Source organism: Arachis hypogaea, chromosome 12, assembly GCF_003086295.3.
Source record: "Arachis hypogaea cultivar Tifrunner chromosome 12, arahy.Tifrunner.gnm2.J5K5, whole genome shotgun sequence".
NCBI classification, from domain to species: Eukaryota; Viridiplantae; Streptophyta; class Magnoliopsida; order Fabales; family Fabaceae; genus Arachis; species Arachis hypogaea.
Genome location: NC_092047.1, coordinates 106542388 through 106614476, shown reverse-complemented (window position 1 = coordinate 106614476; position 72089 = coordinate 106542388). Strand labels below are relative to the sequence as shown.

Sequence of the window (72089 nt, the reverse complement as noted above, 5' to 3'; positions counted from 1 at the left end):
TAATGAATTTTTTATATATAAAAAATTTAAATATTTTAAGATGAAAAAATTAAAATAATAAAAAAATTAATTATCCAATCATTATCCTCCAACCCAAAGCTACGGACCACTTCTACCCAGTAATCTTCAAAGTCCTTAACATCAAAATGGTCGTACACAGCTTTCTTGAACGCAGCACAGAAATCACTATCTTTTATTTTTTGAAGTGCATTCCGAGCAAGGTGCCAGCTATAGAGTTGATGGGTCGTATTAGGGAACTCACTACGAATCGCCTCCTTCATAGACTCGTCACCATCCGTGACAACAACTTTTGGTTCCTTACTCTGCATAACCTCCAAAAAACACCCCAACAACCATTTATATGATGGAATCTTTTCATCATCTAGCAAACCAAATCCAAACATAATAATCTGCCTATGGTGGTTAGTACCCGAAAAAATAACCAGAGGCCTGTTGTATAGATTCTTCTTGTAAGTGGAATCAAATGCCAACACATCTCCGAAGCACTCATAATCATATTGCATGTAGCCGTCTGACCAAAAAATATTACCTAGATGCTTCTCAGCGCAGTACGAATATTTTACAACTGCTAACGGATCCATTTCAGTCTTACCCTTTAGATAACTAATTGCTGCCGCAGCATCCCCTTCAACAATGCGGGATTGCCTAACATCATCCATATAGTTATACAAATCCTTCCTGATAAAGTTGACATTCCGATATCCACCACACAAGTGAGCAAAGAACCCTATGATTTGAGTTGTCTGGAATCCAGCCTCATGCACGCTGTGTATGTGAGCTTTGTCTCCATCAGTCAGCTTCCGATGCGGCGCCATTACGTTGGTGAAATCCGGTGGGGCCAAATCGTGATTATGATCCACAATTAACGTTTTTATCCTCCACTTTCTAGAACTCATGTCCAAGTATACAACATACTTGGCATAACAATTGGTTCTGGTCTCTGCTTTATGAGCCCTCTTCCTATCGACCCTCTCATAGTGCTTCTTCTCATGCAAACTTTGTCGATTGCAATAAAAGAACTTCTGCACGATATTCTCTTCCTCATTTTTCACAGAATCACCCTTTCGTACAGCAAATCCAGTCGCATTCGCAAAAGCCACATATGCTTTGTACGCCTCTTCCACACTATTATACTCAGCTGATTCCAATGCGGCGGCAGTTAAAACCGCTGATCCCAATTCTTCGTCACTATATGGATTGTCAGCCACAACGTGTATTCCTGTTGGTACCAGCATGGAACCCTCATCACCAGCCACTGAACCATCTTCTCTATCCCTCGCTGCCGATTGACCTTCCTCTATCTCTGGTGACCGTGCAGCACTTCCTTCGTCATCATCCGTTGAGTCCATGCTCCATCCATCAGTCCATTGGACGGAGAAATCCGAACTTCCTTCTCCATAGCTTTCCATCTCAAATCGGCAGCACTGTCTAAAGAAATTCTCATTCTCAAAAAGGCTAACTATTAATACCAAAGACCGAGGACAAGATATCTGATTAGCAAAACGGCTAACAGGACAGATCGATAGCGGAATTAAATTAATTACTACAATTAAATTAATCACTATCAACAAGACAAAAACAACATACATGATATTGGCTACGAAAGAACATGATAACATGGTGCGATGAATTAAATTAATAACTGGCAACAACACAAAAGCACTATGCACCATCATGGCTAACAAGGAAGATGATAAATTCGTCCATTGAATTAAACTAATTGATTTAAATTAACCATAACGGCTAAGAATAAAGATGAACTCATTTGCTACAATAAACTAATTACAATCCACAACACAAAGAAAAATATGCAGATCACGAAGTTAGTGTAAATGTTCTCCACATAGAGCAATTCTTCTTGGGATTTAACTGGGAATTTAAGTTGGCAACATGCAGATTCATCGTCAATCATGCAAGATAGGAATGTGATGCAAAGAATAAAACAAATCAAAGGTTACACTTACCTCAGATCGAAGGCGGCTTCAACGTCGATAGCCACCCGCACGGCGGTGAATGTCGCGGACCTAGAATGAGGCTGAGTGCCTGCATATACTACTTTACGGATTGCAACCTACTAACAAAAAAGATACACAGCCGCACATCGGAAAACACTTCGATGTCGTCAGCCACCCTAACCTCTGCGATTGTTACGGACCTGGAATGACGCAGTAGTGACTGAATCTGCTACTGTACCGAATGCGCCCAAACCATAACATGATCGACAACTAGAATCCTCTGCCGAAACAACACGGGGGGCTGACTCATGAAACCACCAGTTAATAACTCACTGCCAACAATGGTCCAAGTTGACCGCAACATGAACCATGGGTGATGGTCGCCGTCCACAGCAAACCTTTGAAACTCAAGCGTGGAGAGGTTTTTGGTGATTTAGGTTTTTTTGGGTAGCTTTTTGAAATTCCTAATTGGCCCTTCTCCTAAATCTAATTAACTCTCAAGATAATGTTCCTAATTTACCATCTAAATTTTTTACCTTGCCTAATTACCTAAGTTATTATGGTCAGCAAAGTCAAAAAAACTTTTGGGTCTTTGCTTACTAAGCCACATGCCGGCATTCATTTGGTTTGGCCCACTTAGTCACCTCAGCCACTAAAAAATATAAACCACCAGAGTCTGCACCTACATATAATTTTCACATAAAATATTTTATATATAGTTTAAGTATTGCATACTCGTTCTCGTACCGGAATGTATTGCGTTCATAAAAATTTGATCTACCACTTATGCAGCTTCTCCCTCTGAACTTTCTTCAGAAGCTTTAACCTCTTCCACTTCGGTTAATCTTTGAGTCATAGTTTTAACTATATATGCTTTAAAAGTGTTCTTTTTATTTAGTTTTTTATTATATTAATTTAAAAGAAAATTAAAATAAACACATCCAAAAAGATTTAATATCTTTTTAAAATTAAATATATATCCAAAAAATAAATTAGATAAAACTGAAATTTAAAATTTAAATTTTAAAATCCCCATTTCAATTTTAAAATTTGTTATTACTAACACATCCAAATTTAAATACACATTCAAAAATCAAATTAAATAAGATTAAAATTCAAATTTTCAATTTTAAAATCCTTAAACCTTTTGATTATTAACACATTCTACACAAAACCTTAAAGAAATCAGATTTCAGGAGTCAAAACTTACCGCTGTCGTATAATCAGTTCGTGGCCTTCATCCTCAACGTCACCGCATCACGCTCAGCGCCAAGCGTTCTTCCTTACCGCCTTCCTCCTTGGCGCTCATCCTCGCCGCCGCCTTCCTCCTCATCGTCGCTGTTCCTCCGTGTCATTGTGTCCTACTTGGCGTCATTCGTCCGCGTCGTAATTCCTCCGTGCCGCCTTCCTCCTCGGCTAGGGGTGGCAATGGGTAGGGTAGGGTAGGGTTTGGAGTCAACCCTAACCCTACCCGCGGGTTGAGAATATCTCAACCCTAACCCTACTCGCTCTTAATCCGCGGGTACCCGACTCTACCGCGGGTTACAAAAAAATGCAACGTTATTATATAACTTGATGATAATTTAAAATAGAACTGACTTTTATGTAAAAAAAGTTTATTAAATTATCAATTAATGATCTTCTTTTAATGACTAAGGATCTTTTGTATTTAGTGAGAAGTCTTTAGTTCAACATCCACTTAAAATATATTTTTATATAAGTATATAACATATACATATATAGGGTGCGGGTTGGTCGGGTAGGGTTGAGGCTCAACCCGCACCCTACCCAACCCGCACGAAAACCCTACCCGCACCCTACCCTACCCGCGGGTAGGGTACATATTGCCACCCCTATCCTCGGCGCTCATTCTCGTCACCGCTGCGTCCTCTTCATTGTCCTTCATCAGCTTCGCTTCATCCTACTTGGCGACGTTCGCCGTTCGTTCGCATTGCCACGTCCTCCTCATGGCCGTTCATCAGCATCGCCAATTCTTCTGTGCCGGAAACGTACCTCTGGTATTTGGATGTGTCTGTGTTCATAGATTTTTTCTTTGTGCATTCCCTGACCCTATTGCTTTTCCTTTTATTCTGTACAATATTCTTATTTTCTTTGTGAACAATAATGAAATAAAATGACCTGAAGAGATCCCCATATATATATATTGTAATGTTAATTTATTTTTGCATGTGCAGGTTCTATATTTTGGATGTGTTTATATTGTTCACTGAATTTTGGATGTGTTTATGAAAGAATAATGGCATTCTAGTTTGTGTCCCCAATCTCTGTAGTTTGTAATGGTAATGTAATTTGGACGTGCTAAATCCTAATTCTGTATGTGTTTATGTTGTCTAATTAATTCTAGGTGTGTTTGTGTATCTGTATAATTTTGAAGGCATTATACTTGTTGTTTGTTATTTTAGATGTGTCTTTAGCTAATTTATGACTTTGCAATAAATATCTACTTTCCACTACTCTATTGATTTCGAGTTTGATCTAATTTCATGATAAAATACGATATATTGTGATTATGCTATGCTATTTCTAATTTATTAGAAATTAGACACATGAGAGTATTATTGTTCTTGAAAGTATTCATTAGCTTAAAAATTTTGTTAGTGAGGTTTGCGATTGAAAGAAAAAAGCTTGAGTGAGTCGAAGAATTTATTATATGAAAAAAAACCAATTATGCAAGTTTTAATTGTCTGCAGAAGAATATTATGCAATTGAAAGATGCTTGAATGTTAGGTTGAGAGTTCAACAAGAAAAAACCGTTCGAGAGGCTGTGATTTTTTAGTTAAGTTTTGTTTTTTTGTAATGATTCTCTTTGAACGCCTCTTCATTTGTTTGCTTGCATGAAAGATTAATTTGCTAACATTGTTTGTTAATAAAAAAGGAGTTTCAATGTTTTAGTGCTGGCTGGTTGTTCTATTCTTAGACTTGTGTTGAGGATTTGTTCGTTTTTATTGGTGATTTTTGCTGCCTATCAATTTTTTGGTATGCAAGCTTGTGGTTTTGGTTGTGTACATGTATAATTTTGGATGTGTAACCTTATTAATTTGGATTTGTAATCTTATCATAGATATATGAGTTTCTAATATGTTGATGAAATAATTAGCGTATATTATTATCATTCGGGATGTGTTTATGTTGTTCCTTCAATTTTGGATGTATTTTCAGTCAAAACTTTATGTTTAACCTTATGATGCGAACACTGAACTTTGTCATTTTGACATGAGTTTTGATGAAATATCTAGGATGCCTTTTTAATAATTTTGGATGTGTATTTGAGTATAGTTTTTGTCTTGTATCCAATATGCAGTCTCGAAACACAATGCCATTTAAAAAACGTACTTGGACTGGTCCAAAAAAAGAAAAATCAGCAGCTAGTACGGCTTCCATTGACAAACTTGATGAATTTAATGATAACACTATCAAAAAGAAAGTTGGAAGGCCGAAGAAACTAGAGGGTCCTAAAAAGGTAGTTTATTTTACACCTTACGAATTCTCTGGGTTATTAAGTGACATACACAATATAACATAAACTAACTAGTGTGTCAATTTTTCATAAAACACTTGATACCCAATGCTCTCCAACTGCCATCGCGGGTATGATAGAGTATCTGAATGATAAAGATCCGATCAAATACCAAGAGGTTGAGGACATGGGATTTGGATGCCTGAGGCACATCCCACGGTGGTCGATGAACCGAGATTTGATAGTTGCCTTGGCGCGGTCATATAACAAGGATTGAATGCATATAGAGGTTGAGACCGGAGACATACTAGTTAATGCACGTTTGATAAGTCAAGCATTAAGACTCCATGCAAAAGGTAATACCTAAAATATATAATTAATATAAAATACATATATGTTTTCTTCTTTGGTGTCTAGTAAGCCTATTGCTAGTTGTGTTTTTTGGATGTGGTAATACTTCTCTCACCCCTGTTCTTCCATTTTGTAGGTGATAACTTCCCGAAGTTAGATCTGAAAAAACATTGTCAACTCATAGACACCTTTAAAGGCAGAACTAAAAAAAAAGTTAAGAACCATGTAATTAGATTCTCAGTTACAACTGAACTAGAAAAGGAGGAGTTCCGGCATTAATTTATAATGTTTGTCATGAAAGTCTTTCTATTTGCTACCAGTAATAAGTACATCACTATATCATTCATCTTGGGAGTGATAGACGTGCATAATTCAATACATTTTTTTTGGTAGACACATCTATGACTGTATTAAGGAGGGATAAGAAAATATATGGAAGATGACATAAAGACTATCGATGGATGCATGTTTTCTTTCTTGGTAAGTTGAGCCACATCACTTGTTATATCGATGGATGTCATTTTGTGGTAGATACTTTACTTGCATACCAACAAACACAGGGACCTTAGGGGATATTGTGGCGGCGTTAAACCATGGATTAGGGAATGGACTGATGTTGCGCTTAGAGAAGTAGTAAAGGAAGAACAAGTTCGAAAATTAGTATAGATGCATATGTAGATGTAAATAATTTTTTTATTATAGACCTACGCTTGAGAATTAATAAATTGTGTTAACAGGTTCTAATTTGGAATATTGATGAGTAAAGAAAATCCGAGAGGAAAAAGGACAACGTCAGTGAACCACAAAAGAGAACACCTGATAAGCGATGGGATGCACAAGTTAGACCTGGACTAAGGAGCGAACAAGAAAAAAGGCCAAAAAATTTGTTAAGGAGTCAGATGAAGAAGAATTTTTACTCGAGACTGACACTAGCGATAAAGAATGGTGTCATAAAAAGAATCCAACTCAGCATCCTCGGAAAAAAATGAATGTTGCTTATTCTCGAGATGGAGTGTTCAATGGTACCGAAGACCGTCAGGACAAGTAAGTTTAAATGATAATATATTTTATAATTATTTTTATATTCACTCCTTTTGTTGCTAGATTTGTATGAGTGCAATTATTTATTATATTATATTGAGTTGAATGACTTGGTATGTGTAGTCATGAGCTCTAAGAGGAGGTTGTGGCTGATTGTGTAGCACTTAATCCCATGAGCAATGGAGAAAACCATGTTGTCAATGCATTAGGTAAAAAGTAAGTACATTTACTAATTATTGCTGTTATAATTTACCTGTACGATATGTACACTAGTATTGGAATAAGTAAATTTGGTTTTTGAAATAAGTCATGAAACCCAAAATAAATAAATTTTACTGTTGAACTAATTAATCAAAAATATTGGCGAATACGAAACTGATATATGTCATCTTAATTTTGAATCTTAAATTTTATTTGTATAATTTTGGATGTGTGCATGCAATTACTTGTGTGCCATTGTGTAATTTTAGTTGTGTTCAAATAAGTCCGTTTCTGTTATATTATATTGAGCTAAAGGATTTGGTGTGTGTAGTCATGAGATCCAAGAAGAGGTTGTTGCTGATTGTGGAGCACCTAGTCCCATGAGCAACGAAGAACACCATGTTGTCAATGCATCGGTTGAAAAGTAAGTATATATATTAATTATTGTTGTTTCAATTTAACTATATAATATGTACACTAGTATTGAAGCTATGGTAATGTGGATTTTTTTTTTTTTTTGATTGACTGTTCATTCTTTATTTATTTGGAATGTGCAGAACATCAAGGTGTTTAGATATAGTTGTGCATTCTGGACTCCACGAAAGGGTAAAGAATGTGGATAGCGGCGAGGTTGATCATGGAATACCCCAAGATGATGTTGAAGATTGCAATCAGCTTTCCCTGGAAACTATATCTGTCAATAACACTCCATCAAGGCCTGCTCCAGTTATCATCCGACCTGATTTTAATGAAGATGCAAAAAAGGTGTACAGATGGGTAATAGATGACAACAATCCCTTGGATGAAGTAATCGTGTGGTATCACACACACTATATGTTAGACCTAACACGAAGAGATCTAAAGACAATAAAAAGGAGGCAATGGGCCGACGATCGGGTAATGTAACTAACAAAGAATAGTTATGGATTTAGGATTTAGATATACTTTTGTTATCTTTTTTTATGCCCTTTATGCTTTTATGAATATGCAGGTGATAGAGTGCATGTGTGCTATCTTTAATGAGTTCCCAGCTAAGAGGTTTCAAGAAAAAATTCTACTGTGTTAATCCAATGATACTGGTACAACGAATACCTATTAATATTACTTTTTACTTGTGTTTAGACCGATACACTTAGTAATAAACTAATCTGGAATAAATGTGTATAGAGATGGGTTATGACACTGATGAATATTGAAAAATTCGAGGACAAACATGCCATAGTATGTGGGGTTAGCACAATGCTGGGAAAACGAGATCTATTTGTTCAACAAGGTAGAGGCAGCCAAGAGACATACAATATATGTTCATAAATATTACATCCAACCAGTATAAAGTTTTTTGTGCATCCTTTTGTATCTTTGTACCCATCTGCCTGGATAATCACTGGTGGTTTTATACTTTTCATCCAAAAAGTTTGACGTTCTTTGCTTTTGACTCCCTAGTTAGACCCCGTCTTAGTGATCACATGATGAAAGTGGATGAATATGCAGTAAGTAGGTATAAATACGGTCAATACAAGTTTTACATATGTCCAATTGAAACCAATAACCATTTACTTTTGAATAATTATTTTGATGTGTCCTTTTACATACAGGCCAAGCTCATTGAAAAGTTAGCCCACCTCACTTTTTCATGGTACGAAATCCAGGAAGATGGCGTAGAGAAGTCCTTTTATGTGGAGGTTTCCATTTAACCAAACACGTATGTTTCACTTTGATATATTATTTTATTGGCTAGTAACATGAAATTATATTGAAGCATATTTGTTTTTCTCTTGTTTGATACTTATGACTACGGGATTTGTGTCAATAAATTCATGGACTCATGGGATCCATAAATTCTTGACATAGATAATTATGTCGTGCCAGTTTGGACAACGGTAGGTCATAAACTCCAATTAGAACAATATTTCTAATATTTTTTTATATTATTCTTTAGTGACATTGAAAATTAATGCATGCAGAAAGACTTGGCTAGGATGAGAAGGAAGTACCTACTAAACATCGTGCTTGATCCGTAGAACGATTTTCTAAATACCGTGGAGGTTGTTGCCCGTGCCCTTTTACGTCGAGCGCCTCAAAGGAATAAAAGAAAAGAGGTGAGAGATCTTTAGACTGCGCCAAACACTGCTAAACTAATAAGAAGAGTGGAAGAGACAGTATGCACGAGGGCCAATAGGAGAAACAAGAAAACATAGTACTGTTCAAGTATAATTATCTTTTAAAATGGACATATTTTTCATTTTAATCTAGGATGTCATCTTTTTATTTTTCATGTTGGTAGGATATTCAACTAGCCTTACTTATTTTGCTATGTTTATATTTTAGTTAATTTTTCATTCATTGTGCATAAATTACACTTATTTATAGTAGTTAAAATTTTTTCCAAATGCCAGCTAGATGGATGTGCAACACAACTAAACCAATATCCCACCTTTCAAATTGGTTCTTGCACACATCTAAAACTCATTAATATTCTTGGATATATTTTCATTAACTATGGTAATATATAATTAGACTTATGAGTAGTTTCCGACGTAGTAATTAATTATCCAATGAACAACCATATATTATTAGATGTTCAACCTTGTGATATTTACATGTTACAAAATTAAAGGTATACATATATATACCTAACATTGACCGATAATATACAATTTGATCAGAAAAATACAATGGCCAAGTCATTTGAACCAATTAACCTATCCTTTACAACTACTAAATAATATAACATAAGTAAAATACTCTATCTTAATTAAACAAATTATTATTAAAAAAATAAGTACTCTACCCAAGGTTCTGAAAATCGGACCGGATTAGCCGGTTCAACCGGATTAACCAAAAACTGGTCACTAGACCGATCCGGTTGACCCCAAAACTGTACTGCAAAAAACCGATAAAAAACTGGTCGAACCGGTAGTTAATCGGTGAACCGACCGAACCGGCCAGGTCTTTAACAGTACCGGTTTTTAACTATGGTCCCTAAACGGCGCCGTTTTGATGCAAAAAAAAAAAGAACTAAATGAGCCCAACCCGCTTACCCACATAGCTGACTCGGTAACCCAATTACCCATCCCCTTTTACAAACTGCAAGACCTCAGTTCTCTCACTCACCAGCCACCACACCTCAACCCTAATTTCACTTCCATGTTCCAATCTTCATCAGTTCATCCAACTCCAACGAATGCCACTGTCCCTCCCAGTCTACCACAATCGACACCACATCAGAGCTGCTATCACCGAGCAGAAGGACCTCCAACGGGCGTCGTCGTCAGCTTCGTCTGGTCTGGGCATCTGAACTCCGAAGCTTCCGTGGTCGACATCGTCTGCTCATCTGGTAAGCTTCTCCGTCAACGTCGTTGGGCATCTATTCTACCGTCGTGACCTAGACGCCTACTCTGATCTCTGTCGCGGTGAGTTGTACTGATTTTTCAACTAATTTTTTAAATTTTGTTAATGAACTATATCAATTGATACAAAATTCTTTATTTGGTTAATTATATGGATTGATGCAGAGTTCTGTATGTAATGGCTACTGTATGTAATTCAATTTTGGATTATTTGGTTAATTAATTATTTGGTTAATTATATGTAATGGCTGCAGTACTGGTTTTTTAATTTTGGATTCTGGATTTTGAATGCTGAATAGAATTTTGATATAATTTTAGATTCTAAATGGCTGTAATTTTGAATTTTGCTGTAATTACTGTAATGGCAGAGGTTTTATTGATATGTGGAAGTACTGTTTGTCATATAGCCACAATTGGGAATAAATAAATTTTATTTTTTTTATTTCTTTTCTTAATCAAATATTGGAAGTCTCTGGTTAGGATGGGAATGGGCTAATATTGTTGTTGGCTCATGATAATTTCGTGATCCAACATAAATTCGTTTCTGAATTCGAGTTTCTAATACTTTATTTATTTTTTAATTCTTGATGCCTCTCTTGATTAAAAGAAATGACAATTGTGATAATATTTGACCTGGTTTGATTGGAGACAGGAACATCCTCTGTTTAATAGTTCCCCCTCCTTATGATTGCTGCATATGGAAGCTGTAACAATCAATTGCCGTGGCAATGTATTGTTCAATGAATCTAAAGATTAAGATGACCTTATGAATAAGACCAAGGAACAAATGTTTGGTTTGCTGTTAAGAAAACTCAGTTTATTATTATTATTATTATTATTATTATTATTATTATTATTATTATTATTATTATTATTATTATTATTATTATTATATATTGAATTTTTTTTATAATTTTATTGTATATTTAACTAAACAAGTTCAACTACGGTTTGATCCCGGTTGAACTATTGAATCATTGAACCAGTTATTTGACCGGTTCAATGACCGATTCGATTCTTGCAACCTTGACTCTACCCTTTTGCAACACATCCAAAATAACATTTTTGTTTACCAAAATGAAATAGAACACATCCAAAACTCAACAATACAAATGAAATAGTCAACAAATAAAAAATAAGATTATGATGCACCCAATATGAAATTGGGATTTGGATTATATAAATGCTGCAACTGCTACTGTATGTGTTAGTCTTTAGTCATTATTTCTATAAGAATGCACCTACAAACAAATGCAACAGACTGATGTCAACAAAGAATGAATAAATACAACTTAATATATAAATAAAAAGTTATCCGAGGCAAAAATATTACATGAATAGAAGGGTTTTGGAAAGAATTCAACAATGTCGTAAATCCAACAGAGCCTAGGGAATTCATTTGCGTACTTGTGGCATAATTTTTAGGGATACAAGAAAAGGTGTTGTTGGTGAAAGAGTCTTCTTCCATAGCAACAGAATTCTGCATACATAAATGAATGATATTTAAATTGTAGAACAAAACTTATAACACTCTCTCCAGCAATAAACACTAAAATAAACCTTAAGGTGTTTGCTAGCCGTAATGCGCCTCTCGGTGGCTTTGTTTAAATGTTTGTTTCCTTTAACAGCTGCAACTTTCTGAACAATGAAAATATCTTAAATTCAACAGGCTAAACACGTGAAAAATATCAACAGAGTAAGATAATTGTGTAAACCATGGGTGTTATAACTAACCTTTGGATGTTTACTACCAGCTCGATGCTTTTCAGTAGCCTTTTTTTTATTTTTTGGTCCATATCCACCTCGAGTTTCTTGAAGTTTGGACACCCTCTAGGTACCACATGAGGAGGGCTCTGCAGAGCATTTAATCCATCAGGAAACTCACTTGTGCCTACACTTTCTGAATGCTTTGCTCGATGTTTGCTAAGTGCCACTTTAGCACTCGCAAAAGCAGAACGCAATATATCACCCTCCTCCTTGTCATGCACAAAGTCCTGGGCCACATTGTAGAAGTCAACATATAGTCCCCTAAATATATTCATGCTTTCATCAGAGCACCGTGAGTCATGACTGCTTCTAATGTGGATGTTCTTGCGAAACATTCTTGCTCCACCGAGAGAGTATATAGGACAAGTTCATCTTGTCAACCCTACAATGGGATAAAACCGATAGGGCGTGGCAACAGAGGATACCATATGACGCAAACATGAAATAGTTGCACATGACCTGGTGCGAAATAGGACAATACACAACTTCATACTCGTTATAAATAAACATCCTATTTACTATCTTCTGTTCAGTCACTTCGTAAAAGTATTGGTTGTCTTTCACCACCCTTGGAGACAGTTTGCAGTCGCCCTTTTTGATAAATTCGGCTTGAACATCACGAAATATCCAGTTGGTGCACTCATATTAAAACTACTTCTCAATAGGAGTGTTCGATACACATGGGATCAGGCTCCTGTTGTCTGCTACATCGGATTCCAACTCCTTTTGTTCCTTATCTGCAAGACAATTGTCATACTGGTGCACAAATTGAATCAAGCTGCACCTACAAGTTAGGTACTTATCGAAGAAAGCATGCATGCTCTCACTCTGTTGTGTACTTCTCATGTCAGCCCAAAATTCATGCTCTAGAAAAACAGAGACCCATATCTTACGAATATGATAGATATCTACATTTTGATATACATATTTGCCATTAAAATACTCACTTATGATGCGACACTAAACATGCATGAAAGGACATTTAACATAAGTTCATTTCTTTTACAAAATATAGTCAATAATTAAAACGACTAATAAATAGGGCAATCAAGTTTTGGATGTGTATTCATACCATTGAGCCAGTTATTGTCATGAAGGTTGTACTCTTCAATGAAGTCATACCATGCACTTTCAAATGATTCTTGCGAATGAGACTCCCAAACAATCCGACCCATTGTAGCATTAATTTCTTTAAAACGGCTCAACCCTCCAAGTTTTCGTGGTATCTTCTTTAAGATGTGCCAGATACACAATTTATGCCTGATGTTTGGCATGACATTCTGAATGGCTGTTAACATGGCCCTGCATTGGTCAGTTAACATGCCATGTGGTGCTTTTCCCATACATTTCACAAATGTTTGCATGAGTCATTCAAAGAATTCAGTCTTTTTATTGCCCAATAGAGCACACCGGAGAATAACTGACTTTCTGTGGTGATTGACGCCTACAAATGCTGCAACTGGCATCTCAAACCTATAAAAAACCAATACATGGAGCAATCAGTGAGCTTGTCAATTAATAAATTCACAAAGAAATAAACAAAAAAAAAGAAGTTACTTGTTGAGCTTGTATGTAGTGTCAAATGATACCACGTCACCAAAATACTCGTAAGCAGCTCTTGATCGAGCATCCGCCTATAATACATGATGGAGACTATTATCACTATAGAAACTAATCCCATAAAAGAAATTCGGGTTCTGCTTTTTCATCCTCGTAAAATAGTCCAGCATCTTTTGTGCATCAGTATCATCTCCATAGATTCGGAGTTTACTGGATAAATAATTTCTAACATCCTTCTCTACAAAGTTCAAATTAGATCGACCACCGGCTTCATCAGCAAGCGCCTAACAAGTCTTCTAAGGTCGTATACTAGCCTGGTCGTTGCGCTCAAAGACATCCTTAACGTGCATGGAGAGTTTCCTATTTTTCTTAAACATTCATGACAAACTGGAATCACATCGGTGCGTGTGAGCTAATTCTACCTTCGATAGTTTCCATCGTCCAAGCTTTGTGTCAAGCTTCACATAGATGCGAGCTTTACAGTGTTCAGATGACACTGTATTAGACCTTTGGGTTGCCGGATTCTTCTTTGTTCGATATCCATCTCTATTGCATTGTATGGATTGGTTAACGGGTGTCCTTCCATGCTTGTCCAAGTTAGTGTTCCTTATATGAGCCTCGAATCCCACTTTATTAGCATAGTTGTAATAAAGTTGGCGTGTTTCTTCGAGAGGTTCAAACATCATCCCCACTTTTGGAATCTAATCATTGAAAATGGTGAGATGAATCATGACCTAGAAAAACAAAACATAATGACAAGAATTTTGACAAAAGAATGACAAAATAATACAAGCATACATATATATGTATAGTGGTCATCCTAAGGATATTTGGATGTGTTCACATGAATATATTAGAATATAACCTATAATTAGGATGCAAGAAAAAAAGCCGATAAAAATATCGGAAGAATACATAAAAAATGCATAAAAAATGCTTATAACAAAGATGTCAACTACCTCAGTCGTGCACTCAGTTTCTGTAACAAAATTGCTTGAACCATTACAAACATTTAAATTGTGCATATCAATAAGGGAATCAAATGAGTCAATTTCTTCTGACGACGATTGCGTGTTCAAGTCTAGTTCAAATGCTATGTTGATGTCTACTATAATAAGTAAAATTATTGTGAGGATAATATTAAGAAAAGAAGAAATTGTAATCAATTATAATATATACAAATAAATAATACATTAAAATACCAAACAATCAAACAATTAAATAAATTATAATGAATAAATGCTTGTGTTCAAATAAGTATTGAAATATGTCAATTAATAATAAAATGAGATATGACATTTTATTCTTGAAGTTTAAATTTTATTTGATAAATTTTTGGATGTGTTCTAAATATATTTTAAGTGCGATTGTATTATTTTATATATGTAATAATCTTACAAAATAAATTAATTTTAAAAATCAATTAAAATACCAAACAATAAAAATAATAAATAAATTAAAATAAATAAAAACTATTGTTTAAATAAGTAATAAATTCCGATATAAAAAAGGATATAAAATATTTTAATAATATTAAATATTTTTTTTATTATATCCTGGTTAAGAAATATAAGAATCAACATCTTTAATTATGTTTAAAAAAATATAATAATCTATATATTTAATAATAACTAGGTTGATCCTATTTAATTTTAATAATGGAGTTGCTACAAATAAAGATTCATATTTTAATTTGTTTGAGTAAATCACACAAAAAAAAAATTAAAATATTAAGTAAGAAGATGTAGATAGTATTTTTTATATCTTATTCGATAAAAACACATTTAATATATCTTATTTTATTATTGGTTAGATTTTTTTATTACTTATTTGAATATTAATATTTTTAGAATTTAAATTTTAAATTTAATTAATATCAGTATTGACCCAAAAGTATATTATGAGAGAGAGAGTAACATAATTGTTTTATTAGGTGGGTAGAAAGTTAAAGAAATTTTAATATTTAAAATTTAAACTCATCTCAATTACCAATGTATTTTCTAAAAGATTGAAATGTGTTTTAATTAAAGTTTAATTAAATAATATTATTTAAATTAAAAAGTTGGCTAAAAATTAAAATTTAAAGAATAAGTACCATTTTTTTCACTAATTTAGCTATCGTATCATGTACCAATCTGTCCTTACTGCATATTAATTCATCTGTTTACTGAAACGTTATACGGAAAATTTTTACATAAAATATTTTATATAGTTTAAGTAATGCATACTCGTTCTCGTACTGAAATGTATTACGTTCATAAAAATTTGATCTACCACTTACGTAGTGTCTCCCTCTTAACCTTCTTCAAAAGCTTTAACTTCTTCCTCTTCGGTTAATCTTTTGAGTCACAGTTTCAATAAATTTTTCACTGGACCAAGAGGCTTTAAGAACTGAGAGAGCATTTTCTAACTGATTTGCCAGTTCAGATAACAAACTAATTATTACCATTAATGTGTCTATTAGTCTATCAATGTGTGTAATAATAATAAATATATTATTAGTTAAAGTGGTAAATATTTTATACTTTTGTCGAATTTTTTAATTTTTTTTATAGGATATATAAAATGAAAGAAGTTAAAAAAAATTGTATACCAAAATCTTTTAATTTCATAATATATATATATATATAATGAAAATTATTCAGTGAAATACTAATTGTTATGTGATGCTAAACATTCTTTCACATTAAAATTAAGTAGGCTTAGTTTGATTTTAAAGAGGAATTAAACAGGTAAAAATGATCAAAACATTTATAAAATCCATCATAACCATATTTTTCCTAGATAAAGTAGTTCCGATGATTTTCTTGGTTGTTTATTTGTTTGTTGTTTTTTTTTTTTTAAGAAAAAAAAAAGATATGCAAAACTTGCTCAAAAGGAATTGGAAAGAGAGTGGACTTTTATATATTTATTTTGAGTAGACAAAAGTTTATGTGGGACTTTATAACATTTTGTTGGCGAGATTTAGAAGTTTGAAATAAATATGTAAATTGATCTTTTAAAGTATCTATCACCGATGTTTTGCTATCAAATCATTATTTTCTCATTCATTTTCTAAATATAATAAATATATACTTTTGAAAATAAAAAATAAAAACCATTTTTTAATTCAATAAAAAAAGTTGAATGTCGATAACTGCACAATTCAGATTCGTTTGATCTTAAAATTAAATGTCAACTAAAACATACTTTAAGCACAAGGAAAATGACCGGTAATGTAAAATAAGTGTTTTTAGAGCATACATTAATTATAAATGTGTTATATAATTATATACCTAAATATTTCTAACATATTATTTTTAAAGTAAATAGTCATTTTTTAACCATAAAAAATTTAAATACCGACATTTTTATCTATAAAAAACAAAAATTAAAGTTATATCCATGAAAAATAAATTTTTGCAGACAAAATTATTCGAACTTTAAAAAATTAAATAAAATTTTAAAATTATCCTCTAATATAACCTATTCAAATTGATTATTTATTCAAATGATACCCATGGTTAGAAATAGCTATTACTTTTATTCAAATTGATTATTTATTCAAACATGAAATTCTAATTAATTCAATAAAACATAGAAGGAAACTTGTTTTTTGTGTTTACGTTATTTGCAATAACTAAATCTATCACGCAAAATGTATAAAAGGGAATAATTTATCCAATTTTTAAGTAATGCGTTGCCTAATTATTATAGCAGCCAAATTAAGAAACCTTAACTAAATCGTAAATAATGAGAAAAGGACAATGTTTAGTTCATCAGTACAATTTCCCACACCACCTGAAATTAAATGCTCCAATGGACTCGGAAAAAGAAAAAACGAGAAACCAATGCAAATTTCACAAATTGCTAGGGTCATATCCTCTTATGTATAAATAAATTTAAAATATGATTTGATGTAACCATATATAGATTTATTAGAATTTATTTGATCCCATAAAAATACATAATTATTAGGTAATGTAAAATTTACACATGAATCAAAGGAGTGTGCTTTTCCAATAAGCAAACAATGAAAATATAACATCAATCTCCCACAAAACACATGGAATTAAATAAAGTACAATTCAATAATGGTTGACATAAACATTGTACTCAACAATAGCATCATTAGTCTTGAGATTCACCGAATAAGTGTTCAGCTGAACATAACCCCTAGCAAACCTAAAGAATCCACTTCCACCAATCACAGGCATCTCTCTTACCTTGTTGAAAATAGGGTTTCTCCCCAAGACGGTAATGGAGCTCCCATTATACTTTCCATCAACAAAAGCAAAGTTCATGGCCATAAGAAGGTCAGCTTCGGTTTGACTCGTCGAGGAATAAAACCCTTGAGCCCTCCCAACAAGCTTGGAGCTCAAGTTAGGCCCCAGAGTCAAAGGGTTGTCCAGCATACGGGTCAAACCGAAAAAGGTGGTAGTGTTAATCTTATTTGTGGCTGCAATAACTTCAATTGAAGTAGGATTTTTGCCACTTACAATGTCATGCCAATAGAATTTGAGGTGTGAAACCTTCTCTTCTTTGTTGAGGCCGAGGAGGCTCCGGTCGATGGAGCGAACGAAATCATCGGCTCCGGTGAGAGAGTGGCATGAGTAGAGGAGAATGGTGATGAACAAGAAGAAATGTGTGGTGGTCATGGTTTTGGTTTTGGTGGTGGTTGGGAATAATGAGAAGAAAGATGCAAACTAAACTACTAATTAAGAGTTAATGGCTTCAACAACAATGTATGAGTTGAATGGAGTGGAAAGAGAGGGTGTATGTGAGGGATTTATAAGGGAAAATAATTGTGGTCTAAACATAAATTATTGTCTTAACAAAGGTGCATTCACCTACCAAAAGGGGAAAAAAAACTAAAATGAAAAGCGTATATATATGGTTAACCATTTTTCATGTTTTTGGATTTTTTTTTTTGTTTAAACATGGAAAGAAACAATATATCCGAGGAGATGATTTGTTGGAGATCAACACAAGGCTCAGACCAAATAACATGATTAGAGTTACTCTTGACACCATATTTAGCCATCAAATTCGCAGCTCTATTTATTTCTCGAGACACCCACTCAACGTGAACAAGCCAAGGACGAGATAAAAGTTCTTGAATCTTGTGAATCAAATCTGTTATTTCAGATGAATACCTACTTGTAAGCTCATGCATGATGGACAGAATGTCAAGGCAATCTGTTTCACATATAATATCCCTCAAACTGCAATTTCAAACTAAAACTAGTCCTCTTCAAGTAGCAAATAATTCACATCTAATGATAGATCAGGAGAGAATGCTTCCAGAGCAGTCCGAGATTCATGTTTTTGGATTTAATATTTTAAGTCAATGGTTTAGTTAGATAATATTCATTCTTTTATAAAATAATGATTTTAAAACTCAAATTATTAATATCTTGAACACTTGAACAACATAACTATTTCTTATAAAAAGTTAATTAAATGAAGCATAGCTAGACATTAAAATAAAATATTATCTAAAATTCATGGACTACATCTTGTTTGGAATCTCGAGGAAAAAATTATATCTTTACTCAACTCACATGCAATGTGCTATATATATATAGTTCAAGAATTAAATAAACTAACCAAACACATTATATTGCATATTCTACAACTTCAGTTCGAAAAATCTAAAGTTATATATCATCACAGCCATACAAGCCAAGATATTTATGGCAAGTATATATGGCTAGAATTTCCTCTGCCACAAGCTTAAGTTATAACATGCATTGGATGGAGTAGCATAGAGCTCTATGTCTTAGAGTGAAATTAATTAAGACGACACTGTAACAAACTCAAAGTGCATATGATGAGAAAATAGAAAAAGCGATATTCTAACAAACTCAAGGTGAATACGATGAGAAAAAAACAAATTTAAAAACAACTGGAAAGAGTGGACTTTTGTTCATTTATATTTAGACAAAAATTAGAAAGAGTGGACTTTTATTTATTTATATTTATACAAAAAAATTGGGTGGGAATTCTTTATATTATGTAATGCAAAATTTTGTTGGCTAGGAGTGGCGGCTAATCCTTCACGTTTTCTAGGTCCATTTAAGGGAGGCAAATACTCCTATTAAGAGTGTTTAAGCTATATATGTCTGCAACGAGAATGTTTACTTTCATTTCTTTGTTTCCTTATGCTCTTGGTATTACGAACTCTTTTATCCTTTATAGTAATAATAAATTTTTATTATATCTTCTGTAAACTTTTTTATTTTCCTTTTAAACTATTTTTATTCCCATATCATAAGCACCATCGTTATGTGATTTATATCAGCTACAAAAGAGGGAGATGCATGCCATCAATGCTGCATCCGGTGCAACCACAGGCCTAAAATTAGAAGCTCTTCCCATAATAGATTGAGGATTTAGAGTTGATCCTCTACAGCTTGCTACCATAACCTCAAACTTGGCATACAATTAGTCACTCTCATCTCAGAAAAATTTTTATGACAATGAAACAAAATTTGCAAATCTTCATTATTTCCTATCACAAAAGAATTATACTTCATAAAATTTGTCTCGAGAACAGCAGGAATTGTAAAACAATTTTTTCACACGTTTGATTCCATATACTCCAAGTTTTTGTAGTATGCTATTTTGCAATTTTGCAAAATTAGTTGATGAACAAATGAAGACATTAATATGATCTTTACAGATTTTTTTATTTTTTTTTTAATTTCTTCTTGTAATATGCTATATTTATAGGTCCATATTCTCTAAAAAAAATCTATGCAACCTATGGGGTTTTATGATGAGTGGCTATGGTTCTTATTGAAAGCTATCAGATTGCACACTAGAGAGCTTGAGATTAGATATAAAACCAAAGAGTTGAGTTCAAAATCAATGCGAGAGTGAAAGAGATGATTGTATTAGTTAGTTCAATCAATTACATGAGTGTGCACTACAAGAGAAGCGGATACTAGGGACATTTTTGTTTTTGAATATCAGCGGTTTAAAAACCACCGTCCTTTAGGGCGTGGTAATTGGTTTTTGCAGTGATTTCTAACAACCATTGGTATAACTACCGCTATTCAGATATTTTGTGTCGAATTGATTTTTGTTGGTTATGAACTATGGCTTTATGCCCAAACACAATTTTCTTGTTCTTTTGTGATGGTCACTAATCGGTGCTATTTGGTGCTGTAAATTTTTGTAGAATTTTATTTTCGGCGGTTATTAACTACTGTTATATTAAAATCTGTACAATTTTTTAAATTTATTTTTGTCAGTTATAAACTGCCGCTATTTGTTACTGTTATTTTTTTAAATTGAATATATTAATTTGTTTTTCTTTAAATATTCTGGGAATATTTTTTTGGGATTATTTTTTAATTTTAAAATGTTATCAATTTTCTCTATAAATCTAAATTGAGGGTGAGAACTCATAAAAATTTAACTGCGAAATAAACTAATATATTTATATTACTATCAATCTCTAATTAATAAAGTTGCATAGTCAACTTAAAAAAATATATACTTCAAATAAAATAACATCAAATCCTAATTTCTATTTTCCCTATGTTCATTCAAAGAATTCATCAGTGCAGTAATGTCTAATGGCAACTCCCCACCTTGCTGTTGAATTAGATAACTTAGAACACTCTATTGCCTGCCTCTTTATCTTTTCTGTTGCTACATCATTATCCACTGCCTTCCTTTTTAATTTCTCTGCTGCTACTTCATCCTCCACTGTCTTCGCTTTTAATTTCTCGGCTGTCACCTCTTACTGTAGTTCAAACAGCACCCTTTGGACCTACTCTGTTTGAGCTCCATTCATCGGCGGATGCAAACTCGGATGAAAGAGTTGACTTGGAGTCGGTCTGAAACCCACGCCATACACTCTACCCAAGTGCTCTTTTTCGAGAGTTTGGACAAGGGAATCATTTTCAGACAATATTCTAGTGGATTTGTCACGCTACTCAATCTCCACAATTTTTTTTCTACAAACGTAAATAAGCATACTTAAACAAATACAGGCTAGTGCAAATTCAACACAATTTTATAATTAAAACCAACGAGAAACAACATAAAGGATCCCCACGTAGTACTTACACCAATGCCCCGAGCTTCTTATTGTATATAGGAGCCATGCATCACGTCGTTTGTGCACTAAGTTTCATAATTCTCCTCTACCAACTTTCTTCCTTTGTAGTTCTGACTATAACAATATAGTTTATACCATAATCGTATTCCACCCAAATAAAGAAGATACAGTCTAAAATACAGTTCAAAATGAATTCAAATGTAAATTACCTCTTCTTCTCTTCGCCTCGCCAAGCTTTTAGAGCTTCTAGTGTGAGTGTATTGTTGTTTCGATCGATTCACAGCATTTTTCCTACATTTCTCTTATTATGCCATCAAAAGTAAGAGTGATTAGACACCGAATTCGTCCATATTGATGTAACATAAATAGTATTAGTTCTTTACGAATACAAAATAGGTTACCTATGTGTCAGGGTCATTGTGATAATCAAGGAACCATCTCCAATGCTCTTTATCAATTCCCGCTGGGCATCCCTCAAGATTTTGCTCAAACGTCCTCGTTGATTTGTAATAATTGTGATACAACCCATTCCTTATATCCTTCCAAGACTTCCCTATACTTTTCAAAATTGTACTCTTGATACTTCCACCTTTATCTTCATCAAAGTAGAACATTTTTTGCAATGATAAGTTCGAGTTATTAGTAATTGTTAAAGGAAAGAATTGATTTAATTCAACAATGCTATGAATTTTTACCTTTATTCAATCATTATAAACCCTGTCTTTACCAGACACCTTTTTTCAACTTTTCTCACAGATAGAAAATTTATTATAATCATCACCTAGCAATTCAAGAACGCCACTCAATAGACCAGCTTCATCTCCAATTGGTTGCAGTTCCCTGTTAAACCTCATATGATCTTTCTACCATTATTAGGATACTCCATAGCTTCCTTCACACTTAATCTTTCTTGCTTGATTATGCCATTCGAATCTATAAAAATAGAACCTTATTTATGTAGTCATTGTGGCCAAGATGCGAGAAAAATAAAAATAATAGAGTATAATCATTTTGAATATATAGAGGTTCAAGATTTGTTGCCGATGACATCAACATTCCAAAACTCAGTAATCTTGCATTCTTTGCGTCTTTCAGCATCAGAAGCAGCAAATAGGTTGTTAATGTGTTGTTCAAATGAATCTACTTCGTTTGCCTCTGGGTCCAAGTCTTCATCGCCTTATTCTGAGGTTTGTACACTATTGGTGCAAGTCTGTGTATCAAGTCTTGGTTCGTTCCGGAGCAGACGGAATGGGCAGAAAAATGCCACTGCAGGGACACCACAATAACTGGACGGAAAAATTAGACAGTTATCATGATGGGATGATGAAAATGCAGGAGCTCCCGTTGGCTACTAACATGGTGTTTCAATTCTTGATTTTTTCGTGAAACGAGGCTTTTCTAAGCATCTTAAATTCCTAGTATAAAAAATGCACACAATAAATTAGAAAATATAGGAAAGTAATTAAGCGTATATCAATATTTTAACAAGATTGAATTGAAAAGTGCACAAACATGGCACACGAATTAAGATGTTGAGTGTATATGTCAATCAATATATAAGTACAGAAAAAAAGTATGGAGGGCATTTGAGCAAGCAAACTTCTAACTAACTATCATTGAAAATTTCACATACAGCGGCACAGGCCCAACAAAATATCCTGCCAATAATATTATTGTTGAGTACATAAAAAGACACATAAGTCTCGTGTATAAAAAACCCAAATGAAGAAGTTATATCACTTTAATCAAACATTTTCAAAAAACCAACTGATGGCAACCTATTTAACAATTTCTAATAAACATAAGTAATTATAGACTAACAATAACTCTTTCCTATTCACAATGAAAAATTGGGTGCAAAGAAGGAAAAGAGATTGAAGAACAACTTGAATTCTAAGTCATATTTTTATTCTTGAAGTCTACAAATAGACTACAATCTTAAATATGCTATAAGTCCATTACAATCTATATGAAGGAGAAAAAGTACAGAAAAAGAAAAGAAGAGTACTGAAGCTAAATTAATAGTCTTACTGAGTTTAACTTTCTCACTAATCAAGTAATCAACAACCATATTCATCACATCAGCAATAAAATTTTAGGATAAGAAAATTTTTTCAATAATTTCTATTAATCAAATAATCAACAACAAAACCTACTTCAGAATACAAAATTAATGCACTTAATTTATAAAGTATGTAAATTCTATGCGTGTCTTTTAGTTAATTCATGTTATCTGAAAAATATTAAAGTAATGATAAAAGACAACATTTCTTTAAGCAATTTCACTAAATGGGGTATATATATTTATATCTTTATACCATAATTACATAAGGAAAAATTAAAACTAGAAAAACCTTGGCTGCAAGAGAATCTTGCTTGGCAACGATACATGTAAGAAATGTCTCTAGAAAAACCTATGTAATAATGAGCAAAAATAACTAAGAAAATAAAGTTTAGTCCCTTAGATCTTGTCTCCCAACTGTTTCAAGTTACAAAATACTAATTAGTCCAAAATATACCTTTAGTATAGTTTGACTATAAAATTTCCAGGTTCCAAATCCTAGAAATCAAATTCAGCAACCCAAACCTATACCATCATCAACCAAGAAAACAAATCTTAACATTCAAGTATACTCAACCTCTTATCCTCATTTATTATCCTAAAACTCAGATTTACAAAATCAAAATTCAATCATTAACAATAAAGTGAGAGCAATGTGAAAAAACGAACCAATGACAAGAGCGAGGCCACGATAGATCAGAGTATCTTTTCTAGATCTCTAACATGGAAAGAATTGATGCTTGGTGATTAAACGTTTCTGCCCTTAGATTCTTATTTTGGAAGAGCATGAAAAAATTCAGTGGTGCTAGTAACTTCAGTGACTGTACTATGCTCATAATTGGTTTATTAGCAAAATCCTTTCTTCAAAGGTTGGTTAGAACGAATATCTAATTTCATTATTTTATTCTAGCAATAATAATAATATTCTATCAAGATAAACAAAACACAAAAGAGATCGAGAATTTGATGCAGCATATTAAAAATAAGATCATGATAATAAGATTATTTGATGGTGCGTGTATGTTAATCAATAGGAACTACATTTGGTATAAATGAATTTTTCCCTTTTAATTTTTTTGTTGGCTGTGTACGGTATCTCTCAACCCGATAAGTCAAGGACTAATCCGTCGCGGATCTGAACTCCATTTAAGAGTCTGCCACTGGCCAATGGGTTGCTGCATGCATAAGGCGGGATTCGAACCCCCCGACATTTGCTTAAGCGGACGAGTGAGATGACCACTCGACCAACCCAAGTTGGTTTTTAATTTGTCATGCATTATTATGTAATATAAATCTAATTATACAAACGTACTACACTATGACAATTAAAGCAATCTTTGGGTCTCACGATACAAATTAACTTTCCTTATAACACCTTTAAACGCTAACCACCTATTACTCTTTTATATTCTTCTCATTCTCAAAGAAATCCTCCCTCCATACACACAAAAAGTCTCCAGAGTTGCCAACAGACTCCACACCACCCCAAGAAAAATTATTTCCTCCCCAAACACTCCCAGCCAACCTTCTTGACAGACACTCCTTTTTTGTTTTCACCAAACTAACAAAATCTAATATATTTTTGCATCTCAATCTCTTCACAATCTCAACCTTTCCTTTATGAGTAATATTCTGAATACAATGACATCCAACAATGGCTTTGTATACCAACATAAAACTCAAGAATGGTTCTTGAACCCATCTAATTCACAAACTAACTTCTTTTAGCTTAACTTCCTTAACATGTTTCATCCATTTTTTTAGTTCTATTTTTTGGCTCTGTTTTGTTTTCTTTTATGTTTTTTTTTTCTTTCTCTTCCCTTAATCATGTACATGAATTCAAAGGAAGTTAAAATAATAAAATCCATAAGTACCCAAAATAAGGAATTGATAATATGGAATCCATGATGTTATTTCCAACAATGCATAACACTTCAGAATGAATCCAAATTGAAAAAATCTTATTCTGCCCTAAATTGAGAAAGTAAAGGCAAAAGCAACGAAAAATACATGTACCAGATAAGAAAGATCCATAATGGAGGTGCAGTGCATTGCAGCTGTAGGTCTTCACAACGGTACTAGTGTATCTTGCTGGACTGGATTTTACTTCTTCCCCTTTTGCCCTATGTTCTTGGCAAGAACAAAAACAAAACAAAAGAATAAATTGAACCCAAATCAAGAAGAAAAAAATTAATCTGAACCAAATTGAAAAGTAAAACCAAAAAGAAAACTAAACCAAATTGAAAGAGGGCTTAGCAAACCTAAGAACGGGACCAGTCACTACAAGAAAAACGTTGAACACCGTCGGATTTACCATCGGATTTAGCGTCGGATGTTAGCGATGGGTTTACCGGCGGATTTGGAAAGTTACCGTTGGATTATATTTTTCGACGATAAATTTGCTAGTAATATTTGGAGGGAAAACAAGAAAAATTGGCGCCGAGATGACCGTTGGATTTATCTACCGATAAAACTTAATTGATGGAACGCTGCGTTTTGGTCATACACAATGTATTAAATCCGACGGTAAACCTGATCTAAATTCAAAATGTGCGGCCCTCTCCCCTCACTTTCGAGAACACTCTTATATCTCCCCCATTCTCCTCTCTCTTCTCTCTCCCCTGCAACTACCTCCGTTAGCCCCTCCGGCCACCCTCCGCCAGCGCTACCCACCTCCATTCTCCTCCAAAGTCTGCATCAAGTCACCTGTATCATGTTTCGTTGCCTCAAACGGGATTGCTCCCTCTGTCTCCTCCATCGTCCAGATAGGTTGCCCTCATCCCTCTCCCTATTCCATCTTGTTTTTATTTTTTTTAAATAAAAAACCTACACCCTTTTTGCCCTCTCCGACGGTGCGTCCCCTTCCTTTCTTAGAGCTTGAAGCTGCGAGTTCCTTGGTCTGCCACTCTGCGAGCTCTGACGCCGCCTTGTCATCGTCTTCTGCCTCTCGTCGGCCATCCACTACTAGAAAACTAGTTATTACAGACGGATATTTCCGACGGATTTTATCCCACTGAAATACAGAGGGAATTTCAGAGGGATTTTTTGTCGGAAAACAAAAAAAATGAATTAGCATAAATTACAGACGGAAAAAAGAATCCGTCGATAATTCCGTCGGAAAAATTAATTTTTTTTCCGTAAGAAATGATTACAGACGGAAAATCTGTCTATAATTAAATAGACAAAACGCTGCGTTTTATTAAATGATTACAGACGGAAAATCCGTCTGTAATTTAAAATTTTCCGTCTGAAAATTTTAACTTTACCTAATCTATCCCCTCTCTCCCGAAATCCATTCACAAATAAACAGCTGCCAACGCCCGAAATCCATTCTCTCCGTCGCACGAGCTGCTTCCGCCGCTGCCGGTTCCGCCGCCGCTGGCATCGCACGATCTCTCTCTGTCATCCCTTGCGTCACACGAGCTCCCTCTGTCGCCGCTCTCGTCGCGTCTACTCCCATCGTCGCAGAGCTCTCTCCGCCGCCGCTCTCATCACGTCTGCTCCCTCTGGCGCCTCTTCCATCTAATCTCAACAACTTGCTCTCTCGGTTCTTCTCGTAACCATCACGAATTTCAGGTATATATATCCTGATTTTTTGATTCTGTTCTTCGTGATAAACCTTAGGGCTCAATTTTTCTGCGCCAGTTTTAGCTAGGTTTATCATACTCTGCTTTTGTGCTTCGTGAATCTATGGGTTTACTCTGATTTTGATGAATTTTTTCTGCATTCGGAAGCTTTTTTGACCTAAATGCAATATTTTGTGTGATTCATGTGATTCATGTGATACTAGTGTGTAACTTTATTATATAATTGTTGATTGACAGAGTTGTTGAATATCCACTGGGGAAGAATATATGAAATAGCATCTGTTTAGTTGATTCGAATGCAAATGTTAATGCCAGTGCTGCCATGTCTTCCAATCAATCATCTTCTGGGTCTGCTGGTGTTAAGGAGAATGCAAGCGAGGTGGTGATTGTGGATGATGATAAAGAGGAAGGAGAGTTGGAGGAGGGTGAGATTGATGATGATGGCGCTGACCCTGAAGCATCAGTAACAGAGAGGGTTCAGAGTGTTGCTGAATGTGGTGTAGTTGCTTCAGATACTGATTCCACATCTCATAAGCTCAGTGTTAGGGAGGTTCTGGAGGGTGTTACAGTTGCTAATGTGGAAGAGTAGGTGAAGAACTGTTGATGGGTTTTTGTTTGTTTCAACTAATTTGCTGACATTGGAGTTTATTCTCACTGAATCAATTTTGTTTTATTTGTGGCTATTTGTTCTTGTAGATCGTTTGAGGGGACTTGCTCTACTCATGGTGCCATCAGAAATGATTTCACTGACTTGACGTAAGCTTACATTGCATTGCTTTTCAATCTGCTCTCTTTACATTAGTTTCGGAACTTTGCACGGAACCTGTTTGTGATAATGCTCTTTTGTATTTGTTACTGAAATTCTTAATTGCTATTTATCATTTGATAATTAAGTTAAAAGCTGCACTGGCATTGATATTGATTTTATCATTGTATGGTTCTGAAGCCTCATGATTGATTTTTGGTTGTTTTAGCTCCCCTCATACTTGGTATCCACAGGCCAGAAGGAAACATCGTAGGATTATCCTGCATGTTGGTCCCACAAATAGTGATAAAACGCATCAGGCTTTGAAACAAACTATCTTTTTAAGGATTTGCATCACTGCACTGATAACTTGTTTCAATTACCAACGGAACAACAAGAATGAGTTTGACACAATTATACATGATTGTAGTTAATCAGTTTCTTGTTATTCTAGACAATATATATTATATGTGTGTGAGAGATAGTGAAAAACTCTTACGAAACAGTAATTTTTAGTACTTTTTGTCATCATTTAATAAACATAAATATATTTGTTCACCATAATAATATGAGTATGTCTTCAGGACAGTTTTCCAATTCACGCAGCATGGATTCCAAGGACTTGCTTTTTGTTTCAAAACTAGGATCTCCAGCAGTGAAGATGTTTCTAAATCCTATGTAACTTGATCTGATTTATGCAGGAGATTTCTTCATTAGTAAAACACGATTTTGGGTTCATTTCCCTCATTTCTGTATGTTCATTGAAAGGACAGATTAGGGTGACAGAGATTAGAATAAATAACTTAATAAATTATAACATCTTCCATTTTGATTCATCAGGTATCCAACTGAGCTGTCTAGAAGAGCCAAAATTAACTCAGTAATGGATTGGCAACATTCTAATTTACGAAATGGAGCAGGTAGATACATTCTAATTTCAATTTTGAACTCCTTTAAGTAATTTGACTAGCCATGAGCAGTTGATTTTTTTTCTATAGACTTGTATGCTAGTTAGCGATTAATTACTAGAAATGTCAAAGTAATAAATTTGTGGCATATTGTGGGCTTTGTTCTATATGCAAATCAGGAAGAAATAGTCTCTCCTCCCTGGTAGGTCTGTCCTTTTCATGGGTGGCATTATCTTCAAGGTCTAGTGACTCTTTGAAGTTTGGCACTACCATCAGTGGCAGGTCTAGTGTCAATTGCAAATGGTTGCACCGGAGATGATCAAGCATGCAAATCAATGGTGCCACATAATGGTAGCAGGTATTGGTTGCTATCTTCACTTCAGTTTTATTGCTCAGAGTTATAATATGCTCTCTTCCTTAACATGTAGTTATTCGACTTGATTCTTGTAGTGTAGAACATTATGACGTATTTGACTTATTCTCCAAAGGGACTAGATGGGGAATGTTTTCATGAGCAAATGATATTTGTTGAGCAAGGAATTGAGCTTGTTTTATTGCAGGTTTTCATACTTTCCTAAAAAATTGAAATTATGCTGCACTCATTCCATCGCTTAATGACCTGGTCCACCTTTACCACCTGGACCCTGAGGTCTGTGTTCTCATTCTATATACTTTTGTCTTGTAAACTTAGGGCATGATTTCATGATAACTACTGCTTGATTTTATCACGAAAACTGTTTATATCCCTTCACTTGCAACATTTATTAATTTATTATGCTTGAACTTGTTTATTTTTTATTGCTTGTTGTTTTCCTGGACATAGGTTGCTTTCTTGATATATCGCCCTGTGATGAGACTTCTCAAGTCTCAGAGGAGTCCTGATGTTTGCTGGCCATTGAATAGATAATCTTGGAAAGTATAACATCTTGATTCTTGCATGCATGAAAACAAAACGGGTCTTTCAAAAATATCTTACCATTCTTATCTGTGAGCAATACTTTGGCTGATCATATATACTTAATGCCATCACATTTCTATGGACAATTGATTTTTAATCTGTAGGGTAGTCAAGCTTATATACTGGACGACATTATCGACCATGTTAAATATTTGCAGCTTCAATTAAAGGTACCTATTAACTCTGGATCGTCTCAATTTTCTCAGCCTCAATCATTCTCATACATATATAACAGTTTTGCTTATAATTATTATTGTACTATCATATCAAATGCATTAACATGATGTCAGAATGAACAAACTAGAAGTTTGGCTGCATGTGAACACAAAATGAGGTTCAGTGATTTCTTTCCCCTTGAAAGAATTATCCTTCATTTAGGAAAAATAATAAATTGGAGCCATACCATCAGACCAAAGTGGAGAACATTAAATTAAAGCAAAGGACCATTTTGCAGTGTTTACTAACAGCGGGTTTGGTCAAGTATATAGACTTAACTTGATTTGTCAACTTGCAAATTAAAAGATAGCATATGTTCCTTACAGGAACTAAGTGGAAGTAGACTACAAGCTGAATCAACTGCTATACCACTGGTTTTCCATGAGGTATATGTCTTGTCCTTAACCTTAGAAGATAATAATGTACACAAAATCATTATGAATTCATGTGCTAGCCCAAATTCTGCCCCATAGAAATATCAAATATCTGCCCCTCCAGAGTGCCAAATTCACGGACTGAATATCTTGTTTTGTTTGATTAGCAGGGTTATGGGCATTATATTGACCAGCAGAAGCTGAATGAACCACTTGAAGAGATGATGGGGAAACTTCTTGAAGAGAATCCTGCATCTGCCAGTCAGCTGCTGGAGAACAATGGTCTTGTCCTGCTGCCTATGGAGTTGGTTCAAGACTTGTACCAATCCATGCAAATCTTCGGCAACAGCAATGCACTTGTCTGAGTTCGACTTGTCCAGCCGGCATGCACCGTAAATATCAGAGACAATTTGACAACTTTAGTAGCTTACTAGCTCTAGGTATTAGTATATGATCATCATTTGAATTGAAGCCTAGCTTATCTGGAAAAACCAATTAACCATGGCTTTTAATTTCTAAACTCATTTAAAATTCTCTATTGTTCATGCTATTTTTTGTTCCCAATGCAGGGATCTGTTTCAGTTAGTATGTCTCTCTTCTAAACTCATTTAAAATTCTCCAATTTTTCTTGAAGGTGGTTGTAGGAGAGATCAAGCACTCCCAAGCTGCTCATGTCACCAACTCGTGGAGGGACTTCTCCAGTGAATTGATTGTGGGAAAGATCAAGTGCTTCTAATTTCAATAGATTCCCAAGAGAAGCTGAGATTTCACCTGAGAGATTGTTGTAACTGAGGTCTAAACTGATATGGAGATTTTTGGCGTTTTCCAATTTCTGTTTTAGTATGGAGAATAACACAGCTTTTAGTATGGTTGATAGTTTTAGTATGGTTGAAAAATACATTGAGAATTATAGTTGATGTATCAATACATTTTCTTTATGTTTTGAATTATATTGACTTGCTTGTTTATTATAGTACTTTAAATTTATATTTATTTTGTATGAAAATAAGTTTATTTTGCAATGAAAAAATCTAAAAAAAATTCTATTTTACCTTACTGACGGATTTACAAACGGATTTTCTGTCTGTAATCAGAGTGTGAGATGATTTTCCAAGGTTTAAATTATAGACGGAAAATCTGTCGGAAAATCCGTCTGTAATTACAGACGGAAAATCCGTCTGTAAATCTGTCTATAATTACAGACAGAAAATCCGTCGGAAAATCCGTCTGTAATTACAGACGAAAAATCCGTCAGAAAGTTCGTCGCCTTCAGAAAATGGATGGAGAATTTACAGAGGAAAAATCCGTCGGTAACTGGTAAAAATCTGTCTGTAATTTTCTAACGGAAAAAAAATTCGTCGGTAAATAATTTCCGACGGGGCTTTTACAGAAGGACAAAATCCGTCGGTAATTTTGTCGGTAACCAAAAATTCGTCTGTAATAAAGACTAAATCTGTCTGTAAATCTGTCTGTATTAATCCATTTTCTAGTTGTGATCACTTTCAGCCTCTGTTAGTTATTTTTCTTGTTGCTGATTCTTCTTGTTAATTGTTATGTTGTTGTAGCATAGATGTTCAGTACTTGTAGTTATTGTTCTTGATTACTTTAATTTTTTGCTAATAATTGTTCAGTTCTCATAGTTATTGCTGTTATGGTTCTTGTTGATTTGTTAGTGATTATTGCTGTTGATGTCATTGTTCTTGTTGATTTGTTAAATTTTTTTGCTAATAATTATTCAGTTCTTGCTAATAATTCTTTTGCTAATTTTTTGTTAGGTGTTATTAAATTTTTTGCTATGTAGTTACTAAATTTATTTGCCTAGCTGTTATTGTTATTGTTCTTGCTACCTACTTATTGTTCTAGCTGTTATTTATTTGCATACTAATTGTTGCCTACTTATTAATCTTGTTTGGATATTTCTTTTGTTATTTGACTTATGCGGACTTGGATGAGATTATATAAAACTTTGGTTGATGTAGAATTTTTAATTTGGATGAGATTTTAAGGTTTATATTAGAATATAATTATGTTTTGTGTGTTTATTTATATTTTATTATAATTCGGTTATTCTGATTGAACTACGGTTGAACCTTTGATCCAGTAAATCAGTAGCTAGGTTGAATAATCATTCATTCTTCTAATATGATGCTAATAAATTATGTCAGCTAAAGTAATAAGATGTTACTACGACGTTTTTTGGGATTTTTCGATGGCGAGTTGATGAGATCTGATGCAAAACCTTGCTAAAGTAATTGCTGTTTTAACATTCAAATGAGTAATGCTTGCTTATTATGAAATGTGAAGGTATCTCTGGTGTAAGTCACTAATTTAAGTCATATGCACTTATAGTTGCAATTTTGATTTTTCTAAGGTAGAATGAAAATGAATTAGCAATAATTTGCACACTCTATTATGAAGTATAAAAGTCATGTATGAAACAATTTTGAATGTTTGGTGCAATAAACATTAAACATGTTCTTGTGTATCATTAGATTGTATAATGTAATGTCTTGTTGATGTTTTTAACAACTTGCTGAAAATATTTCAAGTTTCATTTTGATGTATAATCTTGAATTGCTAGTTATGATAATTTTTCTAATAGAATGCTTAGTGATAAGAACATAACATGACCTGAAAGTTAATATAATTGTTTTTGGTATATACGAGTTATACTTCCTTTGTCATAGACTTGGAGTTCATATGCACTACAAAAAATTTGGTCTTTACCGACAAATTTTTAGCGGTCATATTAATATAGCCATAATTTTTCTTGTTAAATGACCTTTTTTACGGCAAATAAATAATTGCCTTTAATACTTCATTTGTAACGGCAATTACATCAATGGCCACTAAATAATTATTAACTTTGTAATTCTTTTTCTTTTAATCTTTTTTAATTATGAAGAATATCCTTTTTCACAGCTGAGGCTATTTTCTTATCTCTCTCATTTCTCACATTTCACCCCTCTTTACTTTGTCACTTCCTCCACCTCACTTTGCTGTCGCAACCTCTTCACTTCGCTGTCGCCTCCATCTCCTCCTCTTCCTCACACTAAGTTCTACACCGAACGGCTCAAGTGACATTCTTCACTACCACCTCATCCTCAAGTTCATGCCCACAGTCTCTGTCGTTGGCTTGTAGCCTCATACGGTGGTTTCTATCGTCGCCTCTGCCATACATTATGATCTCTAGTTTCAGTTCGCACCTCAGTAACATTTTCATCCTTCTTTTGTTCAATTTTGATTCCTTATTTGAGAAATTCTCATTTTCTAGGGTTTATGTGATTCATGCTAATTAATCCATTCTTACATATCATCATGCACTGGTTTTTATGGTCCAGCAGAAATTAATTTGAAATTTGGATTTGCTAGTCTGAGGCTGGCTTTAGGCTCAATGACTTTGCTGATCCGTTCGAATTTTATAGACCCTTGAGAGTTGTGAATCCAAGACCATATATGACTTATTTGCAGGTTTATATGCAACATCCCGATATAATTCTTCATATAATTTAATCTTTTGAAGTTCAGCTCTTTCATGTCACTCTCTATATATTTATCAAACAGGCTCGGGGATGTAATCTGGTTGCTTCAAGTCCGGAGATTCTTACACGTATTTTTATGGTAACTGGTGCGATGATGAATATTATTACTTTCACTATTCATTGACATTAAAGTTGTTCTCTATTTGTGGTTTTCTTATTACTTATTACCCTTACACATTCAAGTTTTATTCCTTAATTTATGCCGTAGTTGCAGTGCTAGAGAATGCAGTATGTACTGTCCTTGATTTAAGTTTGGATCAATGTCGTATCTAAATATAATTGGTATTTAGATATATCGATTCTGATTCAAGGATTTATCAAAAAGCAATAGTAATAGATAAAAGGGAATTGAAGGATCAAATAAAAAAGAAAATAGATATGCCTAAATATATGGGAATCTAACAAAGCAATCAATTGTTCTTTCATTTAGTATTTGGAAGGATGTTTAGGAAGACCTGCTAAAGGATGCTTTTGGTAATTTCTCACAAGACTATAATTGTATATCTGACTTGACAAGTTCTTGTTCTGCCAACTTCTTTTGTGGTTTCTCTTGTCTCTTAACCGAAAATGTTGTTGCAGCTTTCTTTCCAAGATTTGACACAAGCAACAAGTGTAAGATATATTGAACACAAAAAAAGTTTTGGGATATTGCATATAGAGACAAGGACTTCAAAAATGCAATTGAGTATTATTCTAAGGTACTAATGCACTTGTTCACCTCTAATGATCTTAATTATAATCTTATAAACCGCAGATGCATTTAGGACAGCTCCTGTACAATATTTTCTTTTTTAAATATGACACTAGACATCCTATATTTGTCTCTCTTATGTGTTCTGTTTGAATGTTAATCTGATCTATAATATCTCTTGATGCAGATTCTGCTTTCATCTTCAATGGATAAAACTATTCACATGTGGCAGATTGGTTGTAGTCAATGTCTAAATGTTTTCCATCATACAGATTATGGTAATTTTAGAACCAACTTTTTTAATCTCATTCTTTAAGAAAGATCTTTCCAATTCTATTTAGTTTGGAACTATAATATGAACCGTTATTAGCATAACTTAGTTCAATACTTCAACTAGTATGATATTTAATTATTGTATCTCTTGTTTACATGGAAACAGTGACATGCATTCAATTCAACCATGTTGATGAAAATTACTTCATCAGTGGCTCTATAGATGGTAAAGTTCGAACATGGGGAATGCGCAAAGAGCGAGTGGTTGACTAGGCAGACATTCGAGATGTCATAACTGCTATAAGTTACCAACCAAATAGAAAGGTATGTTAATCTTATCAGTACTCAACTAAATCTTGTCAAAAAAATTTTTGATCTGTTTCTACTTGTTCTTAATATAAAAACTTACATTCAAAGGGGATTTTGAACCTTAGACTATTTATTTATGCAAGGATTTGTTGTTGGTTCCCTTACCGGCATATGTCGCTTTTATGTTGCTTCGGGTAAGTACTTATAGTTTAGAGATTGCCATGGTTTTGATCCCTGGTAAGTACTTGTAACATTATTACTATTTGCATTGCTCAACTTTAACTGAGAGACATGGCTGAGGCTCTATTACCAATTGATGAATAAAAAATCGGGACCATTTAATAGCCATCTCTTAATTAAAAGTAAAAAAGGATTGATGAATATATAGTTGTTTCCGTAGGATATTGTTTAGTTTGAAATATTAATTCATGTCTACTAAAATATATATAATAATTTACATTCTTACATGTAACGATGAAGTTCTTGATTCCTTACTCTTGACAATTGAACTTCATACACATTTAGTAAGAAGTAAGGACTAATGCTTCCAACAAGTGCCAAATTATCATTATCATTATCTTGCAACTAAGATTGTCCATTCTCCGCTAATTTTTAAAGCATGTGTGCAAATATAAATACTAAAATTCTGGGGAGCTCATTTGATATTTTGATTGACTTTATATTTGTTTTGTAATGATCCTTGTCAATATACTTCGGGTGTGCTGAATTTGAGCGTCATGACCACAGAAATTTTCTTTTGTCACTCAGTGCAATATTTAGATATAAAAAATCAATTTTATAATTTTTATTTCTTTTTAAAATTTTTTAGACATATTTTTATAATATAGGTAGTGACTAGGTGTATCATTTTTACCCTTGCTTAATTGATGATAATGTATGTGTATGTGAATCTGAATGTTGGACATTGTTTATAACTGTCTCGGTATTTTAAGTAGTACAATTTCATTAGTATGTAATATAGAACTATTTTTTTTTTCAGATTTTGGGTCGTGTAGCAATTTAAACATTTCTAATGTGCATATGCAGATGGTGGCTCTTGCATAGCAGAAGTTCTACAAGCATTGCTCTTGTTGAAGAAAGCATATGGAGACGGTATGCACAAGGTTTTGTTGTTTTGGATTTTTTGTTTGGACAATAGATCTTTGTGGTAGGTCAGATTTCAGAGAACACTAATCATAAAGTATGAATTATTAGATAAAATACTCATTAGAGAACGCTGATCATTAGCTATGTGCTAATCGTCGATGTAACATAGACTTGTAGTATTTGTGTTGTTTAAATTTATATTATGTTTTATTACGTTTCAAGAGGAATTTGTGTATAAATATTTTGAATTTAATGAAATATTTCATTTTGTAGTAATTAATTTTAGTAATTTGTATTATGTAGAATAATAATAATTGTTGGTAAAAATAATTTGAAATTAAAAAAAAAAAGACAAGTTATTTCTAAAAGAGTGAGTATAATTAAAAAAGTCTTAAGATTTTAGCGGCAATAGTAATGGCAACTAAAAGTGAATAACATTACAATTTTAGAATTATTTTTAGCAACTATATAAATTGCCGGCAAAATGGGTTTTGGCGGTAATAGTAATGGCCACTAAAAGTGAATAACATTACAATCTTAGAATTACTTTTGGTGGCCATATAAATTGCCAAAAAAATGGCCGCTAAAAATTATATACTTTTTGTGGCTATTAAAAATGTCTTTACCGGCAAATGTTATAATTGCCGCTAAAACCTTTTAGCGGCAAAGCATAAGACAGCTAATGTCTAATTGTCGGTAAATGTATTAGCGGCTATTTTTATTGCTACTAAAAATAAAATAAATGGCCGCTAAAAGTGACTTTTTAGTAGTGATGGTATAATTGATTTTGACAACATATTCTTCGACTGGATGCTTAAATCTATGTTTTTAAGTGTGAAGTAAATTATTTATCCTTGGTTCATTGTAAATGTTAAGTAAACAATTGCTCTTTTGATTTCTAATTTAATTTTGTACAATTTTTATAACTGAACTTGTTTGTGAACTTTTAACTAAAGATTATAGAAAAATTATTATAAGAAATTATAAAACTTTAAATCTTGTTAGTTTATAAATTATTAAATTTAAATATTTAAAATTATATATTAAATTTTCAAACAAATTTTATAAAAAAAATTAAAATTTAAGTTTACCGTCAGATTTATCGGAAAAAAAATATGACGGTAACAAGATCCAGAATTTTGCAATTAAAATTTCATATCCGTTGGTAATTATCGACAGACGAAAAAATCTGTCGGTAAATAATTACTGGTGAGATTTTTAGCGTCAAATTTTTTTAGTAAATCCGCCGGTAAATCCGACAGTATCCGACAACTTTCTTGTAGTGAGTATTAGAGGGAGGAGAAGCGGCTCAGCGATGGACACAACAAGGGGAAGAACGAGACAATTCGAATTGATGGAGGGGAATACCACGGTGGCAAGGATTCGCAGAGATGTGGTTCGCGCCCTTGCACAATTGAGTTCGTGTGAAAAAAGAGAAGAGAATGCACTATGTTAATGAAGCATTCATTAAATTGCTTTGCAGTGGTTGGGACGTAAAACTGCCGCTATATTATTCAGTTTTGTTACAGTCATCAAACTGCTACCACAACCACCGTTATCCCACCAATTTACGGCGATTTTGTAAACGGCTGCCAATTTTCTGTCGCCATTCTCCGCATCTGTTATAATGGTGTGTGTATATATATATATACGAACAAATTTACTTGTACAAGTGACAACTCTAACCAACTCTTAGTTATGCTATTAATTGTCCTTACTAGCTCAACTAATTTAACTTTTAACTGTCACTTGAACTCTAACTAACTCCCTATATTATATTGCCTTGTCATTTTCACTTACTAAATCATCACAAAAAAACAAAAATATGATTCAATGTAAGCTTTCTTTTTCATATATAAATTGTGGGTGGCTCAAATAATTTAGAGTCACCACACAACTTTATTGATGAATCGTGGGAGACTCTCACGATATAAATAGTCTAAATATAAATTTTACTAAATCGTGACAGGATGTGTAACGATTTATGCGTAAATTGTGAAATGTATTACTCTATAACAATTTATATAAAATGAAAATATAACCAAATTAAGATAAGAATATTCATGTAATATGTTTTTATTATTTTTTTTATTTATGTGGATTATCCTTAAAAAAGTAATAATAAATTCTGGTAATGAAAAAATAAAGAATAATACAACATATTGACCATCTAAAGATCAAGTTATTTTTTGTTGTTGTCCACGGTATCTTTTAGTCTATTAAGTTAAGAATTAATTTGTTACAGATCTGCGCTCCATTTAAGGATTTATCGCTAATCAATGAGTTGTACAAGGTAAAATTCGAACATCTGATATTTATTTAAATAGACGAATAGACTAGACCAAGTCATTTTTAGAATTTAATTTTTACTCTAGTGCCTCAAATTACAAATTTTCGCTAATAGTTCGAGGTAGTTTCATTTTCACCCGAAAAAAAAAAATCCTAGTAGCTACTTAGCAGGGTATTTATTAGCTTTTAAATTATCATTTAATTGTAGGCCAATTTATGTAGAATGTAACGTATAAGTGATAAGTAGGCAAATTTTATTTTTGGTCCTTGATTTGCCATCCAAATCTGAATTCACCTCATTATCACACATACAAAATACAAATAAAGCAATAACATGGTTAAGAGGCATTTACTAGTATTATTGTTCTTTTTGATGAACAAAGCGGCATGGTAGCTACGATTCTTATAGAAGAGAATTTTTTTAGTAGAGTATATATTTAAATAGGTTTTCGAAAAATTTTGTATTTAACGTTTTTATCTCTAAAAAAATTTTATTACATAAAGTTCTTAAACTTTACAAAAAATAAGACATATAGTTTTTTTCATTATATTTTTGAGAATTTATTTGTTTAAATAAAAACAATGAGTGATTAAGGTAAAGACTTATATGTCTTGTTTTTATAAAGTTAAAAAATTTAATATAATAAAATTTTTTTGAGAAAAAAAACGTCCAACATAAAATTTTTTAAGGACCTATTTGAATATATACTCATCTTTCTATTATCCACATGAAAATGTAGGGAGATGTTTTTAAATAAATATCCCATTATTATTATTATTATTATTATTATTATTATTATTATTATATAAGAAACTGTAACATATATACAAAAATTCATGAGAAGAGTGACATCAACAAAGTAAGAGAGAGAGAGAGAGAGCTGAAAAATTAAAATAAAATGAAAATCTTAATTTTCTTGGCAAAAGAAAAATATAGTAATAAATAATATTACATTTTGTAGAAAGGTGCTAGTAAATTATTCCGTCGAACAACATAAACCAGTTTTTAATTTATTTAAAATTAAATTTTTCTTTTAAACACGTATCTAGAAATGACTTATATTATCCGATAAAGGAAGTACATACTAACAATTATTTACATTCTTACATTAGCAACAGCAACAATAATAATAATGAATTTTTCTTATTCACTATCTATCTACTCTGATCTATATATAAAGCTAAACAATAAGATTATACATACATTATACAGTTAATGTATAATAAGATTAAACAATGCAAGAATAGTGACTATCTTTCTTAACACCATCACTACATATATTGTTCGTTCAAAGGAAAAGTCAATTAAAAGGTAAGAAATTAGATATAGGTTAAATTATATATAACTATAACATTATACATACATAAATGAAATTAATATGGATTTAATCACACCATTGATTCCTCCTCACCATTGAAGATATACATTATGTCCATAAGGGAATTGGAGGAGTTACAAAACATAGTCATTAATTTCTGACCATTTGATATAGTGCAAAATCAATGGCTACAATTCTATTTGTGATGAATTACATATTGCTTAGAATAAGATTCATTGTCCATTAGTGTTAAATTTCATTTTCTTCTCTCAAACTAACCCTTTGTTTTTCCCATTTTGGTATTTCACTCTCCTCATGAAATCAAGCACACCATTGAAAGCCTTGAGTGGTAATAGTAGTAGTAGTGTTCATCATCATGACAATGATATTATTCCATTTCTTCATCATGAGTATGGTGGTAACATGATGAATAAGGTTACTACTAGTTATAGTTTTAATAACCCTTCTATGTGTCGATTAGGGTTTCCTTTAACAGCCATAGATAGGTTCCTATGTAGCCAACAACAAAGCCAAGTCCTTCATAGGAAACACCAACAACACAATGATGATGATGTTGCAAAGAATAATAATAATGTTAGTGTTTTTGATGAAGATTTCCACACTAGGTTTTCTAATTGTTATTATGGTGGTGCTTCAAATAACCCTTATTATAAGTTTGAGTGGCCTAATTGCACTACTCAAGAAGCAAGCCTTGTTGTTGATGATGATCATGATCATCACCTCTTAGCAATTAGTAGTGCTGATCAAGAAGAGGGTTTCAATTGGCTACAAAAATTCCTCACATTTTGTCACAATAAAGAAGATGTTCAAGCTTTAGGGGAAAATCACAAAATTAGGGGAAGGAACCCTAAGAAAGGTTCTTCTATATCCTTGATCAAAGGACAATGGACTCCTGAGGAAGACAGGTTTAATTAGTAAACACAACATTTTTCTTAGCTTCTTCTTTTAATTTGTCTATGTAATTGTATTTTTTATTATGTTGACATATAAAAATTTTCTTCCTTTTTCCCCTTTTCGATTCTTCTCTTTTGCATATGATTTTTTTTTCAATCTATAGTGTATATACCCAATTTTAGTTCTACATATCTTATGTCTTATTTTGAAATATATGTCTAATATTTTTTGGGAATGGAGGTTGTCACTTCTATTTTGATAACGCCACTCAAATTTATATAAACATATAATACAAAAAAAAAATCATGTGTCAAATGACATTATAAAAAATAGAAGTCACATTATTATTTTTTTTATTTCTTTTTTCTTTTTATTTTGCTTAATTTTATATATGGATGTAGCCAATTTGAGTTTCACCCTTATGTTGATGCATGTATGGACACACTAAAGGAAATTGGAGAAGCTAGTGAAGCAACATGGTATAAGGAAGTGGTCACAAATAGCTGAGAAATTGGAGGGAAGGGTTGGGAAGCAGTGTAGAGAGAGGTGGCATAATCATCTCCGCCCTGATATCAAGGTTCCTTGTAAATTTCATGCTAATCTTTTATATATAACTAGAGTAACAAAATTGAATGATGATAGATTTCAATAATTTCTTTTACAAGATTATGAAATAAATATTTTCTTAGTTATATATGGAGCATCTAATTTGATATAGGTACAGCTAGATTCATATTTTCAAGGATCTAACTTTGTAATGTGTAGGTTGTTGTATCAATTAATTTTCCTATCTTTCCTTTCTTTGTCTCTAGTGGCATGTAACTTTCTTGGATATATATCCAATGTTTATCATTGTATAGTATTAACATTTTCATAACTTCTCATTCATTTATCTCTTTCTACTTTATGTTTTCAAATCTTGCGCGCTTGATTATATATTCTCTTATATTACAAATTTCATCCTAAACTCACGTTTGTAATTGATGATACGAATTAATTAAGGCTTTATATATCAACTTCACTGAAATCAATGTTTAATTTCCCTCCTTTCTGATCCATTGCATTGTTTAATTTCCCTCCAATATTCTCTTAACTATGTATGATATGATATGATGAGTTCATAATTAAGAATGCCCCTCTTCTTTATAAAATTCACAGAGACTGAATCAAGTATCATGGCAATATGGCATTGCAAAATTTAAATTACAATATTCAAAGTTTCTTTTAAATGTTTATATACATGTTACATGGTCTGTATTGTATATAACTTGGTATGAAATAAAAATGTATTTGATTACCATAATTATTTTCATAAATGATTTATGAGTTTATGACCACTAAATTTTTATCATCTATATAGTTACTCATTGCATTACTATTAATTAAATCTTATAATATCATCTATATTCTAACATATAACTTCTTACTTTTCTTATTATATTGTAATTATTGTTTTCATCCACACCAACATTATTTTTGTTTGCAGAAAGATGGTTGGAGTGAAGAAGAAGAGAGGATTTTGGTAGAAACTCACATGAAAATCGGGAATCGTTGGGCTGAAATCGCGAAGCGAATACCCGGACGAACCGAAAACTCGATCAAAAACCATTGGAACGCAACAAAAAGAAGACAGAACTCAAGGAGAAAGAACAAGAAGCCATCATCATCATCAACCACCTCAAATAATAATGGCAAACCACAATCTTCAATTCTTCAAGACTACATTAGAAGCAAAACCCTAATTGGTACCAATAATATCACTGTTCCTATTACTACTACCACTACTAATTCAACACCAACTATTACTAGTGAATCTGAATCTATCACTAATAATAGTGATATTAATAATAATCCATATTATTCATCACCAACAATCATAGCTGAATCATCATATGATGATGAGTTACTCTTCATGCAACAACTTTTCAAAGAGAATAACCAAATTGTCAATGGAAATGCTGTTATTAAGAACCCTAACGATGAATGTGGTGATGGGTTTGTTCATTATTCCAATTATTATTATCCTCCAAATCCAGGGAACATGCACAACCCCATCATCAATTGATGAACAATAATAATGGAGGTGCAACAAGTTCATCTTTGCAATAATCATGAGGCTTATGAGAAGAATCACAACATGGATTTTCATTTAAGATTCAAGACTGTTTAGCTGTGAAGAATAGGGAGATGGATCTGTTAGAGTGAGTTAGTTTCCACTCATCATCAGTTTTAAATGTTTCTTTTCCACGAAGAATATATTTATATATTTTATGATATTATATGAAATCCAAACATAGGGTTTCTTTTATGGTTTATGGCATTTTAATTTGATGAACTTTGGAATAATTTATTTCATTGTTGTGTCGTTAGGGGATTAAAATTGCTTTATATGTTGCATGAATCTGTTGTGAATAATAAATAATAATTATACGGTGATATATATATATATATATATATATATATCCTGTATTATGGTTCCAATTTGAAGATGATTTCCCAACAAAATATGTTAGGTAACCCCTTCATACATTTTGCTTATGCCTAATTAAGTAATATTTAGTTCACATGTTAAGATTCAAAAGAATGAGCTGTGCAGTTATCCATACTAAATATTTTTATTGAATTAAAAATTGGAACAATTTGACTTTTTTTTTTTTAGAATAAACACCCAAATTAAAAAATGTTAAATTAGATACTTTATGATCCTCAATAAATTTTTATTGCTTTAGAAATTTTTGAGATAGATTGATTTTTCTGTAAAGAAAATTAATTTGTCTTAAAAGTATTTGTTTACAATCTATAATTGTTTTATAATCAAATTAAATTTGTTAGGTACTTATTATTTGATACACATATTAATAATTTTATTGAAAATGATAAAGGATCTAATGTTTTTGATAAATGTTATTCGACTTCCAAAGTAATAAAAATGTGTTCAACAGCTATATAAATTGACTAATTTCTTCAAATAAAGGTATATTAAATTATGATTAAATTTTTATTTATATATTATATTAGATTAATTTTAATTCATTTTATTTTTTTTTAAAAAAAATAAAAAGAATTTGATAGACTAACATGTCAAATCATCGGTAAATGAAATAGATTAACATTTTAAGTCTATTTTATTCCTATGAGTTGATCCGTCTTGCATGATTTATTTTTGAATGAGATTAAGGCCGGGTTTGGTAAAGTTTTTTTTAAGATCGAGGTATTTGTGCTTAAAGTACAAGCATCTTATTTTATATTTGGTAAATTAAAAAGTCCAAATACTTGTGCTTGCGGCTTTTAAAAGTGAGGCATGCTTTTGAAAACATATAAACGAGAGCTTTTTAAAGTTGGTTTGTGCTTATCAAATTTTATTTATTTTCCTGCACATATTTTTCGCTATTATATTACCATTGAAATCCTCATATATTTTTAACTTTTCATTCTAACCTTCACAAATTCTAACACAGTCTTCGTATATTTTTTATTTTTCAACCTAATCTTCACAAATTTCAACACAAATACATCTCTATCACATATTAGGTATGAACTTTTATCTATTTATATTATTTTTTGTGCGTTGTTTTTGTATTTTTCAGTGGAACAATTATGTTTGTTTGTTTTTTATCTGTTCTTTGAACTGTGAAGAGGTTGACTTAGTTTATAAAAACCAATCATATAATTTTTCTTGCATGAACATTAGTTAAAATTATAATAACAACATGTATATACACGTGTAAATATAGATATATAATCATAAGAGTAGTTTATTTGAAATATGTGTCTCATTTTTTATGATCCGTAAAAGTGAGCCAATATATATAGGTGGGTAATAGATGTACCCAATACTAACATTGGATTACATATAAATTTTATTATTGACTAATTATAACTCTATTTATATTAGTACAATCAAGTAAATATTTAAACTATTAGTCTCTAAAATTTGAGTTAGGTAATTTAGTATTTTTAATGATGATGTTTAGGTTAAATAATTTTTTATAATACTTATATAAAATTTTAAAATTAAAAAATAAAAGAGTTTATTTATTATATTTATGTTTATTATGAATTTTTAATTTTAAAATTATTTTATTTTAAAATGTTATATAAAATTTTAAAAAATTTTAAAAAATAAATTATTCTTCGTTATAAATATATTTATTATAATTTTTTTAAGTTTTAAGAGTTTTTTTTATCAAATACAATAATAATATTTGTGCTTATTAAAAGTCATTTTTAATTTAATTTTACTAAACGTAAGTGTTGCAGCTTTTAAAAAACTGTCTTTTAAAAGACAACTTTCACAAGCTATTTTCAAAAAGTCAATAATTTTTACTAAAATAAGTCTTAATGAAGTGCGACCGACTATCAACTTTTTTTTTGACGTGGACTATCGACTTTAACATTCTATTAAAAAGTAAAAACTGAAAGTGATTCTGTAACTATAATGGGTGTGTTGGCAAACCCGTTTGAAGAGAAAAAGTACGTTTAAACTTATTGAAAGTTCTAATTTTTTGTTTGGCTAACTTTTAATTTGGCAAACGCAGAAGTGATTTTGTAGTCAAAACCACGTTTACCAAAGCAACAATTTCTAACTTCTGCGTTTCACTAACGAGCTTTTAGCCATTTACATTAAATATCTATTTTTTCTTTACCAATTTTAACCTTTAGACATGTTATTGTATTATTTATGAAATTATTATTATTTCTTTCTATATGAGCTCTCTTTTTCTATTATTTATTATTTTTATTTTTTTGTCAAATTTTTATTTGACATTATATACTCTTATAATTGTAATTTTTGTATATTATATTTATTATTATCTTTTCATAATATGATTTATTGATCCTATTAGGTAAAGTAAATTAAACAAAAAATTAACTATAAATAATAATAATAGTAAAAAACTATAAGTACTAAAAAAGAGTACTAAAAGAACTAAAAATATACTATATAAAATACATCATCAAAAACTTTTAGATTTATTTTCATCTCTACCAAGATAAATATTTACTTTTATTATTTTTAGTATTCTTTTTTATAATTATAATTCTGGTATATACAATTTTTTATTATAATTTTTTATAATATAAATTATGATCCCATTAAAAAAAGATAAATTAAATAAAAAATTAATCGTAGGTATTAATAAAATCACGTTGGATTCCAAAATAATATTAAGAATAAGATTATTGAGAATATTAAAAAAAATACGATGTAAAAAAAATACTAAATTAACATTTTTACGTTAATATTTAAAATTTAAAAAAATGTAACATATTTGATTAAATACTCTTATATATATAATTTATATTTCTTATTTTTAATATAAAATATATTTTACTAATTTTTATATATTATTTTTATTTTAATAAAATAAATATTAATTTTATTATAAAATTAATTAATAAGAATATCCAAATATCTAAATTAAAATAACTGGATAATATAAAAAATTATTTAAGTTGATATCTATTTTAGTAATTTTTTTATCTAGAAGTGATTTTGAATAGTGTAATCCAAACAATATTTATTTTATTATAATCCATTTTGATATAAAAATGGCCAAAGATAAATCACTTCAATACAAACTTACTTTTTATCAAAATCAATTTTATACAAACTCTCGTTTGTAAATTGTAATCCAAACACACACAATATCGATTCATTGAATAATTTATTAAGGGGCCATATGTACCATGGTAACTTTTTTTTCTTTTAAAAAAATAAATAGGACAAACATCATTTTTATTTCTTTTATGGAAAAAAATCAATTTCTTCTTCACACATTCATTTACCTTTTAATTTTATCTCTCTCTTTTAATTTAATTTTTCTTTCTTTTAATTTTTTAAATTTAATGGATAAAACAACTTCTTAAATTTATAAAAGAGATATTCTCCACATCCAAACAATTTTGGTATCCAAGTTCATTATTCAAACAATTTTAAGTCACGCGCTTTTTCCGCTTTTTTCTTTTCTCACGCTTCTTCTTCTTCTTCTCTTCTCCCCGCGCTTTTTCTTTTTGTTCTTCTCACGCTCATTTATTAACGGAGCGTCTTCTTCTTCGTCTTCTTCTTCGTATTCCTCCTCCTCCTCGTTCTTCTCTTTCTCCTTCATGTGTTTTCTCCTTACCATATTCTTTTGTTGTTGTTGCTACTATAATTTTTTGTCTTTTCTTCATTCTCTCCTTAGTGAAAAAGCAATAGAAGGTGAGGAGAAAGAGTTTTGAATTGTGCAGAACAGAAATGATGAGTTTGAAAAACTCTAATTTAATATGATAATGATCAAACATTATTAAATTATTATTTAAGAAATTATTTAATTTCAGTTTCAAATTATTTGATTAATAATTTCTATTTTTGTATGCAGGTTTTTGGTCATTGGGTCTAAACAACAAAAAGGCCAACATAATGATAATTTTCAACCTTATGCAAAATTGTTTAAGATTGAGTGGCTGAATTATTGTTATGCTTGTTGGGCCAGGAAAAACAAATATGAGGCCAAACAAAGTGGATGGTCCGAAATCAAAAAAGAAATGAGGGCACAATGTTTTATTTACTCATTTAACATGATGAAATCCATTTCTTTAATTAATTTGCTGCATTCTTTCAACGGATACCACTTTCATTCTTTTGATGGACTTCAAAATTTATTTAACTTGCATTAATTGTCTTGGTAACATGAAAGAGAAAATATAAAGTGATTTGATGGCATTAATTGAAGTTTACACGTTACTAGGTAAAAAGCATGGAAGTTGATTTTATTTGATATCACACATTACTTCCATAACTTTTCTTTTTTTTTTCTACTCTCTCTTCTCTCTCTTCAGATTCGGTCACATCCATCAGGAAAGATGGAAGCAAAAACAAGTTATCAGAAGAAAGAAGAAGAAGCTAGAAGCAAGCATGAAGTCATTATGATGATGGCATCAAGAAAAAGAAGATCCACAGTAGGGTGTGGCTGAGATCTTTACCACTTATGGTAAGAAGTGGTGAAAAAGTCTCAAGCTCTCCGTACCCGAAAATGGGAGAGATCCAACTCGGTCAGAGTCCCTTGGAAGCATGGCTCGTCTCTACTTTTGATCAACCACCACAGGAGGTAGCTACTGTAGCTACGTGGAGGAAGAGGCAAAAGATAAGAGCAGGAGGAGCTGTCAAGCATCAAGGACTCATCAAAGGTCAGGAATCCTTCTTGGGAGCAAGTCAAGATGGAAGGCCCGGATTGATGAAGATTGGTGAGAAGGGATGACACAGAGGTAATTGCATGTTGGTTTTAGCATTCAGTTTCCTCTCCTCTCTCTTTGGCCGAACCAGTTTCGTTTGAAGAAGAAGAAGATTAGCTCGGTTGGACCGATTTTAACCTTGGAGGCTTCCCCTTCTATAATAAGGGTGGACAGCCAAGGGTTGAAATAAGGATAAAAGAGCGTAAAGCACAGAGTTCTCATAGCTACCCAAGCTAACATAAGTTCTTCTCCTTCAATATTTTTCATGTTGTATTTTTCTGTTTAGTTTTGTCTGTCTTGAGTCTCATGGAAAAAGGCAAATAGTGAGGTTTGTATGAAAAAGCCATAGAGCGAAAAAAGGCAGAGTATACAAAATTAAAAGAAAAAGCCATAGATTTCCTTAGAGGTCCTTTGTACATCTGTGTTGTGTTTCATGATTCTGTGGGAATCTCCTTGCAAGTTGAGTTAGCACTTAGCAGTTGAAAACTTGGTAGGTGGCCAAGTCAAGTTCAGGATTGGGGATAGATTCTGGACTTGTCCCGGATAGGAAGGATAGTTCCTAGGGAGAATTGGTGTCTGTAATCTGTTTGATTATTGTTTTATTATTGGTTCTGTTCATAGGAGACAAAATTGAAAAATATCTCCTCATTGGTTACGAGACAAAAAGAAAATGTCTCTTGACTAGTGACGAGACCAAATACAGAAATATCTCCTAAAGCATTTTAAAAAGGTAGCAAGTGTTATTCAGCAAAAAGGGGCTAAGATTCACCCCCCTTCTCTTAGCCACTGATAACCATCAAGAAATGAACCGAACATGTTATTATGATGAAACAATTGTATAGTACTAAATGAATAGAACATTATCCATTATATAAATTCAAATTCGAATAACTTTTTGCATAATGAACCGAATACGTACTCATGGTGAAACAATTGTATAGTACTGAATGAACGATACATAATCCATTATATAAAATCAAATTCAAACAACTTTTTGCATAATGAACCGAACACGTACTCATAGTGAAATAATTGTATAGTACTGAATGAAAAAAATATTATCCATTATATAAAATCAAATTAAAACAGCTTTCTGCATAATGAATCGAACACGTACTCATGATGAAACAATTGTATAGTACTGAATGAACGAAACATAATCCATTATATAAAATCAAATTCGAAACACCTCTTCCTACAATTTAGAGATTATCAATTCAATTCAATTTAGATTCAGAACACATGCGTCCATTCAATTCAATTCAATTCAATTTAGATATTGCATTCCATTCAATTTGATTGAAAAAATAATCCATTAGCAAAATGTTGATGTTGTTGGTGATGACGATAACGAAAGAGGAGAAGAAGAGAAGGAGGAGGAGGAGGAGGAGGAGGAGGAGGAGGAGGAGGAGGAGGAGGAGGAGGAGGAGGAATAGAAGAATAATTTGCGTGCGCGAAGAAGAAGAAGAAGAAGAATGAGGAGGAGGGGGAGAAGGAGGAGGTATACGTGAATTTGAAACGAGAAGAAGATGACATTTATGCATGTATTTGAAAGAAGAAGAAGAAGAAGCGCATGGGAAAAGAAGAAAAAGAAGCGCATGAGAGAAGAAGAAGAAGAAACACGGGGAGGAGAAGAAGATAAAGTGCGTGTAATGACACTCTTTTAATGAGAGTGATTTTTATTGGTATTGAACCTACTTACATTAAAACTTGGATGAAAAAATACTTAGATCTATAGCATATCCTTTTATAAAAATATCTAACAAAGATAAGACAACACGTGCAACAAGAAATTAACTGCTCCTAGATTACAAAATCAAGAAAAATAATAATAAATCAAATATCATAAATTGCTAGGATCATATGCTCTTATATTATGTTAGATGCACATCAAACTTATTCATCAAAATTAATTATTAATTTAGATATATATAAAAATATAAAATATATATTAAAAATAAAATAAATTATATATATTTATATATAAATATACTAATAATTAAGTAAATAATTAATTTTTTGTGTGGACCTAACATTTCGGATAAACTTAATATATGATCTAATAATAACAGGCGATGAGAATATGACATGGATATCCAACAAAACACATCAAATAAAGCACAATTCAATAATGAATGACATAAACATTGTACTCAACAGTACAATAGTATCATTTTTGATGTGGTGTTGGAATGAGAAGAATGATCCAAAAAAACCAAAAGTGCTAATTGCTCCACTAAAAAGGTGTGTGAGTTGAACGGAAAGGGACTTATTATAAGGGGAAAATATGGTGGTGTAAATATAAAATAATGTCTAAACAAAGGTACATTCACCAGAAAACAAAAGAAGTAAAGAACATATTTGAAACCATTTTTTATGTTGGATTTGTTGGTTGGGTGCAATTTTAAGTCAATGGTTTAGGTGAATACTGAATAGTATTCATTTTATTTGAAGGAGACTACTCACGTAAACTAATTGAAAATCATTTGATAATTTAATAGTTTTGAGTAAATTGTTTGATATAATATATCTAAATTTTAATTATTATATTTATATAAAAAATATCTTTGTGTGATTAGCCAATTATTTTTAAATATCAAAGAAAAACATTAAAATAAAATGTTATCTAAAACGTTTAGATCAGACTTACCAAAAGTTCATCACGGACTAAATAATGTTTGGAATCTCAAGAGAAACAAGAAATCTTTGCTCAACATTATTGAATCATCACATGCTAATGTGATATATATAATAATGTTCCAGAATTAAGTAAGGATTAATAGTTAAATTATTTTTTAAAGATAAAACTTTTTTTAAATTTATTTCTGAAAAAATTTTATCAATTAAATGATTTTTTAAAGACTACAAATTAATTATATTTGTTCTTCAGTTACTCTATTAATAATTTTTATCAACGACTGTTTAATTTTATTGTAATATATTCTTAATTCTATTATATCTTTATTCTATTTTTCTATTCAAAATTTTATTGTTGGGTCAACTCCCTTTCTTTTGTTTGTCCATTTGATAATGTGGTATACTGTAATAATTAAGATGATATTTGATCTTATCTCATAAAAGTTCCATTCAAATAAGAGAATAAACAAGTATTATTCTATATATAAGAAGGTCGATCTGAATATTTAGATACATATTATAGATTGATCCATATTATATTATAGAGTAAAACCTTTTGCACTACAATTATAGAATAGATAATATAGATAATATGGTGGAATATTAATTGATAACATATATAATACTTAACATGTTCAATTGGACGCTAACCAAATATATTAATAAAAATATCGCTAAGTCATATTGGGAATAGGGTTATGTAATTGGGGTAAATAACTAAACTAATAGGTTTTCATAAACATATTTGGTTAAAATAAAAAACTTCGGCTTTGGAAGCAAAAACTACACTTTTTAGGTGGTAGACAAGTCCTTATTAAAGCTATTGGTGAGCCTATCCCAGTTTATATTCTAGCTTATTTTAAGTTTTTAAATTATCTTCTTACTGAATTTCATCGACTAATGATTCAATTTTGGTAGGATTAAACAAAAAATGAAAGGAAAATTATTTGAATCAGCTAGGACAAAATGAGTAGGAAAAAATGCAAGTGGTCTTGGTATTAAAGACTTAAGGGCTATGAATATGTGGTCCAAGGCTAATGGCAAATTTGTAAGCCTCATAAACTGCATCTACAAGTTCGAATCTTAGACTGAGAAATCTTAAATAGAGTGTATTAGAGTATGTGTGTGTGAGATTGTATGACAAGAAAAAAAAATTATGAATCTAGCTCTTCTTGGAAAACATTGTTGGCGTATTGCAAGTCAGCCTCATTCCTTATTTAACCACGTCTTCAAGGGCAAATATCTTAGATATGAGAATGTCATGTCAGCCGAAATTGGTACTAGTCCTTCATAGACTTAAAAGAGAATTTTGGAAGAGAGAAAGGTAGTAAAGAAGGGTAAAAACTAAAAAGTAGCTATTTTGTCCTAGAAAGTAACTTTTCAACAGGTATACCAACTCTCATCATTCACCACAATTCACAACCATTCTTGTCATCCCAATAACTTCATGAGGGGCGGCTTTGTCCGAGGAGGACACTCCAGACCACATAATCCAATCTCATCTGCAAGAAGGAAAAGAACAAAACTTTAGACATGGCAAGAAAGTAAGAATGGAAGATGATGGCCAAGTTTTCACAGGAGAACAAGACCCAACGTTCTAGATGCAAGGAGCTAAAGAAGAAAGAATATAAACGGAGTAATAAAGGAGATCCTTCAGTGATATGGTAGGAAAAGATAGAGTCAATATAAAAGCTAAAGTTGAAAGAAATGAAGAAAAAAGAGCATCTTCAAAGGAGAAGCAACCTAGGGAGACAAAAGAAGAGCTGGCCCAAGGTATTATAGTGGAGAGAGTTGAAAGAATCTATAACTTCAAGATCAATGAGGCTGCTATGAAAAAGTTACGACACCATGGTGGGACACCCTATTTGTTAAGTTGTTAAGGAAGGAAAATATCTCTAATGACTCTAACAAGGAGGCTAGAAACCATGTGAAAAAAAATGGATAATATTAATGTGATTGACATAGGTAATGATTTTTCTATATATTATTAAATTTTTTTTCTAATGAAGATTTAGTTTTGCCCTCACTGAGGGACCTTGGAAGATTTTTTGTCACTACCTTTCTGTTCACCTTTGGAAGCCGGATTTTAATCCCACAGAAGCGGAGATTGATAGAATTGCAACTTGGGGGCTTCCAGGGTTAGCAATATAATACTATGAGGAGAGTATGCTAAGGAAGATAGGGAATATAGTACGACAAACTATTAAGCTGATACCTATGCCTAGGGCTGGCAATGGGTAGGGTACAATTTTATTAAAACTTTACTCTATTCTCCTGTGGGTTGAGAATCTCTCAACCCTAACTCTACCCGTATCCTAAAATTCTAAACCCTACTCTATCCTACTCTATTCTACCCGCAAAAATATAAATTTTTTTTAAAATAAATATAAAATTCAATCATTTCGAATTTTATACATATTAATAACATAAAAAATAAAAAACTAATGCTCTAAATTACTAAATTAACTAATTAGTTTTAGTGGTTGTTCACTTATTGTAAGTCATTACATAAGAGAGGTTGTGGGTTCAACTCTCATTTCCTTTACTATATACCTAATTTTTATAAAATATGTGTTATATATGAGGTACGGGTAGGGTAGGGTACACCCTAAACTCGTACCCTATCCTATCCGCAGGCATACCCGGACCGTACTCTACCTTACCCGCAGCGGGTCGGATAGCCTATCCTATCCGAACGGGTCGGATCGGGTTGAATACCCGTGAGTAGGGTATAAATTACCAGCCCTACCTATGCGACATAAAAAAGTAGAGAAAATTTACTAGACTATATATTGAATTGGACCTAATAGAGCCTCTAATTGCTTAGTACTCCATTAATGAAGTCAAGTATAAAGTGGAGTATAAAAATCTTCATAGTATTTACTTTGGATGTGGCAGAGTGGGGCACAAAAAGGCTAACTCCCCCCAAATCAGCAATGCTGGAACTTCAAAGGAGGCAGCCATGGAAGCTGGGAAAGAGCAAGGAAGGGAGGAGCAGAGAGGAGACAGAAGGTGAAGCGTGCAACCCATGGATGGTGGTACCCAAGAGTGCACCTAGCTGAAAAGGAGGAAAAGGAGAGGCTAATGGTAGTAGGGATATAGAAAATGGTGCAAATGAAAAAGTAACTGCCTCTAGTACAAGGTTTGCAGTATTACAAGAGAATAATGATGGAGGTAACAATTGTGAAGAATAACGGTAACTAGAGTATTGCAGGTGATAAAAATCTTGCTCAGACTGTGACAACTAAGGCTGTAGCGAGCACCAATGGACCCTCTATAGCAAACAACAAACAGCAGACTATAAATCAGAACCCAAAAAATCACAATTTGAAACTCCGAGTAGAATTGGGTAGAAGACCAGACCTTTACCCAGTGTTGGAGATATTATCATATAGAACATAATTCAGATGGATGAGAAAATGGGTGAACCTCTTGATCCCACACCACCTGATATGCATTTTGTGGATATTGAATTAATGGTTGAAGTAGCCATGAAGTTAGAGGAGGACCTTAACCATAGTAATGGAGACATGATCACTGAAAGCAAGGTGCCTGTTGAGGACGGGACATCAATGTAACTTGTTAATGGAAAAGAAGCCTGCATGGGGAAGGTCATAAAGCTCAACCTGAGGTAACTTTTTCTTTCTTTTTTCACGATGACAATATTCTCATGAAATTGTAGAGGAGCGGCAAACAAAGATTTTTGCCGCACCTTAAAGGAAAGTATAAATTAGGTATTATTTTATTTTTGGAGACTAGAATCAAGTGGTAATAGGATAATAGAAGTTATTACTTATTAGAAGGTTTGGCTTGCTCTTTCTACCACTTTAGAGGAAGCAAATGGATTCAGCGGGAGAATTTGGATATTGTGAAATAATCTTGGTGTAAATGGTTATGTTATAAGATCCAAACAACAGTATGTGCAAAGAAAAATTAGTGTGAATAACTAAAGAAGTTGGATGCTCATTGCAGTATATGCCAACCCTCAGGAAAATAACTGTAGAAGATTATGGGATGAGCTGTTTACTATGGAGAGTAGCATGACTGAAGAGTGAGTTATGGTTGGAGACTTTAATGAAATAGCTAACCCTTTAGAGAAGAAGGGAGGTGCCAGAGTAGATATGAATGCTTGTAGAAAGTTTTCTGATTGGATAACTAAGTGTAGTCTCATTGATTTGGGATTTGCGGGGTCCAAGTTTACCTAGAAAAGAACCTAAATAAGATGGCATGGATAGAATGTTTAAAAGACTTCGATCGGGCTTTGGCTAATGTGAACTGGAGCTAGATTTGCAGAGGCAAGAGTAGACGTGCTTGCTAGATCTTTCTCGGATCACCACCCCCTTTTAATCAATATGGAGTTAATGCAGAGACAAAAAAGGAGAGACCCTTCAGATATGAAGCAATGTGAAATCTGCACCCAGAGTTTGAAAATATCATCAAACAAGGTTGGAAAGACCAGATTGACCTTAGTCACTCTCTTACCCAGCTCTCAAGCCATTTGAAAGAATGGAATAGGGAGACATTTGACAATGTGCAAAAGAAAATGAGAGAACTAATGGGGAGAATGGTGGAATACAAAGAGCAATGAGCTACAGGAATAATCATTTCTTAGATGATTTAGATAAAAAAAAACTCAACAAAGAACTAGAAGCAATTTCGGACAAAGAGGAGGTGCTATAGACGCAAAAGTCAAGAGACACTTGGTTTGTGGAAGGAGATCGAAACACACGTTACTTTCATACGAGAACTATAATTCGGAGAGAAAGAACATAGTGGTTAAATTGAGAAATAATGATAAGGAAAAAACTAGAGATACAAGCACTGAATTTCTTCAAAGACCTCTACAAAGAGGATCAACAAGAACCAAAAGAAGTTGATTAGGGGTGTTACTATCCAATGGTAGAAGAAACTCAAAAGAAGGCTCTGTGTGAGAGACCTATCAGGAGGAAAATCCGAAAGGCCATATTTGATATTAGGTCGAAGATACTGGGGTATGATGGCTTCTCAGTCCTTTTCTATAAGGAAAACTGGGAACTTATACAAGAGAACGTTTGCAAATTTGTGGAGCAGGTATGAACTAACCCAGCCCAGATAAGAAATTATAATCAGACTCTCATCACCCTTATCCCTAAAGTTCAAGCGCCAAAATTTATTTCGTAGTTTTGTCCTATTACACTTTGTAATGTAAATTACAAGTGTATAACTAAAAATATGGTGGGGAGACTTAAACCTTTGCTGCCCCAACGAATATCTCCCTGTCAAGCTAGCTTTGTCGCAGGTAGAAGGATTCAAGATAATATTCTAATTGCAACCAAGGAGGACTCAGATTTAAAAGGTTGGCACTAAAGAATGATGCATTCCTTATGAAGTTGGCTTGAAATTTCATGACAGAGCAAGATTCACTTTGGGTTAAGGTGTATAAAGGATTGTACGGGAGATATCAGCAAGAAAGAGATATGTTGATCAGTAAGTGTTCAGATTCACCTCTTTGGAAAGACATCGTGAAAGTTCAAGGTATGTTGAAAGAACACAACCTGGGCTATTGGAGAGGGGGAAAATGTGTCTTCTGGGGATGATAGGTAGGTCAAGAATATTGGGACTCTCAGGGAGCATGCAATTATACCCGTCCCAAACAATAAAAAGGGAATAAAAGTAGTAGGACTTTTTTCTATTATAAAATGAAAAAAAAAATTCCCAAAAAAAATTATTAAAACTTTAATTTCCGATATCAGTTTGGCACTTTGTTGCTCATACTTTAATGCTTGCTGAAGAATCTATAAGCACGAGCATAATATATAATATATTAATACATTTTGCTAACTTGTGTTTTAAAATAAAGACACATTAAGAACGCTATAGAAAAATATTTTATTAAAAGTTATTGAAATATAATTTTTTTTACGTTTCCAATTCATTTAAAGTTTTATTATTATACTCTTACAATGTGCCCTTAGACATACTAAAAACTTTTACCAGTAGTTTTCCCAATCTTTAAAAATACTAAACTTAAAAAATTAATCTTTATTACAAACATTCTTTTGAAATTGGAAGCCCAATAAACATTTTGCTTCTTTTAATTGTTTACTAGCTATAATGTTGTACTTGGTGTATGTCTCATGGTGATGGCAACTAAAACTTTGGGAAGATACACTGACAAACATGATTGATAGGATCATGAAGATATAGTGATATACCATTCACAATATTGTCATTGATTACACTATAATACACATGCCACTCTTCATACTTTTACACAACATATGTAAGATGTAGTGAACACTAATCATTATGCTAAAACTAATCCTTCATTTACCACACTCATGGAAAGATGCTTAAATCTACCTTACATATATACTTAATGTCAGGGACAGTTCATCTGGTCACTCTTGCATAAATAACAAATTCTCCAATTGACTAGGTGGTGTAACCCTTTTCCTGACCAACATTTCTACTGTAGGACACACTCTCTTCCTCCCACCCCTTGGCCTTGACCTGAATTGTTCATCAGCTTCTTCAAAATCCCCCTGTATCAAGAAAAACTTCATTAATCATTGCTAATGCAAAGGCATGCAAGGAAATTATTGAACTGGAATATGAAGTCAGAAAAGAATTTACATGGGTAAAAACATGTTTCCCAGTTTTTTCGTGTTTATCTCTGACATGTTTGTAAGCAAATCTCAGGCCACAATCAGGAAAACCACATACAAAGGGCTTTTCTTTAAAGTGCACGGCCTTCTTATGTGTAACGAGATTAGATTTCTGTTGAGGCATAACCAAAAGAATCAATCAACACAATGTTCAATATGTAACCATGGTTGTGGATTCACTTAGAACAACTATGCGGGGGCTTAAAGATTAAGGGGTCTTACACTTGAGAATTTGCAGCTACAGCCCTTAAATTCACATTTAAACTCTGCCAATGATTTGTCAGCTTCATGTGTGCAAAGGTGCCTTTTAATATTCTTTTTCAGTTGTCTACTTCCACAAGTGTCGCAGGTTACATATTGATGACAGGATTCAATATGTTCTTTAAGGCACTGGTTATTAGTGAAATGTTTCATGCAACCAGGCTCCAAGCACACTACATCTACCGACTGCAGCTTAACTGCAGAACAAAAGTTCTCTTCACAATTTTTCCCAACATTTTCAAAACATAACACGGAAACTTTGATTATTCACAAAGAAAATCAAATTAGATGAAAACTTGCCATGAGAATCTTCATGTTTACGAAGCTTTGACGCAAACTTGAAAACCTTTCCACAGCCAATTTCTGGGCACACAAACTGCTTACTTTCTACATTTGTGGATGTAGATCCTTCATCATGAATCTCTTTAACATGTCTTGCCATATTACCTTTTATTGAGAAAATTAGGTTGCAATTCTCCATTGGACATTTAAAAGTTTTCCCTTCATGCTGTAGAAGGTGACGAGTCAAATGGTCCTTTCTTCTGTAACTTGCCTGACAATCATCAACCGTACACACATACGGCCTCTGGAGCCATTAAAAGAAATGTCAAAAGATGCCAACCAAAAAAACGCAATGGGTGTCAATTGGTTAAATAAGAACAAGACATGGAAGAACAAATTGCAAACCTCATCTTGAATAAAGCGTGATTGAGGCATCCTTGATGGAGCTTCACAGGAGGTCTCCCTACCTGATACTAATCCATCAAGTCCAATTATGCTGCCTCATGCATTTTGGAGTTCTTTGTCTGGGATCCAATGCTTCACACTATAACATTATTATAGTTATAGTATATTATAAATTACTTTCCTGCAAAAATATGTACTTCAGTGATACCTCTTAAATCATATAGTATTAACCTATAGAAGATTTTTCCAGTGTACTCATTTTAAAAAAGGTATAGTAGCTTGCTGGATTAGTTTACACTCCTTGGCTCTCCATATAGTCACAGATTTTACACATGAAAAAAGTTTATCCTATATTGTAATATGTCAGTTAATTAGTTACAAAAGGGTGTTTTGTTAATAAATCAAATACCTCAAGTGAATGGCTTTGCATGTGCTGCAACAAGTAGGCAGGTTTTTTGAAGCTAGCACCACATTGTTGGCAAGTGTTGTTGGGCTTTTCGCAATGTGCTTCATTATTTCCTTCAGCTCTAGCTTTTTCCAACTCGTCCTAAACACATCAATTCAAATCAGATAAGATAACCAAGTGTAATTGCATATTATCATATTTTTAACTTTGAAATAGATAGGTAAAAAAGCAACCAATAACTAGTAAAATATACAACTGCATATAAAGGGTTTTTCATTGCAAAACCATGCCAACCATTGGGTTTGAAATACAGCAAAGACAATTAGAGATTAGATAACTATTAAGAAAAAGGATAATCATCAAATATGCTGAAACAAAAGACAGGAAGAACAAAGTACCTTGTGTTGTGAATTGATGTGGGAGGTAATTAAGATCTTTTTAGACCTGCAAATGCCACAGTATTCACAGAAGTAGCGTCTAATATCTTTGAAGACTGGCCTCTCACCACTTTCCATGGGTTCATCCATCTGTATTTCAGGCATTGACGAGGACAACTATCAGAGATTGCAACAATTCCACGCCACCTGAAACCATACAAATCCGTTTGGACACAGGGTTAACAAATTCGCCTGGTTTCCTATCTATAGCTAACCAAATCACAATGCAACCGAGGGTGCAGTTAATTTACATAACAGATTTTTTTTTGTGAGGGGGGAGTGTACAGAGATCATGAATCCCACATGTTTAAGTTCCACTAAACCAAAACACAACATTGAATTCATATAGGTAATAACATGAGCATTCAACTAATCATCAAAGAAAGACAATAAACTAAAGCAATGTTACATTTGTTCCTTAGGATTTGTAAGATTGCACTGCAAATTTTTCAAGCACAAACCATCACTAAATAAAACAAACATGCGAGAGCGGAAAGCAAGGATTCAAACTCTCAAAAGTTCAGACAAAGAAGGGCCAAATAAAACCTTGGAATTCTGGGACAGATGAATAACAAATATAGGCCATTTCATGAAACTGAAATTCGTCTTTCATGAAGTAGGATTTGTGGGTACACCGGAACAAAGGTTCCATACTATTATAATAAACATATAGAAAGCTTTCAGATCTCAGTTTTATCTCAAGAAAACCCACTATGGGAGTGATAGGTGTTCGCACAGCTACAGGTGGTGGTGATGACGGAGGTATGCCCAGTTCGGACGGCAGAGAGAAGAATGGGGTGAACCAAAAAGGTCGGCCACTGAGACAGTACGGCAGAGATATGACTGGAGACAGCGAAGCAGAGGATCCAACGGTTATCCCACCGGCAATTGAACCGGTAAGAGTCAGACTAATCCAATCGGTCGCTGGGCTAACCAAGTCATAATTAAATAAATATAAAATTATATATTTTCACTAATTACCAACTAATTATGAACTTAGTTAGGCAAATATTTTCACTGTAAAAATCCCAGAATTCACAACAGATTCAATTCAATTCAAATGTCCATTTTTCATCTCAGCACAAAAGAGGCAACAGAAAAAAGCAAAGGCTATCACATCACAATACTAACACACACTAAATTCACATCATCAAATTTGTATTTTTTTTTTCCTCCCTATTCTCCTCTTATTTTTCAATTTACCATTACTCTGCCATAAAACCAAGGTTGCGAGAACCGGACCAGTCAATGAACCGGTCAAGTAACTGGTTCAATGGTTCAACCGAGGTCAAACCGTGGTTGAACCGGTTTAATAAATATAACATAAAATTATTAAAAATTCAAAGTGACATATATTGTGAGATAGGGTGCAGAACAATTAAAGCATTGTATGAATTAAACAATATCAGTTTCTCAATCTTCATGTATATATAACACATTAGCAATAGGACTTCTAAGCCTGGTCAAACAATATCATTTCCAGATATAACAACAGAAGATAGGCAACCAAAATTTGAGGCCACAAATTTTAGTATGGTGCAAGGTGGAAAAGAAATCAGTATAATCTACCATTTGAGCTGGAAGAAACAATTCCACAGCACAGTAAGAAGCCCAGAACACACAAAAACTGAACAATTAAATTAACTAAACAAAACAAAAACACAATAAAGAAGCATAAATATCCTTTATAAATTAGGTTTCCATTCCTGAGTTTTCCATTTTCATAAATTAGGTACTCTTTTTGTTTTTTGCTTCTTAATTTCATTCTCTTTTCCTATGAGTAAACCATCTCCTTGTCTGAACTTCACCCAACCCTTATTTTGAAGCCATATAGTAAATCCAATGCAGAATTGTAGCCATGTTTCTCTTTTGAATCAATGACAGCAAAATAACAAGTAAAACAAATTGGATTTATAACTCAATCTCAGCAGAATTAATTCATATCAATCTCAGCAAAAATCATTCTCAGCATAATTAATAAATTAAACTTAAAAAAAATAATTTATAACTCCGTCTCAGCAAAATTAATTCAACATCAACTGACTGAATTCAAATAAAATTAAAAAAAATTAATCTCTCAAAACTCAGCAGAATCATCAATAATACATCATATGTATATTCAGAACAAAACGAAGAAGAAAACAATATAATACAATTACAACAAATTGAACATTATTGAAGAGGATAAAGGGGAGGTTTTTACGTTATCTGGATTGGCAGCAAAGGAGAGGAAAAGATAGCATAGAGCCAGAGAGCAGAGAGACAGAGAAATTCAAATTGGGAACTTCAGTAACGTGAAACAGAGAAGCAACGACGGTGAGACACGGTGCGGAGCAGAGAAGCAGCGACGACAAGATTGGCGGGGAGCAGAGAAGGGGCCACAGCCAAAAACGGTGAGGATGGGAGAACCAGAAACGACGCACGGCAAGGAGGGGAGAAGAAGCGACGACGCACGGCAAGGAGGGGAGAAGCGGTGACGACCAACGGTGAAGGAGCAGAAAAGCCGTGACAGAGAGAGCTCGAACAGGGAAACGGCGACGCCAACAACAGCCCCGAACCGACCTTAGCTTCTGGCGACGCGAGGAGAAGAGCAGAATGAAAGAAAGGGGAGATGGTGATGGTGGCTCTGATAGGGTTTAGGAGAATCTAGGGTTGGTGAGGCTGTGTTTGTGAGAGAGAAAGGGGAGGGGGTGTAATAAAGGCATTCAGCACTGGACTTGTGTTTCTCTGGAATCAAAACGGTGCCGTTTTGATTGTTGGATCAGCGAACCGGGACTTGAAAAAACCCGGCCGGTTCGCTCGGTTCGCCGGTTAATCACCGGTTCAGCCGGTTTTCAAACCGATTTTTTGCTAAACGGTTCTAAAAGTCAACCGGATCAGCCAAATGATCGGTTTCTGATTAATCCAGTCAAACCGGCCAGTTCGGTCCGATTTTCAAAACCTTGCATAAATTATAACCTTCGACCCACAAAGAAAACCGTCTTTCTCATGGTTCTAAAAACCAAATCGGTCATCAAACCGTTCTAGTTATTGGTTTATTAGTTTATTGGTTCAACTGTAATTCAACCGGTAAAACCGTTTTATAATAAAATAATAAATAAAATATAAATAAATGCACTAAAATATAATTATAGTTTAAAATATCATCCAGATTAAAAGTACTATATAAACCACAATGTTATAATATCATTCCAATAGAAACTCAAAAGTCAATTAACAAAAAAAACAAACATAAAATACTAATAATCATCAAAATCCACCAAAACTTACTACAGATTTGCTTCGTTAAGATCATCACCATACAATAACAATCCAATAACAATTTTTATTAATCTCAGTACAATAATTTATAATCACTAACCTCTTTGTGATAGTTGTAAAGTCTCTCCTTAATCTCCAAAATATGCCTAATATTACAGAACACTGCACTAGGGAGAAAACAATAAGAATTATTCTATCTCGCCTATCAGTTTTTGCCGCTCAGGAGTCCCAAACCTTGGAGCTGCATAACAGGATTTAATTGCCAATGTGCGCCTCTCTTCTTTCTTGTAGTCTAATAAGCCCAATGCACCATTTGGGTTAGTTGGCATGAATGCAATCAGTACAACTAAAGCAGTCCTTCCTGCAAAAAAAAATTCACATCAGCAACATACAAACCTTCCTATTAAACGAAAGTGTGAAGCATTAATGGTTATGGTTATAGTCATTAAGGTAATGAAAATTGCAAATGATGAAACAATCAAGTAATGAAAATGATGTGTACAATCTCCTTCTAAACATCACAAAAAAATCCCCTTCTAAACTGATAAATATTCCTTCAGTGCAATCACTTAGTTTGTTCAGTATTTTCCAAACAAGTTAGTGCTGGATAATTAAAAATAGAGACGGACTAATGGCAACAGAGCAACTACAAAACAATATATTCAACATTTTGGGATAATCTAAAGCAACCACATCAATTGCATTGTGGATTACATCAAAGATGCTACATTCTGCATCCTCAAAATATTTCTTCCACACTTGATGGCTATCAGAATTCACGGGGAGTAAACAAAATTAAATCTTTTCCAAGAAATAAATAAAAAATAATTCACCTTTGGAAGATTCTGCTTCTGGGGTACTACATATTGACAGACATAGTGATAAAATTGTGAAAGAATAAGAAAAGAATAGAAGAATAATATTATACTTTGTATTTCTTGATTGATTGAATTGAATTGTATTATGAAGGTAAAACTAAATATATATAGAGCATTGGCCTAAGAAAGATAAAAGCAAGTAAAGATAAGGTAAGAACAACTAAAGATAAGATAAGATAAAATAATAAAGACTAAAATTGTAACTGAATTTATGTATTATGTTGGGCTGAATTTGTGGGCCACGAGACTTCTTTATTATTGTCATGGGCTAAGGTGGAAGAGTAGTTTAATACGCCCCGCAAGCTGGTGGATGGAAGATGTCAATAATCCACAGCTTGGATAAGGTCCGATGAAATTGTTGAGCGTCTGACGTGGTGACACGGAGGAAGATGCGTGCGGCAGAGCTTGAGCTGCCGGCGGCAAAAATATAAAAGGAGATGCTGTGCTTGAGCAGCGATCTTCGAAAAATGCGTGCGGCAAAGCTTGAGCTGCCAGCCGGCGGCAAAAATATAAAAGGAGATGCTGTGATCTTCAAAAAAATAAAAAAATAAAAAATAAGCACGTAGAGCGCAATGAGATTTTTCTTCAGAAGGCGCGTATGGCGCAATAAGATTGGTCTTCAAAGGGCGCGTGAAGCACAATAAGAGTGCAGATGGAACTGCTAAAACAGATGTAGATTGAACTTGCTAAAATAGAATGCAGACATGACTGCTGAAATAGAATGTAGACAAAACTCTCGGAAGAAGGTGCAAATGAAACTGTCGGAAGAAGGCGCAAATATGCCATAGTGACTATTCCATGAATGATAGTTGTTTCCTGTTAGAACAGGTGTAACCAAGACTGATGTTAGAGTTTTACTTGGATGGATGTAATAGAGATTGGTTGCTGCGCTAAATTAAAAGATTGATCATTCATCGTGGGAGGAGGTTGAAAAAGAAGTAGGGTGATTTCTCACCGGAAAGATGATAGCTTATGTATCCTCTTCAAGGAGGATACCAAGACTCTGATACCATGATAAAATTGTGAAAGAATAAGAAAAGACGAGAGGAATAATATTATACTTTGTATTTCTTGATTGATTGAATTGAATTGTGTTATGAAGGTAAAACTAAATATATATAGAGCATTGGCCTAAGAAAGATAAAAACAAATAAAGATAAGGTAAGAACAACTAAAGATAAGATAAGATAAAATAATAAAGACTAAAATTGTAATTGAATTTATGTATTCTGTTGGGCTGAATTTATGGGCTACGAGACTTCTTTATTATTGTCATGAGCTAAGGTGGAAGAGTAGTTTAATACATAGATCAAAATCTACCACTGATATAATAACACAATAATCTAACAATCACAAGGTCAAGAACAACACCACAACAAAACAAGTTAACAAAACAGCAAACCAACAACAAAATAAAAGCTCTAAGTCTGGAACAGCAACCTAACAATTAAAACAACGACAAACTAAAACAATAACTAAAAATAGAGGAAGGAGAGGGAGCTAGAACTTTATAACTCAACGAAGATGGTTGAACAGAGGGCTGAGCTGCGGCGGAAAGGAGGCTGAGCTGCGGCGTAACGACGGCTGAGCAGAGGTTGTACCACGCAATGGAACTGAAGCTGAACAGAGGCTGGAAGGCGATGACTGGAGCGCGGCGGAAGCACGGCAAAATGGTGGAAAAAGCACGGCAAAACAAAGGGGAAGCTCGACAAAATAGACACAGAAGCGCGGCGGAAAGCGACTGAACAGAGGCGTTGTGACAACATTAGAGAAGCACGGACGGCGGCGGTGACACGACGGTGGTTGGACGGAGCAAGGGAGGGAGTGAGGGAGGAGCTCGAAGGAAGAGATGCTGCTGCATGGTCCTCTGGTAGTGAGTGACTTCGTGAGTGAGTGAGGGGATTAGGGTTACTAGGCTACCTTTTAGTGAATCCGGCGCCGTTTATGTTCAAAAGGAGAAAACCGGCCGGGTCCCGGTTCGGTTCGACCGGACGGTTCAGCGATTCATTTACGGTTTTTAAAACATGCAGTTATGACTTCTATCTGAATCGCTTTCTTTACCGGTTCACAGTTCGACTGGTTCGACCGACCGATTCAAACCGGTTTTCAGAACCTTGGTCTTTCCTGATTAAAAGGAAGCCCCACAACAAGGTTTTTAAAAGGACTTACTTCTTCTACATCTTTACCAACACAATCAACTAATTGTAAACCAATTATCAACTAATTAATAAAAATTAAAAACGAAAGAAAGAAAAAATGCTCACCAGATTGACCAAATTACGCAGATCAGGGTGAAGCGAAACAGAGGACAACGACGGTGAAGCAGAGATGAGGTCATGAGGTTGGGCAGCTGCAAGGAAGGAAGGGAGACTCAGAGTGAGAGATTGGGTGATTGAGGTCTCTCAGAAGTGCGGCTGTGGGAGAAATGAGGGTACAGTCAAAACAATGGTGAACTATGGATTTATGATGCGGGAAGCTCTAAAATCAAAGGACCAGACATCCATTTGGATCACAGCTTTTTGGTTAAGTCTCCTGCATTTCATTTGAGCTCAAGATCGCATTCAAATCTCACTTTTCAACCTTTTTACCTTGATTGCAGAAATCATGACCTATTGCTTTTCATTTAGCTATTTATCTTTTAAATGGTTGATTTGGATCCACTATAGTTAAGGCCTGAGGCATAGCTGCAGTTAGTTACAATGAGAAAGGCATATCTGAACTTGATGGACTCGTATATGTTATTAGAGGATAGATAACTTATCTCTCTTTGTGTGACTGCAAGTTCTATTTAAGCATAGAGGATTTGGATTCATAAAAAGTTTACTCTATATATATACTTTCTAAAAGATGCAATTGATTTCAATCTCCTACATAACCAGTAGAATTGAAATTGATCCAGAAACTGCTTAAGCTTTGTATTTCCCAGAGATTCACATCTATATTGTAGAATGGAAGTTCAAATGATATAGCAGTTAAGCTAAATATGAGTAAAGCTTGTGATAGAGTTTAGTTATAATTTTTGTGGTTTATTATGGGTAAATTGGACTTTAGAGATAGATTGGTTTGGTTAAAGAACTTGTAACAACTATATTATTTTCTGTCATGGTGAAAGGACAACCATTTGGTTACTTTAAATCAGATAAGGGTATTTATTAAGACAGAATAGGACAAATTAGTGTGAATAACTAAAGAAGTTGGATGCTCACTACAATATATGCCAGCTCTCAGGAAAATAACTGTAGAAGATTATGGGAGGAGCTATTTATTATGGCGAGTAGCATGTGATGAGCGGATAATTTATACGCTTTTTGGCATTGTTTTTAGTATGTTTTTAGTAGAATCTAGTTACTTTTAGGGATGTTTTCACTAGTTTTTATGTTAAATTCACATTTCTGGACTTTACTATGAGTTTATGTATTTTTCTGTGATTTCAGGTATTTTCTGGCTGAAATTGAGGGACTTGAGCAAAAATCAGATTCAGAGGTTGAAGAAGGACTGCTGATGCTGTTGGATTCTGACCTCCCTGCACTCAAAGTAGATTTTCTAGAGCTACATAACTCAAAATGGCGTGCTTCCAATTGATTTAGAAAGTAGACATCCAGGGCTTTCCAGCAATGTATAATAGTCCATACTTTGACTGAGTTTAGATGACGTAAAAGGGCGTTGAACGCCAGTTCTACGCTGCTGTCTGGAGTTAAACGCCAGAAACACGTCACAAACCAGAGTTGAACGCCAGAAATACGTTACAAACTGGCGTTCAACTCCAAGAATGACCTCTGCACGTGTAACACTCAAGCTCAGCCCAAGCACACACCAAGTGGGCCCCGGAAGTGGATTTATGCATCAATTACTTACTTCTGTAAACCCTAGTAACTAGTTTATTATAAATAGGACTTTTTACTATTGTATTAGACATCCTGGATTGTATTTTTGATCCTGTGATCACGTTTTGGGGGCTGGCCATTCGGCCATGCCTGGACCTTTCACTTATGTATTTTCAACGGTAGAGTTTCTACACTCCATAGATTAAGGTGTGGAGCTCTGCTGTTCCTCAAAGATTAATGCAAAGTACTACTGTTTTTCTATTTAATTCAACTTATCCCGCTTCTAAGATATTCATTCGCACTTCAACATGAATGTGATGAACGTGACAATCATCATCATTCCCCATGAACGCGTGCCTGACAACCACTTCCGTTCTACCTTAGATTGAATGAGTATCTCTTGGATCTCTTAATCAGAATCTTCGTGGTGTAAGCTAGATTGATGGCGGCATTCATGAGAATCCGGAAAGTCTAAACCTTGTCTGTGGTATTCTGAGTAGGATTCCGGGATTGAATGACTGTGACGAGCTTCAAACTCGCGAGTGCTGGGCGTAGTGACAGACGCAAAAGGAGGGTGAATCCTATTCTAGTATGATCGAGAACCTCAGATGATTAGCCGTGCTGTGACAGAGCATTTGGACCATTTTCACAAGAGGATGGGATGTAGCCATTGACAACGGTGATGACCTTACATAGAGCCAGCCATGGAAAGGAGTAAGATTGATTGGATGAAGACAGTAGGAAAGCAGAAGTTCAGAGGAACGAACGCATCTCCATACACTTATCTGAAATTCTCACCAATGATATACATAAGTATTTCTATCTTTATTTTCTGTCTATTTATTATTAATATTCAAAAACTCCATAACTATTTGATATCCGCCTGACTGAGATTTACAAGGTGACCATAGCTTGCTTCAAGCCGATAATCTCCGTGGGGATCGACCCTTACTCACGTAAGGTTTATTACTTGGACGACCCAGTGCACTTGCTGGTTAGTTGTATCGAAGTTGTGAATGAAAAACGATTTATCAAGACGTGCGTACATAGTTTTTGGCGCCGTTGCCTGAGATCATAATTTTGTGCACCAAGTTTTTGGCGCCGTTGCCGGGAATTGTTCGAGTTTGGACAACTGACGGTTCATCTTGTTGCTCAGATTAGGTAAATTTCTTTTTGTTTTCTTTTCTAAAAATTTTCAAAAATCTTTCAAAAAAAAATTTCTCCCTTATTTTCGGAAAAAAAATATAAATATACAAAAATCCAAAAAAAAAAATCATAAAATCATAAAAATAAAAAATATTTTGTGTTTCTTGTTTGAGTCTTGAGTCAGATTTTAAGTTTGGTGTCAATTGCATACTCATCTTGCATTTTTCAAAAAATCATGCATTCATGGTGTTCTTCATGATCTTCAAGTTGTTCTTGGTAAGTCTTCTTGTTTGATCTTGATGTTTTCTTGTTTTGTGTCTTTTCTTGTTTTACATGTGCATTTTTGCATCCATAGAGTCTAAACATGAAAGATTTCTAAGTTTGGTGTCTTGCATATTTTCTTTGCATATAAAAATTTTCAAAATTATGTTCTTGATGTTCATCATGATCTTCATAGTGTTATTGGTGAGATCTTGACATTCATAGCATTCTTGCATGCATTCATTGTTTTGATCCAAAATTTTCATGCATTGCATCATTTTCATGTTCTTCTCTCTCATCATTAAAAATTCAAAAATCAAAAAAATATCTTTCCCTTTTTCACTCATAAATTTCGAAAATTAGATTTGACTTTTTCAAAAATTTTTAAAATCTAGTTGTTTTTATGAGTCAAATCAAATTTTCAATTTAAAAATCTTATCTCTTTCAAAATCTTTTTCAAAAATCAAATCTTTTTCATTTTTCTTAGTTATTTTCAAAAATTTTAAAAATATTTTTCAAAAATCTTTTTCTTATCTTTATCACATAATTTTCGAAAATAACATCATCAATTAATGTTTTGATTCAAAAATTTCAAGTTTGTTACTTACTTGTTAAGAAAGATTCAAACTTTAAGTTCTAGAATCATATCTTGTGATTTCTTGTGAATCAAGTCATTAATTGTGATTTTAAAAATCAAATCTTTTTCAAAGACTAATTTCAATCATATCTTTTCAAAAATATCTTCTTATCTTATCTTTTTCAAAAATTTGATTTTCAAAATATCCTTTCTAACTTTTTATCCTCTTATCTCTTCAAAATTGATTTTCAAATTTGTTTCAACTAACTAACTAACTTTTTGTTTGTTTCTTATTTTTTTCAAAACTACCTAACTAATTCTCTCTCTAATTTTCGAAAATATCTTCCCTCTTTTTCAAAATTTCTTTTTAATTAACTAATTATTTTAATTTTTGATTTTAAAATTTTGAAAATTACTAACCTTTTTCAAAAATTATTTTCGAAAATTCACTTCCCCCTCTCATCTTCTTCTATTTGTTTATTTATTTACTAACATCTCTTCCTCACTCACCAAAAATCCGAACCCCCTCTCTCTCTCTGAGTTCAGATTTTCTCTTCTTCTTTTCTTCTATTCACACAGGGACCTCTATACTATGGTAAAAAGGATCCCTATTATTATTATTATTATTTTTCTGTCCCTCTTTTTCATATGAGCAAGAGCAAAGACAAGAATATTCTTGTTGAAGCAGATCCAGAACCTGAAAGGACTCTGAAAAGGAAACTAAGAGAAGCTAAAATACAACAGTCCAGAGACAATCTTTCAGAAATTTTCGAACAAGAAGAGGAGATGGCAGCCGAAAATAATAATAATGCAAGGAGAATGCTTGGTGACTTTACTGCACCTAATTCCAATTTACATGGAAGAAGCATCTCCATTTCTGCCATTGGAGCAAATAATTTTGAGCTGCAACCTCAATTAGTTTCTCTGATGCAGCAGAACTGCAAGTTTCATGGACTTCCATCTGAAGATCCTTTTCAGTTCTTAACTGAATTCTTGCAGATATGTGATACTGTTAAGACTAATGGAGTAGATCCTGAAGTCTACAGGCTCATGCTTTTCCCCTTTGCTGTAAGAGACAGAGCTAGAGTGTGGTTGGACTCTCAACCCAAAGATAGCCTGAACTCTTGGGATAAGCTGGTCACTGCTTTCTTAGCCAAGTTCTTTCCTCCTCAAAAGCTGAGCAAGCTTAGAGTGGATGTTCAAACCTTCAGACAGAAAGAAGGTGAATCCCTCTATGAAGCTTGGGAGAGATACAAAGGACTGACCAAAAGGTGTCCTTCTGACATGCTTTCCGAATGGACCATCCTGGATATATTCTATGATGGTCTGTCTGAGTTATCTAAGATGTCATTGGATACTTCTGCAGGTGGATCCATTCACCTAAAGAAAACACCTGCAGAAGCTCAAGAACTCATTGACATGGTTGCTAATAACCAGTTCATGTACACTTCTGAGAGGAATCCTGTGAGTAATGGGACGCCTATGAAGAAGGGAGTTCTTGAAATTGATACTCTGAATGCTATATTAGCTCAGAACAAAATATTGACTCAGCAAGTCAATATGATTTCTCAGAGTCTGAAGGGAATGCAAGCTGCATCCAATAGTACTCAAGAGGCATCTTCTGAAGAAGAAGCTTATGATCCTAAAAACCCTGCAATAGCAGAGGTAAATTATATGGGTGAACCATATGGAAACACATATAATCCATCATGGAGAAATCACCCAAATCTCTCATGGAAGGATCAACAAAAGCCTCAACAAGGCTTTAATAATGGTGGAAGAAACAGGTTTAACAATAGTAAACCTTTTCCATCATCCACTCAGCAACAGACAGAGAACTCTGAACAAAATACCTCTAATTTAGCAAACTTAGTCTCTGATCTATCAAAGGCCACTGTGAGTTTCATGAATGAAACAAGGTCCTCCATTAGAAATTTGGAAGCACAAGTGGGCCAGCTGAGTAAAAGGATCACTGAAATCCCTCCTAGTACTCTCCCAAGCAATACAGAAGAAAATCCAAAAGGAGAGTGCAAGGCCATTGAATTAATTACCATGGCCGAACCTGTAAGGGAGGGAAAGGACGTGAATCCCAAGGAGGAAGACCTCCTGGGACGTCCAATGATCAATAAGGAGTTTCCCTCTGAGGAACCAAAGGAATCTGAGACTCATCTAGAGACCATAGAGATTCCATTGAACCTCCTTATGCCATTCATGAGCTCTGATGAGTATTCCTCTTCTGAAGAGAATGAGGATGTTACTGAAGAGCAAGCTACCAAGTTTCTTGGTGCAATCATGAAGCTGAATGCCAAATTATTTGGTATTGAGACTTGGGAAGATGAACATCCCTTGTTCACTAATGAACTAAGTGATCTGGATCAACTGAGATTGCCTCAGAAGAAACAGGATCCTGGAAAGTTCGTAATACCTTGTACCATAGGCAACATGATCTTTGAAAAGGCTCTGTGTGACCTTGGTTCAGGGATAAACCTCATGCCCCTCTCTGTAATAGAGAAACTGTGAATCTATGGGGTACAAGCTGCTAAAATCTCATTAGAGATGTCAGACAATTCAAGAAAACAGGCTTATGGACAAGTAGAGGACGTGTTAGTAAAGGTTGAAGGCCTTTACATCCCTGCTGATTTCATAGTCCTAGATACTGGGAAGGATGAGGATGAATTCATCATCCTTGGAAGACCCTTCCTAGCCACAGCAAGAGCTGTAATTGATGTTGACAGAGGTGAACTAGTCCTTCAATTGAATGAGGACTCCCTTGAGTTTAA

The 72089-nt window shown here is 33.3% G+C and overlaps 4 protein-coding genes, 1 long non-coding RNA gene and 1 other non-coding gene across 31 annotated transcripts; 1 reads left to right on the top strand and 5 right to left on the bottom strand.

Moving 5' to 3' along the window:
- Positions 1-12815: 12815 nt before the first annotated feature.
- LOC140176846 (protein FAR1-RELATED SEQUENCE 5-like) lies at positions 12816-14410 on the bottom strand. Its single transcript, XM_072208400.1, has 5 exons — positions 14147-14410; positions 13722-13798; positions 13575-13637; positions 13237-13466; positions 12816-13072 (listed from the first exon to the last, which is right to left on the bottom strand). Exons 1-5 carry the CDS (start codon positions 14408-14410, stop codon positions 12816-12818), a joined length of 891 nt encoding a protein of 296 aa, XP_072064501.1.
- A 3194-nt stretch (positions 14411-17604) lies between these two features.
- LOC112728085 (dirigent protein 19) lies at positions 17605-18496 on the bottom strand. The gene has a single exon (XM_025778071.3). It carries the CDS (start codon positions 18359-18361, stop codon positions 17792-17794), a length of 570 nt encoding a protein of 189 aa, XP_025633856.1. The 5' UTR covers positions 18362-18496; the 3' UTR covers positions 17605-17791.
- An 8571-nt stretch (positions 18497-27067) lies between these two features.
- Positions 27068-31577, top strand: LOC112728083 (uncharacterized). Of its 26 annotated transcripts, none has more exons than XM_072209643.1 (12): positions 27068-27415; positions 27664-28011; positions 28123-28182; positions 28756-28849; positions 29012-29091; positions 29259-29437; positions 29640-29728; positions 29903-29995; positions 30142-30207; positions 30580-30639; positions 30798-31019; positions 31262-31577. In XM_072209643.1, the coding sequence occupies exons 2-5, from the start codon at positions 27749-27751 to the stop codon at positions 29021-29023; spliced, it is 429 nt and encodes a 142-aa protein (XP_072065744.1). In that variant the 5' UTR covers positions 27068-27415; positions 27664-27748; the 3' UTR covers positions 29024-29091; positions 29259-29437; positions 29640-29728; positions 29903-29995; positions 30142-30207; positions 30580-30639; positions 30798-31019; positions 31262-31577. The 26 variants fall into 26 exon arrangements, with proteins under 26 accessions (XP_072065744.1, XP_072065742.1, XP_072065743.1 ...); XM_072209641.1 differs by having other exon boundaries at positions 30798-31067; XM_072209642.1 differs by having other exon boundaries at positions 30795-31067.
- Positions 31578-51895: 20318 nt separating this feature from the next.
- LOC140177105 (uncharacterized) lies at positions 51896-52761 on the bottom strand. The gene is made up of 2 exons (XR_011868846.1): positions 52668-52761; positions 51896-52426 (listed from the first exon to the last, which is right to left on the bottom strand). It is a non-coding gene; the product is annotated as an uncharacterized lncRNA (long non-coding RNA).
- A 4326-nt stretch (positions 52762-57087) lies between these two features.
- On the bottom strand, positions 57088-62035 carry LOC112728081 (transcription factor IIIA). Its single transcript, XM_025778067.3, has 7 exons — positions 61566-62035; positions 59324-59509; positions 58929-59066; positions 58133-58418; positions 57794-58029; positions 57540-57683; positions 57088-57448 (listed from the first exon to the last, which is right to left on the bottom strand). Exons 2-7 carry the CDS (start codon positions 59465-59467, stop codon positions 57305-57307), a joined length of 1092 nt encoding a protein of 363 aa, XP_025633852.1. The 5' UTR covers positions 59468-59509; positions 61566-62035; the 3' UTR covers positions 57088-57304.
- Positions 62036-70491: 8456 nt separating this feature from the next.
- Positions 70492-70599, bottom strand: LOC112732034 (small nucleolar RNA R71). Its single transcript, XR_003167776.1, has one exon. It is a non-coding gene; the product is annotated as a small nucleolar RNA R71 (small nucleolar RNA).
- Between the last annotated feature and the right edge of the window lie 1490 nt (positions 70600-72089).

Excerpts from the sequence above, each read along its gene's own strand:
- LOC140176846 (XM_072208400.1), bottom strand. The coding sequence starts at position 14,410 with ATGATGTTTGAACCTCTCGAAGAAACACGCCAACTTTATTACAACTAT. Across the intron at positions 13,799-14,146 it reads GACGATGGAAACTATCGAAG|GCGGATGCTCGATCAAGAGC; the intron begins GTAGAATTAGCT and ends CATGTATTATAG. Across the intron at positions 13,467-13,574 it reads AGAAAGTCAGTTATTCTCCG|GGCCATGTTAACAGCCATTC; the intron begins GTGTGCTCTATT and ends TGACCAATGCAG.
- LOC112728085 (XM_025778071.3), bottom strand. The coding sequence starts at position 18,361 with ATGACCACCACACATTTCTTCTTGTTCATCACCATTCTCCTCTACTCA.
- LOC112728083 (XM_072209625.1), top strand. The coding sequence starts at position 27,749 with ATGTCTTCCAATCAATCATCTTCTGGGTCTGCTGGTGTTAAGGAGAAT. Across the intron at positions 28,012-28,122 it reads ACAGTTGCTAATGTGGAAGA|ATCGTTTGAGGGGACTTGCT; the intron begins GTAGGTGAAGAA and ends TTGTTCTTGTAG. Across the intron at positions 29,092-29,258 it reads TAATTTACGAAATGGAGCAG|GAAGAAATAGTCTCTCCTCC; the intron begins GTAGATACATTC and ends TATGCAAATCAG.
- LOC112728081 (XM_025778067.3), bottom strand. The coding sequence starts at position 59,467 with ATGCCTGAAATACAGATGGATGAACCCATGGAAAGTGGTGAGAGGCCA. Across the intron at positions 58,419-58,928 it reads TGCAAAGCCATTCACTTGAG|AGGCCGTATGTGTGTACGGT; the intron begins GTATTTGATTTA and ends TAATGGCTCCAG. Across the intron at positions 57,684-57,793 it reads GTAGCTGCAAATTCTCAAGT|AAATCTAATCTCGTTACACA; the intron begins GTAAGACCCCTT and ends ATGCCTCAACAG.